Here is a 70,821-nt window from a genome sequence, read left to right as displayed (position 1 = left end):
AAAAACGTGGATCGGTGCATCCCTACCTAAAACAGGAGTAAAATAGTTTGAACTAAATCAAAATTTGCACAACTTTGAACCAGAATGTCTCACTAATGTACATTCCTTTATATGATGTAGTGAAGTTTCCATCTCCATTCTGCACTTTTGAAACCTCGTGACATTTTACAGCCTCAGTATAAAGTTTGCAAAATTACAGGACTGAATATACACACACACCATCTTTTTTGCAGTTCTGGGTCTCGGCTGTGTCACAAAGCAATTCCTAATTGAGTAGATGGTGCGTTCACATTGGAAACGTTTTTTTTAGGTATACCCGAAGCAGACAGCTTGCAAACTAAACACGATCTTTTTGGTGTGAAAACTGGACAGCTGTTCACAACATTGAGGCGGCAAAACCACATTCAAAAAGCAGGTGTATTCAGCTGGTTGAAAATCTGGAACCTCTCTTGATGCCACTAAAGCTTACACACTGGGCCTTTTAACAATGTTTATTACATATACAATTAAAAAAAAATATGCAATTAAAAAATATAGCTTGATTAAATTATGTCTCAGGGTCATTTGTATCTGAAAGGGCATTTCCTGTTGTAGTTTCATTTGACATTTTGGTCACATCCACAGTAAACTGAACAGTTGGGCTGACATCGCTGAGGTCTTCTGTGCCGTTTTTGTCCAGCGCTGCTCCCTTTGATTTCAAGTCGACGTCAGAGGATGTCTTTTCTAGAAGAGCAGAGTCTTCTACAGCATTTTCATCTGTAATTGAGTCGGTTTTAATTGCCATGCCACAGTGACATTTATGGGAGAAAAAAAAAAAAAAAAAAAAAAAAAAAAAAAAAAGTGTTAAATCTTTCCATATTTTACCTTCTAGATCCGTTTCACTTTTGACATCTTTGTTCTTAGAATCAAAAGTCTGAATCGTCGCCTTGTCTGCGGACTGCAAACCAAGAAGCAGTCCCTTCTTCTGATCTAGGATAGAAATACAATTTCTCATTAAGATCTTGGACATCATGAGGCCTAAAAGAAATTAAAAAAAAAAAAAAAAAAAAAAAAAACTTCATAGTAGGCAAAGGTAAATCCTTTGATTTGGAATTCAACTCTTACCAACTTTGTTGTTTATTCCACTTCTCCACTGGCTGCCATACAGTGAAGATCTGCTGATTTTATTAACAGCAGGAAGCTCCTCAGATATTGGCTCACTTCTCTGCTTGGCTGGCAAGACCATCATCGGACCCACTCTCGCCTCCTGTCCCCACACTAATCGGAACAATTACAAGTCCAAAACCATGTTTGAAGCCCAACGTTGCAAATATTTAGACTACTGAAATGCATCATAACAACTTCTGCAGCCAAGACCAGCCAATATTGCAAGATATCCATTATACAAGTTTCTGTACGGATCCCAACCTGTATCGGTCCTTGGTCTGCTCCTCTTGAACTGTTCAGGCCCTTTTTGATTTACAGACCCACGAGGAACAAACTTGCTAGGGCTGCTGGGCTTATTGTGACTTTGACAATACCCACATAAGTAGTCGTTACCATCAGCTGACCTCCATCTGAAAAGCAATTTAAATATTCACATACACACTTCCTCGGTTTGTGACACATTTCGGACTGAATCTCACTTGCCTTCCATTTACAAAAGTGCACGCCTTATTGGGTGCCTCTGCATCATTTTCTGGTACAGCATTCAGGCGACATGTGATGTAGAGCTTTCAGAGGGAAAAAGTAAGACTGGGAAAACAAATCTACATTTGTATTAATGACTTCAGCCAATTAAAGTAGAGCCTTACCTGTCCTTGGTCTTCATTATGAAACCTAAAGGCATCAATGGTCAACTGGAGCTTGTCATCCTGTGTCCTGGATAAGAAGTGGGACCTAGAACCTGGAAGCTCGGAGTCAACCAAACACCTATGAGAGGAGGGGGGGGGGTTTTAGAGTTGTGCTAGTAGTGGCTAATCTTCTCTTCAATGAAAGTGTGTGGTTGAGTCAAGACCAGAATCTGACTTTCTGAATCAATGCCATTTTTAGAAGTCTAGAAAATATTAAAAAAAATAAATAAATAAAATATATAAAAAAATTCACAGCAAACCAATATGTAATCTCATGTTTTCTAGGTTCCCCTTTGATTCACCATTAGGTTTAAGCCTTCCAAGTGCTTACCCATTTTCAACAAAGACGTATCTGGGAACGGAGTCCACATCGGGGGTAAGTGTAGCCACACAGCTGCTCACAAACACTCGGAGCTCCATGTGATGGCCAACTCTGACTGAGGCTTCCATGTCGATGGGCTCACCGATGTAAAACACATTAGAGCTTCTTTGATAACGCCAGTCATCTGCACAAAAATGAAAAAATATATAAATACTGATCGCAAATAAGTCAAAACACAACTTGAGAAATTAAGGAAACCTACTGGTCATAATTCTCAAGTCAAACTTCAAAGTTGTCTCTGCAGCTTGGTTAGACATGAAGGGGATCCATGTGGGCATGAGTGAAGAACTGGACAAACTGTACTTCCTAAGAAACAAAAACACATTTGTATAATAGTGAGACCGTGTCTAGAGACTTTTAAAAATATCATCTTTAAAAGACAGACCTTTTATAATGACACTCAAGTGGAATCACAGCCTCATCCATTCGAACCACCCCGTATGGAGAGGCCACAGGAGTGTATATGAGCAGGTTTGTGTAGACCAGAGCATCTTCAGTCATCTGTGGAGAGTACATGCATTTAAAACTAGTATAGCGTATAATAAATTAATTAAAATAAATCCATCAGTACCCAATGTTTGGTGCCACAGTCCACGAGTCCAACAAGGATTTTGTACTCATCTCCTGAAGACGTAGCTCGACAGTAATCATTGTGCTCCACTCCAAGGCGTATTTCATCGCTATTAACAGGAGTTCCAACTCCAAACAGGTCAGCTTTGATAATAATCTCCAACGAGTCTGGATGGCAGGTCACTCGGACAGTATTCACCGGCTCTGGTTCCTCGGCTGAAGTCTTTTGTTGCGGAGTGTGTTGGGAGCTCCCTGTGGTCTGAGGTCTTTGAAATAAACCATGTTGTGAGTCTTTGGAAAGAAAAGCAAAAGATGACCTTAAACAGATTCCAACCAGGAGGTTAACCCAAAAACACAAGGTCTTCATAGCACCAAAAGAAAACAGGCAAACTGGTTCAGAATGCAAACTGTCCTCCTATCTGACCCACTAGGCAGCACACCAGTCTGAGCAGTGAAGCGTTTTTAACTTCATATTCAGACAATCAGCCTCTTCAGAACAGCACTGCACACCTGAGTCTAATCATCCACTAATCAGCCTGTAATTGGTTTCACACCCTCTGAGACTCAAGACCAAAGTCTGATGAGGTTGAGGTGGATTCAACCATATTTAAATATGTTAAAACAGTTCCCACATATTCGCTTTTTTGAGTGTTTCTTTGGAAAATCAATTATGTGTCACAGTGCATCAAAACTGCAAAGAAATTCATTACAGAAATACAGTTCAAATATTAACAAAAAACATAGAAAATACCTACACATAATTTACATTAAAGAATATCTAGTCACTTTTTAAAAGATATAAATCAGTAAAAAATATCCAGCAATCATTTGCATTTTGTTTTTGACAAATTTCAGTTTTCTAACCAGTTACTCCTTGATACAATCAGAATATTGTGTTAAGAGGCTGTCAATAGAAATGATGGTGTGGTTTTATGGAGGGATAGTGCAATGATCATAAGTCATTCAGGGCACAATTTTTGAAAAACAGCTGCACAGACTTCATGTAAATAAACCACATACAAAAACATTGACATCTTTATTCTGCCTTCTTCAGTTTAGCTGGTCAGAGATGTATAATTAGTTTTTTGGGGGCTTACAAAATGTTAATTTCCGTGGTTGCCTGTGAAATCTAATGACTTTAATTTATATAGTCAATGCTGTTATAGGTACAGTGTGTAGCATTTCAGGGGATCTATTAGCATAAGTACAATATAGTAAAATATGTTTTTAATGACCTGAAACTAATAATAAGAGAGAGGACCGATCCGTGGTTCCTGATCATCTTTACTGGGATCCTAAAGGACCTGATTGAGTCCAGATAGACTTCTAAACATCCGGTGAGATACTGAAATTTTGAAAATTGACTCCGAAAGATTGTTTGTTTGTTCTTGGGTTTTCTGAAAGTCAAATTGGGATTTGACTTTCAGAATTTGTGGATATTTGTTAAATTAGCCTCATTTCATACAAATACTCTTGTTCGTGAAAACGTAGGTCAAAAAAGTTTCGTAATATAAAACATTACCTTGCAGGGGGTTTCATAAAAATGTATTACTGAGTAAGGGACGACTGGAAAGGAGGAGTGTTTGATAGTCACATTGAATACCTTAAAGGTTGAATATCTTACAGGTAAATGTTAAACTTTGAAATCCTTTGACCTAAAGAGACGAAGAGTCTGTCTGTAAGGATAAATGTGTCTACTACATTAAAGGGTTAGACGAAGAACGGCTTTGACTGTGTTTAAAGAATAAGTGTACACTGACTTCTGTTATGTGGCTCAAACAGGGTGCACATGGAAGTAACCAGGTTTCTCCACCTGAAGGGCTTAATGTAATTTTCATGAAGAACAAGTAGGATGAAATGAGTTGTCAACATCTGAATGAATGGGTTAAAGAATGTGGGTTTCCTTAAGGAGGATCATTTAATATAAATCAGATAAAAAAGTTTCAGACAGAACTAGAAAAGAAACGGTGAAGACAGAAAGAAAAAGAAAATAAAGGTCAAACAGTTGGAAATGATAGAAAGTCACAATAGAAGTTTGAAAATGTGGAAGGATGAATCTGAAAGTAGTGAAAGAAAGAAAGTGTGTAAAATGATGCCTGGATTGATAAACCAAGTGAAAAAGGAACAGATAAAGCTTCTCAGAAATCTTCTCTCTATCCCTCACTGCTCAGGGTGGATCCTGATCTCGACGCATGCCCTCCCCCACCTCCACCATATGCAGCCCCACCACCCGGTCCAGCAGCACAGCAAGTGGCAGACTACACCAGACTCCATGTTGTCTTCAATGAGCACAGCGGCCTTCAGAAGCCTGCAAACGGAGGAGATGCAGCAGGCAACTGGGAGCGTCACCTCAAACAGTGCTTCCTGGATGGACTGTTGCCACCCATCTCTGCAGCAGTGAAGGCTCTCTCCATCCCACAGACGGCGCACATGGCACTCTGTGATGATCGAGCCTTCTCCGGCCAGAGAATTAATATTACAAAGACAAACTTCTTTTCTCAATGTTTCTTGTTTCAGTATTCTAGGACTCACTCTGTACTATTACATTTTTTCCACCACAGGCCCAATCCCAATGTCCCCCCTAAAGCCTTGAACCCTGAACCCTCAGGGACTTACTGATTCAGCTGTTAAATGGTTGAGTGTGAGAGACCGTAGGGGGTTAAAATGGTGTAAATACAAATGGGACAGCATTTTGTTGCATCATATCACGTTACCATGGCAACGTCTTCCAGGCTCTTTCCTCGCAAGATGGTCATTTCAGATAATTTACTTGTTTTTGTCAAAACAGCTTCAATGACAAAATTAAATATTTGATGAATAAATTAAATATCCTCTGATTCTGTTTTGTTCCATCTTTAATACTTAATGTTTGTGTAAATTCACTATGACAGGCTTTTTTTTTCCATCTCCATGCTTCCACTAGCTACCCCATGTTAAACATCCCATTGCAATAAATTGTGGGAAATTCCTTTTGGCAAAGTCTGCATCTAATGCTGATTTACGGAATAAGGGCTCAAAATGTCTGCGAAGAGAACCCCCTCTGCTCTCTGGCAAACATTTTGAGCCCAAGAGGGGTATCTACTGATGCATTTGATATCGTAGAACAAAAAGTTAAATTGTCTTTAGCTTGTGTTAACCACAGACCTTATTTAAAAAAAAAAAAAATGTACTTTGTGATAAGGGACCCTGAAGTGCAAACATGTTAACTCACAGGTTATAGGATTCATTCTTGCACCACTATATCTGCTGCCACCAATACACACCCCACCACAAAAAAATAAAATACAGAAAAAACGATACCTGCTACTACAAATACGTTAATGTTATCAAAAAGAATACAGAACTTAAGATGGTTTCATTTTATTGTCACAATGCCAAGAAAATGAATCATTGACATATTGATTATCGTCTGGATTTTTGTTCTTGGCCTACTTTCTGTTGAAAACCATCATAGGGCCAAGTGTTAGAGTTCCACTGGCCATGATTCCTGAAACACAAAAAGTCAGAAGAGGACATTTTGTTGGGACTTTTGCACAGAAATACCACAGGTTTTAACTAGTTATGAAAATCTTAGGATCTACAGCATACCTTCAGGGATCTGAGGTCTCACATTTGAGTCATCTGGAGTACTTTTGGAACAGATACTGTCACAACAGCGACACATCACTGCCATCCTCATTTATCCATCTGATGAAAAAAGATGGATAAAGATGGAAAAAAGAACATTTTAAAGGTTTTATGAATAAATCTGTCTGCAGTAATATATTTGCAATAGACAATATATTTGCAGTTCGTAGAATGAGTGGAGACACCCTAAAGCCTAAATATTAACAACTTTTCACAAGGCAGCATAGAAAACAAATGGATTTAAACATAAGATTACAGACAACAGTTCAGTCTTGGTTAAACTAAATCAAATAAAAAAAAAGGCACTTCATTTTCTGGATTTCCCAATGCATCAAAAATAATTCTGGAGGCTGTAATCATACTTACCTCATATTTCAGATTTTGATACATCTGGTACATGCGTCTCCTGAAACAGGAGTAAAATGGTTTGGACCAAATCACAGCTCAAGACTAACTGAACCAGAATGGTCTCATCAATTCCTTTATACGATGTGAAGTTTCCACCTCCATTCTGCACTTTTGAAACGTCTGTTACTTTGTACATCCTCAGTATACATTTTGCAAAATTACAGGATTGAATCAATATACAGACTGATTATACACACACACACACACACACACACACACACACACACACACACACCCCTTTAAAGTTCTGCAGTAAACTATTTCTTGCTTAGCTTTGTTTTTGCAGTTTTGGGTCTCAGCTGTTCTCTACATTTGAACCCTTCTGTGGATGCTTTCGTAATGATGAAAGAAGTGTCAAACTAATTCTGAGTGTATTGTGCTTTTACATTGGAAGAGCTTTTAGGTATACTTTAAGCAGACAGCTTGCAAACTAAATATGGCCTTTCTTGTGTGGAAACTGGACAGCTGGGGAAAGTTGGTGACACCAGAAAGCAGTTTGGTCACACATTTTGCATTTGTACAGTAATGTTTTAAAGTTCATTTGACTACCACACTGGTTTGTCCCACATTTGTACATGTAGTATGTTTTAGTGGCTAGTATAAGACACTGAAATGTTCTACCAGATGGAAACTATAACACAAAACTACATATTTAAACTTTCAGAAAGCAGGTTTATTCAGCTGGTTGCAAATCTGGAACCTCTCGCATGATGCTACTGAAGCTTACACACTGGTGCTTTTAACAAGGTTTATTTCCTTTGTGCATTGCAGGGAAAGCATTTACAGCACAACAATTTAAAAAAAGAGTATGCAATTTAAAAAAAAAAGTATACCTTACATAGCTTATTATATTTCAGGGTCATTTGTATCTGAAAGGGCATTTCCTGTTTTAGTTTCATTTGACATTTTGGTCACATCCACAGTAAACTGAACAGTTGGGCTGACATCGCCGAGGTCTTCTGTGCCGTTTTTGTCCAGTGCTGCTCCCTTTGATTTCAAGTTGACATCAGGGGATGTCTTTTCTAGAAGAGCAGAGTCTTCTACAGCATTTTCATCTGTAATTGAGTCGGTTTTAATTGCCATGCCACAATGACATTTATAAAAAAATAAAATATTTTACCTTCTAGATTTGTTTCACTTTTGACATTGTTGTTCTTCGAATCAAAAGTCTGAAACACCGCCTCGTCTGCGGACTGCGAACCAAGAAGCAGTCCCTTCTTTTGATCTAGGATAGAAATATAATTTCTCATTAAGATCATAAGGGCTAAAAAAAAAAAAAAAAAAAAAAAAAAAAAAAAAAAAAAAAAAAAAACACCTTCATAGTTAGTAAAGGTAAATCATCTGATTTGGAATTCAACTCTTACCAACTTTGTTGTTTATTCCACTTCTCCACTGGCTGCCATACAGTGAAGATCTGCCAATTTTATTAACAGCAGGAAGCTCCTCAGATATTGGCTCACTTTTCTGCTTGGCTGGCAAGACCATCATCGGACCCACTCTCGCCTCCTGTCCCCACACTAATCGGAACAATTACAAGTCCAAAACCAAATATTTAGACTATTGAAATGCATCATGACAACATCTGCAGCCAATATTGCAAGATATCCATTATACAAGTTTCTGTACGGATCCCAACCTGTATCAGTCCTTGGTCTGCTCCTCTTGAACTGTTCAGGCCCTTTTTGATTTACAGACCCACGAGGAACAAACTTGCTAGGGCTGCTGGGCTTATTGTGACTTTGACAATACCCACATAAGTAGTCGTTACCATCAGCTGACCTCCATCTGAAAAGCAATTTAAATATTCACATACACACTTCCTCGGTTTGTGACACATTTCGGACTGAATCTCACTTGCCTTCCATTTACAAAAGTGCACGCCTTATTGGGTGCCTCTGCATCATTTTCTGGTACAGCATTCAGGCGACATGTGATGTAGAGCTTTCAGAGGGAAAAAAGTAAGACTGGGAAAACAAATCTACATTTGTAATAATGACTTGAGCCAATTAAAGTAGAGCCTTACCTGTCCTTGGTCTTCATTATGAAACATAAAGGCATCAATGGTCAACTGGAGCTTGTCATCCTGTGTCCTGGATAAGAAGTGGGACCTAGAACCTGGAAGCTCGGAGTCAACCAAACACCTATGAGAGGAGGGGGGGGGGGGATTTTAGAGTTGTGCTAGTAGTGACTAATCTTCCCTTCAATGAAAGTGTGGTTGAGCCAACACCAGAATCTGACTTTCTGAATCAATGCCATTTTTGGAAGTCTAGAAAAAAAAACAAAAAACAAAAAACAAACAAAAGAACACTTCGCAGCAAACCAATATGTAATCTCATGTTTTCTAGGTTCCCCTTTGATTCACCATTAGGTTTAAGCCTTCCAAGTGCTTACCCATTTTCAACAAAGACGTATCTGGGAACAGAGTCCACATCGGGTGTAAGTGTAGCCACACAGCTGCTCACAAACACTCGGAGCTCCATGTGATGGCCAACTCTGACTGAGGCTTCCATGTCGATGGGCTCACCGATGTAAAACACATTAGAGCTTCTTTGATAACGCCAGTCATCTGCACAAAAATGAATATATATATGAACACACACACACACACACACACACACACACACACACACACACACACACACACACACACACACACACACACACACACACACACACACACACACACACACACACACACACACACACACACACACACACACACACACACACACACACACACACACACACACACACACACACACACACACACACACACACCTTGAGAAATGAAGGAAACCTACTGGTCATAATTCTCAAGTCAAACTTCAAAGTTGTCTCTGCAGCTTGGTTAGACATGAAGGGGATCCATGTGGGCATGAGTGAAGAACTGGACAAACTGTACTTCCTAAAACACAAAACACATTTGTAAAATAGTGAGACCATGTCTAGAGACTTTTAAAAATATCATCTTTAAAAGACAGACCTTTTATAATGACACTCAAGTGGAATCACAGCCTCATCCATTCGAACCACCCCATATGGAGAGGCCACAGGAGTGTATATGAGCAGGTTTGTGTAGACCAGAGCATCTTCAGTCATCTGTGGAGAGTACATGCATTTAAAACTAGTATAGCGTATAATAAATTAATTAAAATAAATCTATCAGTACCCAATGTTTGGTGCCACAGTCCACGAGTCCAACAAGGATTTTGTACTCATCTCCTGAAGACGTAGCTCGACAGTAATCATTGTGCTCCACTCCAAGGCGTATTTCATCGCTATTAACAGGAGCTCCAACTCCAAACAGGTCAGCTTTGATAATAATCTCCAACGAGTCTGGATGGCAGGTCACTCGGACAGTATTCACCGGCTCTGGTTCCTCGGCTGGAGTCTTTTGTTGCGGAGTGTGTTGGGAGCTCCCTGTGGTCTGAGGTCTTTGAAATAAACCATGTTGTGAGTCTATGGAAGGAAAAGCAAAAGATGACCTTAAACAGATTCCAACCAGGAGGTTAACCCAAAAACACAAGGTCTTCATAGCACCAAAAGAAAACAGGCAAACTGGTTCAGAATGCAAACTGTCCTCCTATCTGACCCACAAGGCAGCACACCAGTCTGAGCAGTGAAGTGTTTTTAACTTCATATTCAGACAATCAGCCTCTTCAGAACAGCACTGCACACCTGAGTCTAATCATCCACTAATCAGCCTGTAATTGGTTTCACACCCTCTGAGACTCAAGACCAAAGTCTGATGAAGTTGAGGGGGATAAAATAAAATCTTCCCACATATTTGCTTTATTGCGTGTTTCTTTGGAAATTCTAAATGTGTTACAGTGCATCAAAACTGCAAAAAAAATCAATACAGAAATGCAATTCAAACATCAAGATGTACATAGCATGTCATAGTATAGTATGTCACAAAATATACTATATATTTTTATAGTATAGTAAGTCATAGTTTATATGAAAAAAATATAAAAAATATATATACATAAACATCAAAAGTCAAAGTGTTACAAATAAAATTCTTTAAAAATGAAACTATAGTATGTATAAAAAAAATCCTAGTATTGAATCACACAAAACATACTAAAAATGTCAAAAAATAGTATGTTATAGAATGTCCAAGATAATATATAGTCATAATGTAGTCTCAAAGAAGAAGATGTAATAGTACGCCATAAAATGTCATAAAATTGTATTGTTTACATTCATTTAGCAGATGCTTTTATCCAAAGCGACTTACAATTCAGATTCTATCACACCGTAGGCACAGCTACGGGAGACATTTTGGGGTTAAGTGTCTTGCTCAAGGACACATTGACATGCGACTAGTGGCGCCGGAGCTCGAACTGCCGATCCTCTGATTGAAGGAGGGCCCTGCTCTCCACATAGCCACAGTCGCCCTTGTAGTCTATTGTATGGTGTTATGAACAAATGTCATAAAAAATAGTATGACAGTCATAGTATAGTATGTCACATTGTCATATGCTTTCAAGAAAGGATCCGCCCTGCCCTTCGGTGATCCATGGTTTTAAAACACTGACATAAAATAGTATGTAAAAAAGACATAGTATATTATGGCAAAATATATATATATATATAGATATGTATATATATATATATATAAATATATCTATATATATATAGATATATCTATATATCTATATGTCTATATATATAATATTATATCATGTTGAAAAACATCATGAAAAAGTCATAGTATGTCAAGAAAGTAGTATAGTATAGTGTATAGTATAGTCTGAATCAGTTTCTGTTTGTATTCCCAGCTTTGTGATTGTTCTCGTTTCACACAGGCTTTGAACAGCTGCCTATAGGTCAAGGACTTTGTGATTGTCTGCCCCGTCCTCATTAGTTTTACCTGTTTCTTGTTAGCCCTGTGCTTCTGCTCAACTGTTCCCACTTCCACATTACTCAGTCCATATATATATATACCAGCCTAGTTACTTTGTTCTTTATTTTCATTTATGTTTGGAGTTCTGTACCAGTTTGTTTGTGTCCTTGACTGTTGTTTGCTGCCTTTTCTGTTGGATTGAAGCTTGTAAGCATTTTATAAATCATTGCATAGTTTTTGCTGCCTCCTCATTTTTTTGCGCTTTTGAGTCCATCCCCAGTACTTGCTCTCCAAACCAGACAAGGTGGTACAGTACAACATAGTACGTTGGAAAAAGTTGTATTAAAGTATTTGGAAAAAAAGTCATAGTATAGTATGTCGAAAAAATTCATTAAAAAATCATAGTATAGCATGTCAAAAAAAGTAAAACAAAAAGTCGCAGTCTAAGTTATCAAAAAAATGTCATAAAAAGTCAAAATATAGCATGTCGAAAAAAGTAAAAAAAAAGTCAAAGTATAGCATGTTGAAAAAAGTCATGGAACAGTGTCGACAGATAGTATAGCATGTCAAAAAAAGTCAACAAAAAAAGTCATAGTATAGCATGTCGAAAAAGTCAACAAAAAAAGTCATAGTATAGCATGTCGAAAAAGTCAACAAAAAAAGTCATAGTATAGCATGTCAAAAAAGTTAACAAAAAAAAGTCATAAGATAGCATGTCAAAAAAAGTCAACAAAAAAAAGTCATAATATAGCATGTCGAAAAAAGTAAAAAAAAGTCAGTCTAGTTTTAAAAAAAAAATCATTAAAAAGTCATAAAATAGTACCGTATTTTTCGGACTATAAGGCGCACTTAAAATTCTTACATTTTCTCAAAAAATGACAGTGCGCCTTATAATCCAGCGCGCCTTATGTATGGTTACTTGTTGTGCTTATTGATCGATTTTATGTGGTACAATGCACTCAAAAATCTGTCGAAATGTGTAAGTACAACTTTGGTAAGCAACAAAGCCGCTCCGCTCAATGGATATTCGGAGCATTACGGTACGCTGTGTCACTACCTGATCGGCCCCGTAACAGGAATGTAATGTCTAAACTAAAAGTCAAAATCGATCAATAAGCACAACAAGTAACCATCGGTCGCAACCGTCGTCCGAGCTTTCACGAAAGCTGGAATCATCACTGAACAGCCAAGTACCAATAACGGCAACAAGACTGACTCGGAAAATGACGAGAGGGATTCGGGCATTCTTGATGCCGAAATCGCACAGCTGTTTCACTCAGACACTGAAGATGAAGAATTCGATGGATTTGTGGAAGAGGAATGAATCGATAAGTGAGTGTATTTTTCTGTACTGGTATTTGTTGTTACAACTGAGTTGAATAAAGTTTGATTTACCGGACTGTGTTGTTTTGCTTAATGCGCCTTATAATCCGCTGCAGTTTATGTGTGAACATAGACACGTTAATTCACAGTGCGCCTTATAATCCGGTGCGCCTTATAGTCCGAAAAATACGGTATGTCGAAAAATGTCAACAAAAAAATGTCGAAAGAATTCCTAAATAAATCATAGTATAGCATGTCAAAAAAAGTAAAACAGAAAGTCGCAGTCTACGCTACTATACAATGGGTACACCCTATACAAGGGTGACCGTAGCTAAGTGGAGAGCAGGGCTGCCTTTCAATTAGAAGGTCGGTGGTTCGACCCCTGGCTCCTGCTCTACTAGTCTCATGTCAATTTATACTTGAGCAAGACACTTGAATTGTAAGTCACTTTGAAGCCTCACCCTAGTTCCAGAAATATCAAATTATAAAAAAAAATTCCCAAGGTCCTGGACACTCCGGACCACCACCAATCAAACCGCAATGACCGCTTTAGTTGGGGTAGAGCCCACTTCCAAGGCTCTAGGACCTTCCTCTCACCCTAACCCTAACCCTAGTTTCAGAAATCTCAATTTATATTTTTTTTCCCCAAGGTCCTGGACACTCCGGACTGAAACCAGTCAAACCGCAATGACCGCTTTAGTGGGGGTAGAGCCCCCTTCCAAGGCTCTAGGACATTCCTCTCACACTAACCCTATCCCTAACCCTAGTTTCAGAAAAAAAAATTAATTTATTCTTTTTACTTTTTTTCCAAATACTATACTATGACTTTTTTTTTACTTTTTTTGACATTCTACAATGACTTTTTTTTTTACTTTTTTTCAACACACTACACGATGACTTTTTTAAAACTTTTTTTCAAAATACTATATTAAGACTTTTTTTTTTTAATTTTCAACACACTATTCCATGGCATCATTTTAAACTTTTTTTCAAAATCCTATACCATGACTTCTTATTTACTTTTTTTGACATTCTACAATGACTTTTTTTAAACTTTTTTTCGACATACTTTACTATTACTTTTTTGCATGCATGAGCTAACTTCAAATCACAAATGGTGCATAGTTACGAAATCATTTCATCTCAGGTGTATAGCAGACCAACTCAAGGTGTCACCTTGAGAGAACAAGGACAATCTGATGTAACATTTATAAATTAAAGCCCTTCAAAATTGCATGCATGAGCTAACTTCAAATCAAATTCATGAGACAATTTGTCTAATTTCATACACTATGTATGTCTTTTTCAACATACTATACAATGGGTACACCCTATACAAGGGTGACCGTGGCTAAGTGGAGAGCAGGGCTGCCTATCAATCAGAATGTCGGTGGTTTGACCCCTGGCTCCTGCTCTACTAGTCTACTGTCAATTTATACTTGAGCAAGACACTTGAATTGGAAGTCGCTTCGAAGCCTCACCCTTGTTTCAGAAATCTCAAATTATAAAAAAAAATTCACACGGTCCTGGACACTCCGGACCAACACCAATCGAACCGCAATGACCGCTTTAGTGGGGGTAGAGCCCACTTCCAAGGCTCTAGGACCTTCCTCTCACCCTAACCCTAACCCTAGTTTCAGAAATCTCAATTTATATTTTTTTTCCCCAAGGTCCTGGACACTCCAGACCAAAACCAATCGAACCGCAATGACCGCTTTAGTGGGGGTAGAGCCCACTTCCAAGGCTCTAGGACCTTCCTCTCACCCTAACCCTAACCCTAGTTTCAGAAATCTCAATTTATAAGTTTTTTTCCCAAGGTCCTGGACACTCCGGACCGACACCAATCGAACCGCAATGACCGCTTTAGTGGGGGTAGAGCCCACTTCCAAGGCTCTAGGACCTTCCTCTCACACTAACCCTATCCCTAACCCTAGTTTCAGAAAAAAAAATGTATTTAGTTTTTTAACTTTTTTTCCAAATACTATACTATGACTTTTTTAACTTTTTTTGACATTCTACTATGATTTTTTTTTTTTACTTTTTTTTCAACACACTATACTATGACTTCTTTTTTAAAACTTTTTTTCAAAAAAAAAAAGTTTCAGAATTTTTTTTTTATTTATTTATTTTTTTTACTTTTTTTCCAAATACTATACTATGACTTTTTTTTAACTTTTTTTTTACATTCTATGATGACTTTTTTTTTTTTTTTTCAACACACTATACAATGACTTTTTTTTAAAACTTTTTTTCAAAATATTATATTAAGACTTTTTTTTTAAAATTTTCAACACACTATACGATGACTTTTTTTTAAACTTTTTTTCAAAATATTATACCATGACTTTTTATTTACTTTTTTTTGACATTCTACAATTACTTTTTTTAAACTTTTTTTCGATATACTTTACTATTACTTTTTTGCATGCATGAGCTAACTTCAAATCACAAATGGTGCATTGTTACGAAATCATTTCACCTCAGGTGTATAGCAGACCAACTCAAGGTGTCACCTTGAGAGAACAAGGACAATCTGATGTAACATTTCAAAATTAAAGCCCTTCAAAATTGCATGCATGAGCTAACTTCAAATCACATTCATGAGACAATTTGTCTAATTTCATACAATATGTATGTCTTTTTCAACATACTATACAATGGGTACACCCTATACAAGGGTGACCGTGGCTAAGTGGAGAGCAGGGCTGCCTATCAATCAGAATGTTGGTGGTTTGACCCCTGGCTCCTGCTCTACTAGTCTACTGTCAATTTATACTTGAGCAAGACACTTGAATTGGAAGTCGCTTCGAAGCCTCACCCTAGTTTCAGAAATCTCAAATTATAATTTTTTTTTCACAAGGTCCTGGACACTCCGGACCAACACCAATCGAACCACAATGACCGCTTTAGTGGGGGTAGAGCCCACTTCCAAGGCTCTAGGACCTTCCTCTCAACCTAACCCTAACCCTAGTTTCAGAAATCTCAATTTCTACGTTTTTTTTCCCCACGGTCCTGGACACTCCGGACCGACATCAATCGAACCGCAATGACCGCTTTAGTGGGGGTAGAGCCCACTTCCAAGGCTCTAGGACCTTCCTCTCACCCTAACCCTAACCCTAGTTTCAGAAATCTCAATTTATATTTTTTTCCTCCCAAGGTCCTGGACACTCCGGACCAAAACCAATCGAACCGCAATGACCGCTTTAGTGGGGGTAGAGCCCACTTCCAAGGCTCTAGGACCTTCCTCTCACACTAACCCTATCCCTAACCCTAGTTTCAGAAAAAATTTTTTATTTATTTTTTAAACTTTTTTTCCAAATACTATACTATGACTTTTTTTTACTTTTTTTTTGACATTCTACAATGACTTTTTTTTTTTTTTACTTTTTTTCAACACACTACACGATGACTTTTTTTAAACTTTTTTTCAAAATACTATATTAAGACTTTTTTTTTTTAATTTTCAACACACTATTCCATGGCTTCATTTTAAACTTTTTTTCAAAATACTATACCATGACTTTTTATTTACTTTTTTTTGACATTCTACAATGACTTTTTTTAAACTTTTTTTCGACATACTTTACTATTACTTTTTTGCATGCATGAGCTAACTTCAAATCACAAATGGTGCATAGTTACGAAATCATTTCACCTCAGGTGTATAGCAGACCAACTCAAGGTGTCACCTTGAGAGAACAAGGACAATTTGATGTAACATTTATAAATTAAAGCCCTTCAAAATTGCATTCATGAGCTAACTTCAAATCACATTCATGAGACAATTTGTCTAATTTCATACAATATGTATGTCTTTTTCAACATACTATACAATGGGTACACCCTATACAAGGGTGACCGTGGCTAAGTGGAGAGCAGGGCTGCCTTTCAATCAGAAGGTCGGTGGTTTGACCCCCGGCTCCTGCTCTACTAGTCTACTGTCAATTTATACTTGAGCAAGACTCTTAACCCCAAACTTGCTCCCGTAGCTGCATCTACAGTGTGTAGATAGATTCTGAATTGTATGTCGCTTTGAAGAAAAGCGTCTGCTAAATCACTTTTTGAACTTTTTTTCAAAATACTATATGATGACTTTTTTTCTTTTTAATTTTCAACACACTATACTATGACTTTTTTAAACTTTGTTTCAAAATACTATACCATGACTTTTTTAAAAACTTTTTTTTGACATTCTACTATGACTTTTTTTTAACTTTTTTTCGACATACTATACTATTACTTTTTCGCATGCATGAGCTAACTTCAAATCACAAATGGTGGATAGTTACAAAATCATTTCACCTCAGGTGTATAGCAGACCAACTCAAGGTGTCACTCAGAGAGAACCAGGACAATCTGATGTAACATTGCAAAATTAAAGCCTTTCAAAATCGCATGAATGAGCTAACTTCAAATCACATTCATGAGACAATTTGTCTAATTTCAGATGGGATTTTAGAGGAGATGGTGCATAGTTACAAAATCATTTCACATCAGGTTAAAATGAAGTAATTCATTTTAGAAAAATGTATTTCACTGAATTGCCCTGCAGCTTTAAATGTAGTTCATTCAGGTGTGAAGTGATGTCAATCAAAACAGCCACGATATTATATTTTTCTCATCTTCTAACAAGAGAAATGTGTGAGCATGAACTTTATCTGTTGTTATTAAATTACTTGTTTCAGCTCTATCATCTCTGTTAACATCATAGTTGGTCAGTGACTTCATGTGTTAGGATTTTGATCATATTGGGCTCTTAGGTTTATCTTCTGTGTCTTCATTTCAGATGTGAGTGGCTTCGTTTGCTCAAAAGAGTTGTGTTTTGTCTCGTAGTGGCGCTTATTACCGCTTTTAATAATTGTCACGGTCTCTGAACATATGAGACACACTGGTTTTAAACTGTCCGTGGGAAGAAATAACCTATAAGAGTCTGTTCATTGTTGGTTAAAGACTCTGGTCTCTCTGGTCTTTCTGACCACTTACCTCTCTTTGGAGAACGTCATGTGAAATAACTTCTCTGACTCACGTAATAATTATCCTACTCCTCGTTCTCTTTCCTCGTCTCCCCCGTGTATCTACATCTCACTCGAGTCAGGAAACTTGTCAGAATACTCATATTTGATTGGCTGAGCTGCATCACGTGATGTGATTTACGCCGCTGAACAAGTGCCGTAAAGGCTGGAAAAGCTGCACCGGTTAAAATAAAAGCGCTCCGTCAAAATGTAATAATTCTCAATTATCTATCGGTTTTAGGTCCTGGGTCCGGACACAACGGCGTCTGGGTCCGGGTCCGGGTCCGGATCCGGACCACGGTCCGCCTATTAGTGACCCCTGATATAGTATGTCGAAAAAGTCAACAAAAAAAAGTCATAGTATAGCATGTCAAAAAAGTCAACAAAAAAAAGTCATAATATAGCATGTCAAAAAAAGTCAACAAAAAAGTCATAGTACAGCATGTCGAAAAAGTCAACAAAAAAAGTCATAGTATAGCATGTCGAAAAAGTCAACAAAAAAAGTCATAGTATAGCATGTCGAAAAAGTCAACAAAAAAAATCCTAGTATAGCATGTCGAAAAAAGTAAAACAAAAAGTCGCAGTCTATGTTATCAAAAAATGTCATAAAAAAGTCATAATATAGCATGTCGAAAAAAATCACAGTATAGCATGTCAAAAAAAGTAAAAAAAAGTCAGTCTAGTTTAAAAAAAAAAAGTAATTAAAAAGTCATAGTATAGTATGTCGAAAAAAGTCAACAAAAAATGTTGAAAGAATTCATAAATAAATCATAGTATAGCATGTCAAAAAAAGTAAAACAAAAAGTCGCAGTCTACGTTATCAAAAAAATGTCATAAAAAGTCAAAATATAGCATGTCGAAAAAAGTTAAAAAAAGTCATAGTATAGCATGTTGAAAAAAGTCATGGAACAGTGTCGAAAGATAGTATAGCATGTAAAAAAAAGTCAACAAAAAAAAGTCATAGTATAGCATGTCGAAAAAGTCAACAAAAAAAAGTCATAGTATAGCATGTCAAAAAAAGTCAACAAAAAAGTCATAGTATAGCATGTCGAAATAAGTCATAAAAATGTCGCAGTCTAGTTTATCAAAAATATATATTTAATTTGAATTTATTAAAAAGTTATAACATAATATGCAACAAGAAATACATACAAAACTGACTATAGTACGTCATTAAAAGGTCATTTTCTAGTAGCTCTTTTCTAAAAAGCCATTCTATGGTATACCATTTAAAAAGATTTAAGAAATTCATAATATAATACGTCATAAAAGTCATAGTATAGTATGTCATAAAGTCATTAACATAGTATTGTATGTCATATCAACTTCATATGACATTATTGTGACATATACTATGATATTTTTGTCACATTTTAATGGCATACAATGAAATTTGTATTCCGTTTTTATAGCATACTATACTGTGACTTTTTATTACATTTTGGAAGCACCCCTTCATACATCAAGAGTGTACATCCAGTTGTTGATGGCTTTAAAGTCTGAAAAATATTTAAATTTCACTGAGACAATCTCACTGTCTCACAAGACCAACGGCAGTATTTCAACGGCAGTTGTTACACTGAAGTCCTCTTCCTGCTTTGAGGTGAAGAACAATAAATACAGTGAGGGTGTTCACAAAGTCTCACAATAGACTAGAAGGAAATAGGAGGAGTACAACATGGCTTAGCTTTGGCATATCTTATCGTGTGGTTATAACTGAAAAGGCCATGAAGATGAGCTTGGCATGCATTCTCATTTTCATTCAGCTCTTTGAAGGTAGGAACAATTTTCAAACTTCTTTATCCCGACGTTAACATTTTTCTCTCCCGTCTAGTACAGTGATTTCTTTTTCTTTACTGGGAGGAATATCCGACCACAGTTGTGGTGCTTTGGTTCCAGCCGTGCTCGCTGCTCTGTGAGGCTGTACAGCTAAATGCAAACAATGACAACATGCTGACGTTTATCAGGCATAATGCTGACCATGTTTGCAATCATATTAACAGCAGCTAATTATAACACTGAACATTCTTGTATTTAAATATTTAAATTCTTTACATGAGAATAATTCGTTTTTCTAGTATTTAACAAATAGAAATGTGGTTATGGTGGTGCAGCTAGAAGGTTCTGGGTTTGACTCCACCACCTTTCTGTATGGAGACTACATGCTCTCCCTGTGCGCCAGAGGAAAACGTCTGGGGATCAGGGGACCATAGATATCTATACAAGATGTCATAGCAATCCATCCAATAGTTAGTCCAATAGTCCAGACCAAAGTGGTGGACTGACCAACATAGCTATGCTGCTAGCATGACTAAAGACTGTCATTGTATTTTTGCTAGAACTTTTAACTAGAAACTATTCTTTTTGTTCTCCTCCAGCCTATGCAGAGTTGATCTTTAAGCAGCTGACAGAGAGCCAGTCACTAGAGCTCTCCTGTTCCCCTCAGCAGGAGCACAGCACCCTGATAGGCCTCCACCTGTACCACCGCAGCGCCCAGAGCCAGACGACCCTGCTGTCCATGGCCGAGGGTGGCGGGCTGAGGGTCGACACGGACCACGGGGGGCGTCTGCAGCTCCGTGGAGATCTGGACTCCCTGCAGGTCAATGTGACCATGACCCTCTTACAGCGCAGTGACACGGGACTCTACATGTGGGAGCTGAGCTACAGAGTGGACAACAGCTCTGATCAGATCAGCCTCAGTGCTCCAAAGGTTTTCTTGTTGGTTGAAGGGACAGGTATGTGGTTCAGACACCTCACAATACACTCTTCTGCAGTTAGAGCCAAGTATTTCTGTGCAGACTGAAATGTGTCTTGGTGTGTGTTTGTGGTGCAGGGAGGTCATGCCAGTGCTCTCCCAGTTACCCTCCTCTGCTCCTGACCATCTTTACAATAGCGGGGCTTCTTCTGCTCACACTCAGCTGGCTGGCCATAGAGAAATGTGTAAGTGTTCACACTTTTAACTGAATTGGTCATTTCTGATGTTTTTTGTTACGTGAAGCAACAATGCACCTGTGTTTGACAAACAGCATGCCTCCTCCTGTTCTATAATCTTGCAGCATTTCTGACCGATGCTCTAGCTTTTCAGACTTTTTAACTGTTCCGCAAGTGAGTCATATTGAGTTCAATACCAATTAATGTGTCAGCTTTAATAGAGGCCTGCCAGACATCTGTTTGAGGGAGCTAGTTTTCAAGGCAATTTATGTAAATGATAATTACTGCTGGGACTGTTGGTGCATGACTCACAAAATCTGACATTATGCCTATTGGCAAAGGGAGAAATTCTCCAAATCAATATGAAATGACTGAAAACAGTCATCAAATGTGGACTCTCATCAGTACTGACAGACATACAATATATCTGTCAAGCAACTGTACAACTGTACAAACTAAAGCCTCAAAAATGACCATCAATGTCAAAGCTGTAGTCTTCAACTTCAGCAATATTGGGTTGTAGAAGTGTTATATTATACTGTATTGTGTGTTATTTTGCTGACTGGGCCTAAACGAGCCTGAACTTTGCCGTTCTGTGTACTGTCTATATTACTATACATCTACTCTTACTCAGAACAGGGGGTTCAAATTGCCAGCTGTGGACCAGTCCTGGCCACAAAACATGTTTAGAATGAATTGTTACATCCACCCCACACATCACTGGAGGATAAAAACTCTCCGTTTCTAAACCAAAAGAAAGGTTGACCTGGAACACAGACAGTTACAAGAGGGTTGACAATGTATTATATTGACTATATATAAAGTACATGATCACTTAAATCTCGTTCTGTGTTGTTCTGTAGGTGAAGACGAGGCGTCATCTCAGACCACAACCTCTGGTTCCTATCTATGAGGAAATGACCACGAAGCGGCAGAGTACAGGAATTCCCCAAAATAACCCTGAGGCCCCCTCACACCTGGAGGAAGTCAACTTCCCTGTGTACGCCAACCCCAACATCCGACAACCACAGGACAACTACTACGCCTGTCCCAGACAGCTCGCCCTCAGGCACTGATGTGACCTCCGGTGCAGCAAACATCGACAGGAAGTGACACCAGCTCTACCGCAGAAACAGAATATGTGAGCACGAGGTGACTCTCCTCCAGGACATTAACAAAAGATATTGGTTTGGTGAAACGAACAAACAATAAATGGCACATTTTTAACAGCCAAGAAAAAAATGCTATTTTATTAATATTTGAAAGAAGCTCCATAGTTCATGAAAACATTTGTTTCGGTGCATGTCATTTAACAATCACATTCTATGAGGAAAAAGAGATATACAGAGAGAAAAAATAAAACATTACAAGCCACTGACTTTTCATTAAATCTCAGTACAGACATTTTTACTTAATACCCCCCCCCCCCCCCCAAAAAAAGGCAAAAAAAAAGAAGAGGAAAAAAGCAGCCCTAATCCCACATCACCCACCCCACCCTAAAAAAAACTGAACTGAGAAAAAAAACCCTTGAGGGTGACAGGCTAGAATCCCACAGTGCTAAAGAGTGAGACGCTCATTGGTTTTAGGAATACACAGCATGGCGATGTAGCGCTAGGTCAATCTAAATCGGGGGAAGGAAGCTGGAGGCAGAGGGCTATACATGAATCACCTCCCCCTCCACCCCCTTAAAAAATAAAGTAAAAACACATTGGATCCCAAAAACCCCGGCAATAGATCAGCCACTTAGAAGTAGGCCATAAAATCCCCATCTCCCCCCCCAAAACACTTGTGCATAGTTTCATGATCCTTTACAACCAGCTCATGTTTTACAAACATCCTCCAAAATGTGAAAAATGTTCCACAAAAGTCTGATTTCTCTATTAATAATACCCGCTGTGGGAGAATGAGAGAGAGAAAGAGAAAGAGGAAAGAAAGAGTAATGCACAATGTTCCTGATTCAGTCAGGACGGGACCTCATTAAGAAAACACAATAAAGATTCAAACATACAGCATTTTGCATGTTATTCACTGTCTTTCTTCTTCTTTTTTTTAACAATCAAAATCATTGACCTTTTTTGTTTTTAAATGTAAAGCAATTTTAATATATAGATTTATATATAAAGCACTCCATTTTCATTTAAAGTCCATTATTTGGTTATTATGTAACTGCTACGGATTTAGAAACAAAAGGTATTTTCTCTTCTTCTGAAATCCATAACTTTCAGTGCTTAGAATTGTTTCTTTTAAATCATCCATTTTTTTTTACTCATCATAAAAATGTACATTAAAATGGCGTGGAGTTGGTACTCTGGAACCCTGGCCTTCCTGAGACAAGATCCACTTTTTCGTGTGTGTGCAAGATAGTGAGCAATTATGTCTTTTTTTCTTTTCTTTTCTTTTTTTTTTTATATAAAGGAAAAATATATATAATCAACATAAAACATACAGGCTTCAGATAGTCAATGAAATCAACATTAACACAGAACAAAGAAGGTTAAACAGAACAAGACAACACTGTTCAATCCCAGAGTTCTGAAAGTAGCACAAGAAATATTCATTCTTTGAAGTGTTGTGTTGCACTTTTTTTTTTTTTTTTTTTTTCCTTTTTTAAATGGAAGCATTTGTCCTTATTTTTTCAACATTCCCATGGTTTAATTCCTTTGTGTTGCAGATTTTTTTTGAACTCCAGAAATAAACTAAGTGTTTGTAAACTGTCAGTGGCCTTGCAGGAAAACAAATGACAATATGAGTGAATTGAACATAAGTGAAAACAGAACAAAAGCTAACAAACCAAAAAGGTAGGCACCTCTGAAGTGAGCCCTAGAAGCCAAGGCTCAGTCTGATGTCTTGTCCTTCAATCTCTCCGTTGCTCAGATTTGGGAGAGCTGAAATCCTTCTACCCAAATCTATGGCCACAGGTCTGCAAAATACTTTTTTTTTTTTTTTTGCTGATTTTTTTTATTTCTTTTATACATATGTGATTTTATTTTTTTTATTTTTTTTTATTGTTTTTTTTTTCCCTCAGGTTTATAGTCCGAAAAATGGTGCAATACTCAATTATGATCCATACTTTCTTGGATTATTCCACAATGAAAGCCACTAAGGTAGATAAACATTACATTTTAAAAACACACTTATTTTAGTCCTTGAGTAAACATTTACACATGAACTGTCCCCATCTCCCCTCAGTACTTGTATCATGTTGTTCGTTTAGCTGGATGAGGGGTGAGGCCGACACTCAGTGCAACGCTAGAGGCTAGTAACAATTAACATCAGAATATATTTTTGACAAGCAAAAAGAAAACAAAAGAAAACAAATCGACAACAAAAGTATACTGAATTGAAAAGAACCACAAGGCGGAATTCCCTCCGCTGTAATCACGAGCTCTCATACATATCGTCACCTCATACACTAAACCTTCATTCACACAACATACAGTACAAGCAGCCTTGTGCAAACACTCAAATACAACAGATGTAAATTTGCCTTTATATCGATCTTTGTTTTCAACAACACTCGTTTTTCAAATTTAATTCACTCTGAACCGATGCTATCAAAAATCTCTGAAGTTTATGAATGAGACAAAAAACCACTACAAAAAAGTGTTCACATTACATTATTGGCGCTTCTTTTGATTCAAGTATTTGTTTTCATTATTTTGTATTACTCTGATATGTTTATGATCTTGTCTTCTGGGAAATATAATGTTGAGGAGGATACACAGGGTAAGGGCCAAAGCCAGGGCGGGGTTGTGGGGCTTAGGCTAAGTGGAAAACAAAGAGATCTAGCCATATACACACATACACCCATTATGTAATCTTGGTTGTATACATGTATGTTGTATATATGAACTAGCATGTGCATATTCAACCCAGGCCTTTGTTTTTATTTTTTATTTTTAAAAGAGTGATTTGCTAATTCAACTCTTTTTGGGGCCCCTGCCCCAGACCCTCGTCTGATCCATGATTGAGAAGCATATATTTGCTCGAGCTCCAGTTGCCTTTGAGTCTGTGTGACTTTCAAAAAGGGAGAGCATCTGATTTCCAACACTAGACAGGTAGATAAGAGTGCAGGCGCGGGATGTGGGAGGGGTCGGGGCTCTCAGTGCTGGTGCTGCGCCAAAAAAAAAGAAGAAAATCCAGGGCACATCTGAGACTTGACCTCCGTCCCAGTAACCCATCCTCCCACTCTAATTCGACTTCCGACGCCAGTTGCTTGATTCAAGTCCAGTGTGGAGTTAATGCAGGTTTTTTTTAGGAACGAACAAACACACAAACAGACAACACAGGCAATAGTGATTGTTTTGTTGAATGAGTCTTAAGCGACTCTGGAAGAGGGCAAATCCCGAAAGTTTTAAGACTTGGTACCTAACTTGAGGTTTGTCCCTATTTCTGCTGATACGTCGGGTCCCTGCTTGGACCTTGCCCCCCAAAAGCCAGATGAGCAGAAACGACCTGTCTTAAATATGCTGGCACGACCTTCAGGTTGGAGGTCCAAAATGAACCACCTGGATACAGCTTCCCCACATGTGGCCCGGAGAACCAGACCAGACGGGGTGAGAAGGCGGCAGCTTGCAGGGGAACAGAACACAGGCAACTCAGCCTCGGAGTGCACAGCTGAAACAGACTTCTTTTTTTTTTTTTTTTGTATTTTCTAGTTTTTGCGAAAAATTTCTTGATGATAAAGAAAAAGATGTTTTTGGTTTTTAAAGAGATGTACCCGATGTGACCCATAAACAGTGCACAGACACATACAGGGACCACCTCCCCCCCCCCTCCCCCCCCCTCCCCCCTCCTCCTCCTCCTCCCGCAGCCTGGTTCGCCACTAAATTTCCAGTCCACTGTTGGTGAAAGACCAGCACCATTCATCTGTCCTGCCCGTCTACTCCTCAAGCCTCCTACAGCTGGAGCTTGTGGTGTACGCCGCTGCAGCAATAAAGGAAACTTAAGTCTCATCCCGCTTAAGATAAATTAGGATATGGCAAGGTGGAAGTAGATATTTGCAGATCAGTTGGCACAAGACTGAAGAAGTGACTGTTTGCCGACCACTAGTGCCTCCAGCAGGTCATTTAGTGTCATCTAGTAGCTCTGTCCACACAGTGGGAGACTAAACCCTGGAAGAGACTCTTTCAGTGTCCCTTACATTTTTATCAAGGGAAGCTGCCTGGTAGTAAAAGTTGAGATACAAGTGAAGATTGGCAGATGTGGCGGGGAGGAGGGGGGAGGGGGGGGGGGGAGGGGGGGGGGGGGGGGGGGGGTGGCTGTGATTTTCTAGATGGCTGTGAACGAACACCTCCTCGTCTTTGCATAGAAATGGAAGGCTGTTATCAGTTGAGGTGGTTCTAAGTGTAACTGAGTGCTCCCAGAGTTAAACATAAAGCACCAGTGTGAGTGAGGCCCATCAACACTAAAGGATGTGTGTGTGATGAGACAACATAGAGTGGAGGTGCCCCAGGATGGACAGAAGAAGTTGGCTCACTATCCTGGAGGCCCTTTGACTACACAACCTTTCCCACCTGATTTGAATTGACTCTTTAATAAACCCCCCTGTCTGGCTCCAACTCCCCCACTAAACCTTTTTTTCGACTGAGATCTGCAGTGTTTCGTATGGCCTTGCTGCATGGCTGAGGCGTACCTCTTCAATACACACTGCTTGTGCCTCGGAGGCAGTGGGAGGGGCAGGAGAGAAGCTGAACACTGCATAAAGACCATTATTTAAAAAAAAAAAGCCATGAAAACAATCATTATCTATATCATCAATTGATAACAGCAACAATATCAGCAAACTTCATGACAACAATCAAATAAAAATGCACACTGGCAATTCCATAAGTGAAACCAAGAAAAAACAACAACACATCAAACGCCTCCATCTCTGGCTAAAGTGATCCTTGCAGGAGAGAGACAAAGAGAGAGTGGAGTTGGAGGTTGCTGAGGACAGACTCTGGCGCAGCAGTAGTAGTAAATTTATTACAGGTGGGCCAGTTCTGAAAGAGCTGCTCTTGGCCTGGAGGCCAGGGGAGGAAGAGGAGGGAAGCCAGTCTGTAGGGATCCGCAGGGAGGCAGTGAGCGAGGGGGGAGGGTGGGGTGAGGGCTGCTGCAGAGCACTGCACTCTGCAGCAGGCAGGCACTCAGTGGCCACACTATCACACAGGTTGGCAGGGCCTCCAATAGAAAGAAGACGAAGAAAAAAAAAAAAAAAAAAAAAAAAAGGACGAAGAAGATGGCGATCCTCCCTGCTGGATCCAGTAGAACATGAACATGTCGAGTGTTTCCAGACACCAAGGCTAAAGATTTCAAAGTATGCAATGTAACAGTGATATTTACTTTGATAAAGAGGGTGAGTGCTTTGGGGTCTTCCCCTGCTGCACCCATCATCAGTTGAGTTAGTTCTTTCTTTGTATTTCCCTTCACTTTGCTACCATGTTTGACATCCTTCCTGGTCCCACCGACTTGAGGGAAGGATTGAAAAAAAACAAAAAACAAAAAAAACATCTTCACATCCATGTCAAGTTAAAAAATAAGCATATAGAGAAGCCACTAAGCAGATTGCTTTTTTGTCTTTGTTTTTTTGTTTTTTTCAGTTTTTATTTGCCAGTGTTGCTTCTCCTTTCCTCTATCTGTTGGCATTAAGGGTATAACGAGCTGCGACGCTCTTGCTAAGTGCTATGATAGACCACCTATTCACAAATCTTTGCTTCAAACTTTTCTACCAACGCGAATTTGGGCAAAAAGAAAACAAAAAGGGGCATCTGGTCTTCTGGGGTAAAAAGGAAAACCGGCTCCTCTCATTTTGGTTTGATGCCTTCTCCCCAAGCGCACACGCGCACACGCACGCGCACGCACACGCACACGCGCACGCACACGCACACACACGCACACACACACACACACACACACACACACCTGTCCCTCCCTCTCCCCCAAAACCAGTAACTGGCATACACGTGGAGAGTAGGCTGGCTGAAGAAGTGCTTTGTGTGTACCTCCTTGTATCTTGGACAGAAGGTGGCTGAAGACCAGCTTGCTGCTCTCCTGAGCTCACACTCTTGGGGGGAGATGAAGGGTAGTAGTGGCAGTTTTTTTTTTTTGTGGGGGGGGGGGGGGGGGGGGGGGCTGAAGGACAGATAGCGTTTTTGCAGTTCAATCATTCCTTACAGTCTCCTCTCTTTCCGAGAGAGGTCATGGTAGGGTGCTTGGGACGGTAGAGTCTGTGGCTTATATTGCACGTCACTTGAAATGGTGGGGGGAAAAAAACACACCAGTGGGGGAACATTTACGACTTGAGGTTTTCCACAACATCAGTGAGAGGGTCCGAAACTGAGACCAAACTGCGAGTTGCCCGCAGATGAGTTGAGGTGCATTGAAGTGTTTGTCTTTACAGTTCCTTAGTAATAGCAGTGGTTCATTTTGTCGTCCATCACGTCCATAACTGTACATGTGACGACCCAAAATCTCTCCCCCCACCAGGTAAGATTGACAGACACATTTGAATAATATCATTTCTTAGCTTGCAATGATTTAAGAAGAAAAAAAAAAAAAAAAATACAAAAATAAATGGCTTGAACACGGCGAACAGAGTTGCATCATTCCCTTTGAGCATTGTGTTGGGGAACTCAATCTGCTTGCAAAAATGCACTGAAGTTGTGAGCTGCGGTTGCTTACGTCGGGCCGCAGCAGCATGTACTCTCCACTCAGGTTTCACTGGCTCAGAAATAAGGGTGTGCAAGTGTCCGTATGCTTCTTCACCAAGTACAGAGTGAGTGAGGATAGCAGGGCAGGAAAGAGGTTAAGGCTAATATTAGTGCTGAGAGAAACAAATGAGTCTGGACCAGCTGAAAGTTCGACAACCACTCTGATTGAAGGGTTTTACTTTGGGAATGATGCCTTTTCATGGATCTCTGAGGTGCAGTATGATTGCCTGAAAAGGCAGAGAGGGATTATGCAAGTTTAAAGATGGCAGCTCGTCATCTCGTGTCAGTTTGAACTAAAGTACATATTTCAAACGGCGAGTTCCCACAAGTTCATTTCTGTAAAAAGTTCTCTTTCTTTGTTGAATGAAAGACTCCTTCCTGTGTCTCCAAAAGTAAAAGCTGAACACTGTGACCAAAATCTCTCACCGAGATTCACAAAAGAACTGCAACTGAAATGTCATTAAAAACAAAAAGGAGTAGAGGAGGTTGGCGAGGGTGAGCAGCGAGGATGTAGCCTCGCCCTCCTCTTGTCTCTCCTTTTCACCGTTACAGCCACACTGATTATCTCCACAATGATTTGCAAGATTTTTACTCCTGTTGGGTGTTTGTTACGACTGGGCTCTTCCGTCCTACATGGACTCTCCACTCAGCAGGTCCCCAGGCAGCAGGGTATTGATTGGGGTGGGACTCCCCATGACCCGCCCCTCCTCTCCGCTCGGGGGTCCCCACAGGCTGGAATACTGCTGCACACCACCCCACAGCAACTCTCCCCCCGTCTTTGCTCCGCCTGATCCCAGCCCACCGCTACTGCTGCCGTTGTTGTTGTTCCAGTGGGGTGAGTGGCCGATGGGATGGGAGGCTCCGGACCCGGTCCCGCCCATCCTTGTCTGATTGGCGCCCGGAGAGGCCTGCCAGCTGGTTGTTCCGCCAAGCGACTGTCCCTGTGCAAAGAAGCGGTTCACTTCATCTTCCCCAGCAAACTCTGCCAGGATGGTGGTGTTCCCGAGCACGCACCTGGACGGAGGTGAGAGAAAAAAAACACAGGTGAGTAATGATTAAAACTTCTTAAAAATCAACTGAGCCAAATACTTTGAAGCATTTCATTAAGAGATGTACATGTGCAGGGACTTCTGAGCCTTGGCAGCTTCATCCTTGGAGCTGTAGCGCACCACAGCGTTGCCCTGCGTCAGGTTGAGGTGGAATGTGATGAGGGGGCCGTGTTGCATGCACAGTGTACGCAGAGTCGAACCGTCAATCTGGGTCACAAACAGAAAGAGCAAGGCCATGAGTGGAAGGATACAGTTCATTCTCTGTGAGGTCTAAAAGCTTTAAGGCCAAGAGGAAGCAGCTGCATTGTAAACTGTTACCTGTGGAGTGAGGTTCCTCAGAACTAGCCAGCTACTGGTTCTGGTGGAGCTGTCTGTGCTCCACGTGGTACCTGCTGTGTGTGTGAGAGAGAGAGACACCAAGATGTTTATTATCAACAAGCTTGTCTGAAACCAAATCAGTCACCAAAACTGCATGGGTGGAGTCGATTTCCACCCAGTGTCAGTTGACACACTACATCCTGCCTACTCTCTACCTTCAGAATTGGCCTGTGGTTGTACGCCACATCAAAGTGCAGCTTGGGCTACGAGTACACTAGAGTGCACTCCTACTGCAATCTTCACAACCACACACACTAACACATTATGGCTCCATATTCTGACCTATCTATCTCAGCTGTGCAGTCTGACAATTTTCACATAAAAGGATAAAAACATTAGCTTATATGTCATATATGCAAGAATGTTTAATCTATTCATTCACTACCAATAAAAGCAATAAACATGTTTAAATGTCTTGTGCAATCATGTAATTATTGTGAGTAATATAGGCACTCTCAATTCAGAGTACATGCTTTCTATTGACAAATGGATTCATCTGCTTGACTTCTTTTGTGAGCTTTAACTGATGATGACGTTGCCTAGTTAGATTGTTCTGTTAACCCTGAAATATTTGCCTCCATTTCTTGGAGTGATGATGTGCTAAATGTTGTAAGATCAGTCCAATCACTATTGCAGAAGGAAGCAATCAAGGAGAAAAGCATAAAAACGTTGATGCCTGGCTTGTATATGTATGTATGTATGTATGTATGTATGTATGTATGTATATATATATATATATATATATATATATATATATATATATATATATATATATATATATATATTCACTATCAGACTACCTGTGGTGTAGGAGCTGCTCCAGCCTTGGGCCAGACCCAGGGAGTTGCCCCCCCAGGTCGAAGGCTTGGTGTTGGTGAGGCCAGGTGGAGGTCGGGAAGGGGCCGTGTTGCTGCTCCGGGGGCCCTGTGGGACCTTCCACAGCTCGTGGGACAAAGAGGCCTGGCTGTGAGAAATGGGGCCCGGAGACCAAGTAGATTTCATCTCTGACAGTTTACCTGGATGGAAAAGAGGGAGTGAAAGGTTGACCTGTACAAGGGTGACCGTGGCTAAGTGGAGAGCAGGGCTGCCTTTCATTCAGAAGGTCGGTGGTTCGATCCCCGGCTCTTGCTCTACTAGTCTACTGTCAATTTGAGCAAGACACTTGAATTGTGAGTCGCTTTGAAGCCTAACCCTAGTTTCAGAAATATCAATTTATTGATTACCAATGTTGAATGCACTTATTGTAAGTCGCTTTGGATAAAAGCTTCTGCTAAATGACTGTAATGTAATGTAATGTAACAACCAAGTGACCAAAAGACAGCTGCTCCCACAGGAGGGAGTCCTGCATAGCGAAATGATTGTACTTAAAAGTTCTTTCATATGTATGCAAAGGAGAGCACTTCCCATGCCACACACAAGGAGGAAGGATAAACACTAGATACAACAACACCACAGGGGAGTAATGCACTGCATGAGAGGCAAAGTTGAGAGAGAGAGAGCTCAAAAGAGGATCACATTTAATCAGAAGAATGTATAGACAGGTGAGATGTGGTTCAGGCTCTGGTTGTTACGGTAGAAGGAGGGAGAGGATAATGTTGATGTGCAGTGATTCAGCCACTGCACTGTGGGGGGAGAAGGTTATGGATAAACCATGTACCTGCATCGTCCGACTCCGGGGACGACAGACTGAACGAGCTAGTGTAGGCACTGACTGGCCAATCACTGGACGGAGGCAGAGCCTCGTTCTGAGATGAAGTGGGAGAGGAGCCTAAGCCGATGCAATCAACACAAACAAAATAGACAAACACAAAGAAATAAGGAAAAAGTAGCAGAAAGAGAAAATGGAGTAAAGGAAAATTGCACGGCAAATGATGAGAGTAAGCGTATAAAGAAGAAAAGACAATGATTATAAAAGTAGGAAAATGAAGAACAAAAGAATAGGAAGGAGGCTCTCTGGTGGCAGCAGCTGCATGATACTGTTAGACAATTTTAAGTCGACTTTAAATACATGGGGGCTTGCTCTAAGAAAAAAATATTCAGGACCACTACACAAAAACATCCTACTTAGTATCTTACTAAGACTAGCTTGAACTCTTAAACCGGGCTCTCACCTCCACTCCTGTCCCGCAGCAGGTAGCGGTTGACATCTTGGATGTTGGTGTTGATGGTGGGCCCGCTGGGGACACTGCCGGGGGTCACGTTAGGGTCGGTCTCAGGGTCAATATTCTGGAGGCCCTTCCAGGGCACACCGGGGCAGAACTCTGAAAACCAAAATTAAGATGTTTACAAATGTTTTTGTTTTTTTTAACCACAGCATAATATTAAACATTACCTATTGATCATCTAATATCTGTATTAGCTGCTACCAACCAGGTGGTAACCAGGCATCAGTTTTGGGTTGGTGAAGTTCACCTGGATGGTTACTATATTTGTTTATTGATTACGTGATAACAGTCCTGTGTAATTGTACCCCATATTTCAGAGATGGAAAAGTGATGATAGTGATGGGAAAAATATTCCAGTCTGAAAGTAATGAAAGTGCTCTGGTAAGATCTGTCTTTTGCCTGCTACTCTCTTTTCAGTTCTCTTATTTTTTAAAAAGTAAATCAATAAAAGTGTCATTGACATCGCTGAAAAATTCTACAGCGAGCGCAAGGAATACAGCAAAACTATTCATCATGTAGATGGAACATGGCTGACTAGAGGAAACAAACTGGTTAACAGTGATCAACATCTGGCTCCCAACGACAAACCATCAATAAAGAGTTCAAGTGTTCTGACCTGGTGGCCAGTTGATATTGGTCCCATTGGCCATCTTATCACTGGTGCTCTTGCCCTGCCCCCAGCTGTCTTGGGGGACCAGGGGGCTGGTAGGAGACTCTGAGCTGGACATCAAGTTGTAGGGGCTGTAAGAGTCCTCCAGCTGAGAGGACTTACCAGGGGGGCCCAGGTTGGCACCTGAGAGAAGTGAAATTAAAACAAAAAAAATCCAAGTGTTGAGGTTAATAATACGGAAAAGTGGGAAAGGTTTTGGATTTTAGAGATGGAGACATAGAGAGGCGATGTCCCTCCCCTTCCGGTGCCTCCCATGGGACCTTATTTTGGGAAAAAATATGTACGGTAGTCAACAGCAACAGACATATTCAAAATGTTTTGATCAATTCAAACGGGATCAAAAAATTATTTGTCTCCCGCCGTTATCTACGGTACATTTTTTTCTCTCCAGAATAAGGTCTCATGGAAGGGAAGGGACTTTGCCTCTCTATAGTCATCTGGTCCTTGGTATAAAAAGGGGCAGGAAATGTTTAATTTAGAAAAAACAATTCTTTGATATTGTTGTCTGTTAAGGAAATGATCTGTCATCTTAAATATATACTTTGCATCAGGTGGGGACTTTTTTTAATACCCAGGATGCCATTTCTTTTCTCACCATGCTTGCCCAGGTTGGGCTCCAGAGGAGAGGAGCTTCCAGAGAGGCTTTCGATTGAGTTGGGATGCGTCCACTGCGACAGGCGCGATTGAGGCTGGGGGGGTTCCTTCATAGACAGACTTCCCACCTCCATGCAGTTTACATTCATGTTTGGATTCAGTCCAGCTGAGGAGACAGAGAGCTGTTACTACACAAGCCCACGACTGTTTAACACAGCATTATCTACTTGCCATTCAAAGAGAAACGCCACTCACAGAGAGAGTAGGGGCTGTAGGTATTGGAAGATGACTGCGGCTCTTTGGTCTGCAGGTCAGAGAGGCCTGGAGCCTGGGGGTGACCTGGAAATAAATCCAGGGAGGATTTGCCCCCACCAGGATGCAGGCCCGAGTGGGAGGGGGGCGGCTGCTGTTGCTGCTGCTTCATCAGCAGGGCCTGGGCCAGCTGACGCTGGTGCTGTTGGATCTGCTGCTGCATGTTATTGATTGTACGCGCAACCTGAGACAACATCGCAACGGAGACATAGTTAGGATCTATAATAATAGCTATTTTTAGATCACAATCAGCTTTAATTATGACAAAATAATTAGAACTCAGTAAATGTCAGTGATCAGAGTGAGGATTAAGAGAGCAGGAGGTTTAGAGGAAAACTCACTTGCTGCTCTTGTTGTCGAATGGGGCCAGAAACGTTGCGCTGCGCCTGCAACATCTGCTGCTGAATTTGTAAACGCTGGTAAGCCTGTGTATCAGGAAGAAGCATGAGTTCAATGCCAAAAGATGTCACTGCGTCTAGATATCCAGTTCTAACTCATTAGTAACAAAAAATAACACAATTAGCATGAAATAAGATGGCTCAAATCACAGCTACAGAAAACATGTACAAACTTACAGCCCAATAAAAGATGCTCATAATGCATTTAGTCTTTGCAGATATTTGCGCTCTAATGCAGACATTTTTTTGTCATGTATCTAATAAAACTGAAGACAGGGCTAAATGCGACTCACCAGTTGCAGCTGGTAAAGTTGATTCAGAAGGGTCATATGTTGAGGGTTTATTGGTGAGGTTAAAAGTGCAGGATTCAGACCAATGTTTTTTGCTGCAAACTGTAAGAGCTGTGCTTGAACCTGAAATAATCAACACATTAAAAACTAAATTGCTTATCTCAATTAAAATGCAAAACAGAGTTTGTGATTGGTGCATACGCTGCCTATGGGAAAATGAAGTCCCATGTGAATTAGTAGTATTACGGTTTTAGTTCAAGTTTGAAGAGGTCCAAACTGATAAATAATAAATGAGAAACTCATATTGGAGATTATTTTTAAGACTGTAATCTGAATATAAAATATTTATCAAGGCACACATTAAAATGCCTAGGATACATTTATATAATATGTGAGAAATGAGGCCGTGTATTTATAAATATATATATATGTGTGTGTGTGTGTGTGTGTGTGTGTGTGTGTGTGTGTCTTTACCTGAGGGGACAGAAACTGAGGCACTTGAGCACGTAGACTAGGCTGAGAGGAACTGAGAGGCGGCACTGGCGGCTGAGGAGGCGGCTGCGGCGGCTGCTGCTGCTGCTGCTGCTGCTGCTGCTGCTGCTGCTGCATGGCCCGGGCTTGTGCTGCTCCACCACTGCCAAACATTCCACTCTGCATCTGATGGACAGACAACGTCAACTTCAGTCAAACACCTTATCAGTTTCCTTTCATCTATCCCACCACAGTGAGTTTGAAATCAATTATCTACATTTATGAATGAAATGTCTATTTAAAATAATGTATCTACAGTTGAAAAACACAAATTTAGATGATGGCGATCACAAAATGACAATGCATGGAAAGTGATCTCAATATCATGTAATGCAGTTAAAGTAAAATATATGATGCCCAAAACAACTTTGTCTTTTCCAACATGCAGAGGTCGAGGGGGGGAGACAGAGGTTTAGACATTGTTGATTTGTTCTGATCCTGTGCACCAAGAATATGTCCCTCCTTACCAGACAACCAGACAACTAAATTGTAATTATACTTTAGGGAAGTAGGGTTAATCTAAGGTGTCTCATTTGTCTAGGAGTAGTATGCTAGTTTTTGTTAAATACCAATATCAATTGATAATGTTTTTGTATGGAGTGAAAAAGTCGTACAACTTATCATCTCACATTTAACGTGGAAAAGTTTTTATCAACTCATTTTACAGTTAAATATTTCCTACCAGCATCAAAATTCTAAACTATTTCAAGGCACAGTATGTTTTTATGTAAATGTGTGAATTACCTTATCCATGAAGGGCAAGCGGGGGTCTGCCGAGGGGTCTTTGGAATGAAGCGGAGGCCGAGGGCAGCTCATGGGCTTGTTGATGAGCCCGTTGTTGTAGTCGTGGCCGGTTATCCCCATCCCCCGCTTGTCCAGCTCTGTCTTCTTCTCCAGCAGGGCACTCATGGCCTGGTCCAGGCTCATGTTGTTGCTCTTCAGAGCCTCCTCTGCTGGATCTCTCTGGAAAATAAACCCAAAAGCATTAGAAATATAGAAACAAACGTTGAAAATACAAATGACATCGTCCAGTCTGATGAATAGATTTGAGTTACTGGTCTTGCACATTGCTCCAACTGAGCATGAAATGGCCAATCACAATTAGGGCTGCAACTAATGCTTATTGTTTTAAATTAAAGATTGATTTGTCAATTATCTTCTTGATTAATAATTTGGTCAATAAAAAAAAAAAAAATATGATACAGAGCAGAAACAGCCGTGCATTGCTGTCAGCCACAGTGTTTTTATTATGCTCGCTCTGAGGGATCACAAAGTTGGAAAATTTCAAATTCTACGAGAGGCTTTTCATGCTCACCTTTGAATGGGAAATGCTTAATAGTACTTTGTTAACTGATCGAAAGTAAAAAGAAATACATTAATAAAACAATCCCAGTGTTAGTCCTGAGAATGGACTGAGAGCAGTGTAGCAGTTAATTTTCACTTCAACTTACAGGGAAGCCCATGTCTGTCAGCTGTTTGATGAGACGATTCATGATCCAGGCATCCTCTTGCTTCCCCGGGACCTTTCCCTGTGAGAGCTGATGACAGAAAATCAGCATTACCACACTGTGTCAATAATATTTTACTATGAAAATGAAATATAATTTTTTTGTCTCAAGGACTATTCTGTATCCTGCTTCATACTTTCTGTGGGCCCTTTTTAGATGCATTGCCCCAAGAGTTACAGGAGGAATTGTTCTCCTGGGAGGCAACGCTGTTCCACATGTCTCCCTCCTCAGCCTCCCACTGACCACTCGACAAGTTCAGCTCTTCACCTCCACCTCCCCATCCATCTTGCATAGGTTTGGGAGCTGGAAAACACATGGAAAGAGAGGATGTAAACCAAGCAGCATTGAGGGTACATACACTTTGACACATGCCTAATGTGATAACGTTATGATGTTAATAACTAAGAACTGGTTCCATGCTTAATTATTACTAACAATTACATTGCATATTACTACATAAAAGTAATCTGAACTGGCCACTAGGGGGCAGTGTGGATTTTGTGGTATAAATTCCAGTGCTCTTGCTTCCACTGTTCCATATATTGATGTCCTTGATTGACTCATCAGAGGAGAGCTATTTAACTTTTACTCAGCAGTGGAGCGTGTGGGGTTGTTATTCCTTAAAAAAGGTACACAGATTTGGTAAAGACTCATTTGTAAAACCATACAGGGTGAAGCTATTTACCAGGCTTGCAAGATGCAGATGTCATCGTCGGGTTGCCCCTGCCATAGTTGTCCGGGTTGCTGTCTCCCCAGCCCCCACAGCTCCCGCCAGTTTTGCTCCAGGCAGACGTCCCATTGTCGACGCTGACCGGAGCGGGTGCAGCTTCCCCCCAAGAGCTCTCTGATTTTGTGTGGGAGCTCGATATCTCTCCCCAACCTGGAGGACACACAGGGACAAGGGCCTGTCAATAAAAATACTTCCCAGCACAAATACCAATAACTTCTTTAAAGAAAAACACACACAAAAAAAAGCTTTGGATACGATCATAAGTTAATATAACCTCAGGCATTTTGTCTCATTTAGATGTTCTCATAAGAAGGCAGAAAGAGACTTTATGCCGACCTAAAATAACTTTTTTTCAAATGGTCATTGTCTGCATTTTCTAGAGGTTTCACAAGTACTGAAAAAATAAAGTTTGTCAAAAATGTATCTGAGTTTTCACACGCCATTTAACGATCCAACCCTATGGTGCTTTGTTACTGGTTTGTTGAATTTACTGGCAATGGCATTTGTCGAAAGTAAATAAATAAAATGGCAAAGTATGAAGTGTTGGGTCAAGTACTCTGCGCTTGCTTCAGTTGGCATAGTTAAATCTAACTGAGCCGTAACACCATCAAACTGTTTATCCTTCTGTTTTGGAGTGTGAAGTGCAGCTCGTGCAGGAAGTCAGAAACCTGGGCTTTGGCTTAGCAGGACGGTTAACAGAGGGAGAAGATACCCATTTAAGATTTGGCGCAGCCTGTCTCCTCTTGGCATGAGAGACTCAGCACTGTCTCTGGGCCTGTGGCAGTGCCAGGCTCAGCTTAGCGCTCTCGCTCGCTCTCTCTCTCTCTCTCTCTCTCTCTCTCTCTCTCTCTCTCTCTCTCTCTCTCTCTCCTCTCTCTCTTCCCCCCCCCCCCCCCCCCAGGGAGAGGTCAAGCCCGAAAGGCTGCTCCAAAATTATAATTAACATCCAACCTTTTAGTATGACTGGCCGAAGTGCTATACTACTCTAAACAAGGCATAAAAAATGTCCCCACAGTCTGCCATTAGTTATAAATAGTATTGTGGAGTTATCCTTCTTTATCTTTAACCTACTATAGGCTCAACTGCCCTTATTCCTTCAAAAAGGTGCAGCTATCAGGTTTTATTGGGAAGCAAATGAATCCAATGTGGAGTCCTCATGCAGGGTCAAGTGAGGGACAGCAGGGGGCGTCAGCTCCTTCTCAGCTCCTATAGGGGATCGCTCCACCTCCTCCCTGAATCAACTGACAGATGGTGGCTCCCATATAATCACACACTTCCGATCCTTCTCAAACTGTTTGTGGTGAATCTCTATTTTCACGAGACACTTTGTAAACAGCATTCTTGTGCTTCCTTTGGGTACCCATGAGAGGTTTCCAGAGTTACCCGCACAGACAGTGTCTGTTGTGAAATGTGAGGAGCCTCATGGAGGGACAGGGCTGGCCCTGCTTAACTCATTTGGATAGTTGATTAGATGTAAATCCAAAGAGGGCAAACTAGGTCAAGATTTTACCTTTAAGTGGATCAAGAGATTGGAGCTTAACAGTGGTACGTGCTAACTACACAACTAGCTTTCATGTTTGACACCTTTACTTTGAACAGGGAAAAGGAAAAGAGAAATGCTAAATTATGTGAATTTGAAAGTTGACAATCTAATGTTTTCTATGAGTGAATTAATCTGACAAACTTGGCTTAATATTATAGGTGTGGGCTATGTGGCAGTATTACACATAGTAACAGTGCCACATAGCAAAATAGTACCATGATGTCTTACCTTGAGTCATTAAGGGACTCCTGTTGTGAGATGGCCCAGACTGGTGTTGGACAACAGGATCCATGGGCCCACTGGTGGACCCTGGGTTTTGGGAGTTTTGCGTGTGGTTCTGTAAAGGTGCAGGTGGCCCTTGATAGGGGTGATTATGAGAGTGGGAATGGTTGTTGTTGTTGTTGTTAGGGCCTGGGGGGTTATTGCCTCCAGTGGTAACTTTAGCCTGGGACTTTCCTGGATTGTTCCTGTCCCACAGGTTGACTGACTTGCTGTAGGTAACAGGGTCGCCCCAAGCTGAGGTCCCGTCATCTATCTCCATCTTGCGTCGGATTGAAGGTGGGGAGGGCTCTTCCCAGCCTGTGGGTTCAGCTGAGGACTCCTTCTTCCTGCTTTCCCGAACTCCACCCTGCTTCACTGAGCCTGATCCAGCCCAAGAGCCCATGCTCCCTCCCCCACTACTTCCACTGGGTCCATCCTGAGGCTTGGCACCCCAGTTTTGGGGAGGGCCACTGGGACCATCCTGAGGCTTGGCCCCCCAGCTTTGGGGAGGGCCACTGGGACCATCCTGAGGCTTGGCGCCCCAGTTTTGGGGAGGGCCACTGGGACCATCCTGAGGCTTGGCCCCCCAGCTTTGGGGAGGGCCACTGGGACCATCCTGAGGCTTGGCCCCCCAGCTTTGAGGAGGGCCACTCTGTCGCTGGCAAACTGGCTCTCCCCAGCCCCCATTTCCTCCAGCTGCAGGTATCCCAGGTCCTGAAGAAGACACTCCCCAACCTCGTGGATTTTCCTTCCAGCCCCCTGCTTCTCCCTCCCAACCTGGGTTGGTGGGACTCTTTTTGCTCTCCTCTGGTTCTCTCCAGTCCCCTGGATTATTGCTTCCTCCACTATTGCCCCAGTTGTGGGATGCTTTGGGTTGCTCTCCCCAGCCCTGGGATGTTGCCTTGTTGCGAGAATCATCCCACCCAGTTGACTTCTCCTCTGCCCAGGATTGACCCCCATTCTTGGGTATACTGGACGTGGGGGCTCCTGTCGGTGGATTGCCCCAGCCACCAGGGCCACCTGGGGGCTTAATGTTGTTGGGTGGCTCTCCCCAACCAGAGCTAGGTTGGTTGTTAGCAGCGATGCTTCCACCCCAACCTGAAGCTCCTTGAGAACCAGGCACATCATTTTTGCTCCCAGGGTCAACCCTCTGAGAGGGGCCCATGTTAGTGTTGGAGGGCCCCTGAGCATCGTTTGGAGTGGTTGGGCCAGAGCCCCATGAATCAGCGGCTGCATCATTCTTGCGTTTAGAATGGTCCATGTCCCAAGTGGTGTGCTGGCGAACAGGGGTCTGTCCCCAGCCAGTGTTACACAACACCCTGGGGTCTAAATCCTGGGCAGGCAGCGGAGGAGCTGGGTTGTCTCTGGGTGAGGAGTCTCTGTGCTGGGAATGTCCTTCCATGCTGTCACTGCTCCCTTCACTTGCAGCAGCTGTGCTCACTGGTCTGCTCCAAGGACTAGCCTGTGGATCCTGGGGAGGAGAGCTAGGGGCAGCCCAGCCTCCCTGGACCTCCTCAGTGTGCTGCTTCCCCCAGTTTCCACCAGACTGGTCACTCCAGCCTCCAGAGTTTCCTGTTCCACCTCCTCCACGGCCCCAGCCAGAGTCCCATCCAGGTGCCTCCTTAGATGAAGGTGCCTTTGAGTCGCCACTGTTACCCCATACTGAGCTATTATCTTCTCCATTGAGCTGTTGGCCCCCTGTGGGTGTCTGGCCCATGGAACCCAAGCCTACAGGTGCACTACCCCAGCCAGGCAAGTTGCGGATGGGGCTGGGGGGTTCCTGCTTATTAGTGTGATTTGGTCCATCAGTTTTAAGGTTCTGAGGTTCTGAACTGAAAGACACATTCGTGGACGGGGAGGGGTGTGGCTCTGAAGTGTCAGAGGCTATCATGCTACCCCAGGCGCTGCCAATCCCCGTGGAGTTGCTGTTAGTGTTGACTCCGGTACAGCTGCTGGTCTGGGCTGGTGGGGGGCCAGGCGGATTACAGAGGTTAGGTGTAGGTTGAGGAGGTGAAATGGTGTTGGCTCCTCCTGAGCTGCCTCCCCCTGTGCCACCCCCATCATGTCCCAACATGGGCCAGGCAGACGGGTTGGCATTTGGGTTTAGGTTCAAGTTAAAGTTGGTGGTGGAGGATGATGAAGAAGACCCCCAGCCCCTGCTGCCTCCTCCCCCCGCTGGGCTATCATTCTTCCCTTCACTCCCCACTGAGGACTGAGGGGGGCAATGGGAGGGTCCAGGCCCGGAGCCCCAGCTGCGATTGGCTGCAACCTGGCTAGAGAGCATGCTGGTTCCAGTATGATTGGCAGGGCTGGGCCCACTGTTGACCTTGCTGCTAAGGTGGTTGGCAGGGAAGTGGCCTGTCTGGCTATTGGCCCCCGTGGCCATACTCACTGTACTACAACTACTACTTGTACTACTACTGCTGCTGCTGGCCAAGCGACCAGGGTCAGTGTCCAAAGGGCATCCTCCTGGAGGGGCCTGGCTCTGGCTGAGGGTAATAGAAGGCCAAGCCTCTGTGTCCTTCTGGTCAATAACTAGTTGATCCCAGCCACTAAGATTGGTGGAAGATGCAGCACTTGTGGCACTCCTGTTGGCTGGCAGGTGTCCCCAGAGGGGATTATCATACTGTGCTCCCTGGCCACTCTGTGGGGGCAGTTCTGTAGAGAAGGAAAGAAAAAGGACAGGACATGAGCATGAGCAATAGGATGAGAAGAAGAAGAAAAAAAAAAAAGAGGTATACGTTATGGACGTCATCACACCCACATATGCTCAGTAAGGTTGAAATACCATGGCAACATATACGGTGTCTCTACTTATGGATACACAGACTTCACAAGATGCTTCATTAATGAAAATAAATACCACCCGCACTGAAAATGGAAACACACAGAATGACTAATATGGTAGCAGAGGTAGCTTTAATTAGCAAATAAATACAACATTTATGCACTCCCTGATATTACTAAGATAAGATGAGAAAATACTATACCATACTAGTACAATTACATTACAGTGTTGTACTTTTTAAAACTAAATATTACTGAAAGAAAAAAGGTTTTACATAATTGCAGATATTGTTCAACATGTGAATGGGCTTGTTGTAAAATGGCTTCTTAGGGTGTTCGGGGTTTTTCAAAATACTTCTCAACACCAAAAAGAGGACCTTTAGATTTCACTGTGGGTACATGCACCACTAATGAAAACAATAAAAGGGTTAAATATGAATCAAATAGAGATTCTAGCACAACATAATTTAATCTTTAATCAAAGTCATTAGACAATGCATGCGTTTGTCATATCTTCCTAACAGGTCACCCCAAGAATAACTCTTATATTTGGGAACCACATTAGTGGATGTAATCAATGACAGGAGTCATGCAGCCGAGTCATCCTTAACTCCTGACCCCCTATTGTAGTTATGACCTCTACTTGACATGAAGCACATGAAGCACAAACAGTCTGCACCAGCCCCGGGCAGCCTGTCTCCTCACCAACACGTCAGCCTCCATCTGCCTGCACAACTGCTCTGACAAAACAAAATAATGCTTTGGCTGATTTCTCTGAGATCTCCCTGGAGCTCCATGGTGCATACATACAGACTAAGCCCAGTTGCAGATCATAATTGCTGCACTGATCAACCTGCTGCCTCCCGATTGCCTCATTTCTGCTGTCCGTTGTGCTGCAGCGGCTTGTTGTTTACATTTGCCTTCACATGCATCCTAAGTTTGTATGCAAAGACTCTGACTGTACTACTGTACGTGAGGGAAGTGACAGCATCTGTGTACCACCCTCTGTTTTCAAGCTTACTTCAATGCTTGCAACTAAAGGAGAGAGGAGGCAATGAGAGAGAAGGGGGAAAAAAAGAGGGCACTGTGTTTCTGACACACACAGCGCTGTCGTTCTGTAGCGTCTCTCTACTGAGAAGTGCAGGACCGCCATTTTCTCAGTCCTGAACCACAGCCAAAAAAGCTCTGAGCTACCGCCTGTATCTGCACCATTGCTGCTTCAAAAGCATGCATGTCTCACTCACAATGATAAAAACAAAGCAAAAAAAACTCAACACTGCATGCCCGCAATGCACTGTTGCTGCAGCTTTAACATTCGAAAGTGCTCGTCCACTCAGAGTGTAAATACAAGCCAGCAAAACCAAAACACAACAGATGCAAGAAGAGCAGAAGAGAGAGAAAAACAGGGAGGCTGACGAGGAATGAAGATAATGAAAGAGCAGTAATGAAATACCTGTGGAGAGATGCCTCCCAACCATCCTGTAAAGAGCTAGGTTTTGTGCGACGTAGCGACCATCCTTGTTTCAATATGTCTGCTCGACTCGCCAAGCCTCTGAGGCTCATTTTTGAAATGCTGCCAAGAAGTTGCACAGCTCTTGCGCGGCATGAGACAACCCCCCCCCCCCCCCCCCCCCCCCCCCCCTTCCTTCCTCACCCCTCATGCTCTGTCCCTCCCACCAACACTGCTTCGGCTGGGTCTCTCCTCTTCTATCTATTGCCTCCCTCTGGCTTTATTTATATCATGCTCTATTCCTATCCTGACGGAGAATATTCTCCCTCTCTGGAAAAGCACTGAAAGAACGCTGGTTGGGGGAAGGGATAGGAGCGTTCGAGAGATTGGGGGGGGGGGGGGCAGTATTAGTGTGTGTGTGTGTGTGTGTGTGTGTGTGTGTGTGTGTGTGTGTGTGTGTGTGTGTGTGTGTGTGTGTGGGCTTGGTTAACAGCTGAAAGCTAAAGCCTGGAGACTTTCATTATGCACTCACAAGGCATGAGGTAAAACAAAACAAAAGGCGGACTCTTCCAACCTCCCCTCACATCTTTCAACCTTTCAAAACTGTCACTAAATATTTAGCCAGGACCACTCCATCTGCAATTAGCACTGCCGCCCACAATGGAAAAGCCTCTTGAATAGCAGTGGCAGGCAAGAGTGAGCAAGAGCAACCCCACAAAAGCCTGCCGCACCCCCTCTGGTGCTGGAATGACAATTTCCTCACACATGCACGTGTTTATGTACGAACAGGCATATCATCAGATCACACACGATGACAAATGTCTGTTTTGTGAACTGCTAGCCGGGAACGCTGCGATTACAAGCAGCAGCACCAAGCTTTAGACAGAACACTGCTGCTTCATGGGGGAGCTCTCTGGGCACAGGGCGAGGGCATGAAATGAGCAAGCTCATATGGATCTGGAAGACATGCATTAGACTTAAAAGAAGGCACGGAGGGAGGAGGATAACTGCTACAGGGAGCCCCCTGCATCAAGGCTGGTATTGTTTACAAATGATCCCAGCGCCCACGCACCAACACAATAAGTCAATGTTTGGTAGAGAACAGAGTCCCTTTATGGCGGAGGTTCAGTCCTCTGTGCCTCTCCACTGTGAGGACCTAACATGCGGTGAGGTCATGCCATGCTACTGCATGGCCGCTTGCTCCTTTGTGTGTTAACATACACACAGTGTATACACTGCATCTACTGTGTGGATGCATGCACACTAGCAAAGAGAAAAACACACTCTACTTCCTGAATGCTCAGACCAACAGGGAATCCTTCCTTTCACGCTTTCCTTCAGCCTTCTAACCTTTCTCATTTTACAAGTGGACACGCATGTAGTAAGGTGTGTGTGTGTGTGTGTGTGTGTGTGTGTGTGTGTGTGTGTGTGTGTGTGTGTGTGTGTGTGTGTGCGCGTGAGGGAAATACAAGGGTCAGGCAAAAAGGCATCATGAGGAATAACAATACACAGACAAAGATGGATGTTGAGAGGTGGAAGGAGGAAGTAATCTAGGAGGGCTGTGTGGGCCTCAGCTGGACTGATCCTGGCTTAATGAAGTCCCCGAGGGGCAGAGAGAGTGGATGGTACAGAGCTGACAATGCATGCTGCCAGCCAGATGAACGAGTTCTCTGACAGTCTCTCGCACACAAACACACAAGTGCATGTATACACACACACACACACACACACACACACACACACACACACACACACACACACACACACACACACACACACACACACACCTCCCAGGAATGTACCATCTCTGTGTTTAATGCTCACAATATGCTCACAATAGCCTCATCCCAATTGTTTTCGTGGCGGTGCTCTGTGTAGGAGCAGCACGAATGATTGATTATTCAACTGATGGACAATTAATTGGCAGCTATAAGGTATTGATAATCAATTCATAATTTAGAAAAAAAAAAATCTAAAAGTTTTTTTTTTCAGATAAAACAATACATTTTTGTACATCATCTAAATGTGTTTGCATTTCAGCATTAAACTACAATAAATGACAATGTGTTTTTACATAACGCGTACGTTACAGCAACTGAGATTATGTAAGAAATGAACGACTCTTCTACTGAAGATTGTCAATCTCAGGCACGGAATGAGAGTATTGAATAGTTCTACTTCTTTGAAGAACAGCATTTGTCTTACAAAGTTATATTCCAGAGGGCCATAAGCGGGCAAATAATCCACTACTAGGATTGAGATATTGTATGTGGACAGATCTCAGATACTCTACTGAACTGATATTTGTGTTGCGAGTCTGGTGTGATGCCAAAGCAAAATAGCTGCTATCAACTGTAGACCAAACCAGTACAGTTCTGGTTTGCTGGAACAGCTGCTTAATGAAAGGGACTGTACATAAATATATGCAAGAAATGTAGTTTTGTACGGGTGCTTTCTTTGTGGCTGCTTTCCTGTTAATGCAGCGCTATTATCTCAAGGGAAAACACTAACAGAGGGGCAAACCATGTATTTTAAAAAGTACACATCTAAGACATCTGGTGGTCATGTTTGCCTGCGAGTATCCTCTTTCTCCTCCTCCTCTAAAGGATAAACCAGGTCAAGGGCTTTCTCCAGCATGCCAGTCTTAAAATAGCTTGCTCTCTCACGCCTCCTACATGAAAGGGCCCTGGGACATGGATTGTTAGCCAAGCAAAAAGGCAACACCGCAAGAAGGCTATAATAATGGGTAGATTGACAGACTATCGTATAGAACGAGCAGCCTGACTAATCCTGGCCGCCCCGGGGCCAACGAGGGTATGTATGAGCGGAGGCGTTGGTGTAGCGGAGGTGGAGGAGGTGATGAACATGTGCATCAGAGAACAACGAGCGGAGAGGAGCAGAGAGGAGCAGGGGCACAGAGTGATTGAGCGAGGCAGAAAAAAAAAAGAACGAGCGAGCGCTGAACATTTGTGGTTAACAGAGAGCTGATGTTTAATCTCATCACAAGACGACCCAGTCCTCTTTGAGGGGATTCCCAAGGCTCTTTTACAGCATCATCAGCAGACTTAGAGAGCGCATCAAGCCGAGTATGCACACACTCTCTCTGTTCACTAGACAAGCTATTAGCACATTAGCTGCACTGTTAGTTCACTAGACAAGGCCTGTTTATATTAAGATGCCATTTGTGAGACGTCGGCCTCTGGTGTGCTTAGCAAGTACAATGCCTTACTGGTACATAAAACCTTGATCTTTGCTTTATGGGCTTTAACTAAGGGGTTTTAGACAAATGCAAAAGGGAGTAGGGAGTTAATGCTATAGCCAATACATTATAGGACTACAAGCTCATTTGATTAGTTAACAGTCAAATAAACAAGTCAGAGAAGGCCGGGAGTTCATTATTGCCACAAAAAACGACTAATAAATGCACATGATCTAAGTGCATACAAAAAGGATCTTCATTGAGGGTTTTTATTTATATTGATATGAAATCTGAACTCTTGTCTTGAACCGTGGCCATTAAAAGCACAGCAGTGGTTGCTGCTGCTTGCCTTTACAGCAGAGTAATCCTGTAATGTCAAGCAGCGCAGGGATAACAAAGACTGCAGAGGAAGAGAATGTTTGTGTTTACATGCACATGTATACATGTGGACAAAACGGACCACGTTGATCGGCCCGACTTTTCAAGAGAACCGACATGTGACCGGGTAATGAAAGACGGGGTGAGGCGAGGTGGAGTCGGCGGATGTAGAAGAGGGAGCGAGGGGAGTGAATGAATGCAGCTAGTGTGCTTTTACTGTTAGCTATCGGCAAGAAATGAAACTGTGGGAGGGAGACAATAGTTTTATCAGTCGACAAAAGGCTGTGGGGACGGTAGTGGAGGTGGGTTTACCTGCAGTGCTCTGTGTGTGTGTCTTAAATAATATTGCTACGCCAAGAAACTAAGCTGTGAGGTTTTTCAACTGGCCGTTAAGGGCGATAGAGTGCCATGCTCATGTGCAAAACTTCTCTGTGCTCCAGTCTAGAGGTATATAAACACAAAAACCTCCCACTGGACTCCTATCTGTCTTTCAGTCTGGACGGTTCTCCCGTCTGTCTCTCTGTCCGAATGTAATCAGTCAGTTCAAAGACACACACAGAGAGCAAAAAGCAGAGCATAGCAGGCCTGCCAGAGAGGGGCGGAGGGAAGCAGCAGCTTTTACCGTAAGCCATGAGTCACTGCAGCCCACAGTACTGGACCTCTGCCATGCTCGCTCTCTCCTTCTCTTTCTTTCTTTCCCTCTCACTCCGTCTTTCTATCAGTGCCAGGTCAGGCCCATTGAGGCGCCCAGCCAACTAGCTCGCTATGTACGGCTCCTCCTCCAAAACACAGGAAATACTGTAGGGCTGGTCAGCGACGCTCAACGAGGAGTGGGAGGAGGATGATGATGATGATGAGAGGGAGGAGGAGGAGGAGGAGGAGAAAGTAGGAGGGACAGGGTAAACATCTCATTGCCATGGAGATAGAGCTGCATTCAAACAGTATCAGAGAGGTTTTGACAATGCTCAGACACACTGATGGTAAAAAATTAGTTTTCCTTTCCAGACAATGAAAAGTGCCAAGTGCTCTAAAAATAACTTTCAACATCTTCATCTTCAAAGAGCACATGGCACTTTAATAAAAAAAAAGAAAAAAGAGTAGACCTTTACCACTTGGAAATACATAAGAACCTGATTTACTGTGAAATGCAGAGCTTTGGGAGGTAACACACACACACACACACACACACACACACACACACACACACACACACACACACACAGAGAGAGAGAGATAGCCAGCTGTGTTTACTTTCCATCCTCTACCCCTGTACTCCTCTATCCTCATTTCTAATTCCCAGCTAGGCAGCTGAAAATCAACAGCAGCACCTGTGATGCCTTCACAATGCTCCTCAGGTAAACTGCCCTGTTACAATCACAGTGCCATACAACAAGTAGACGTATAGCCACTGTCGTTCAAGAATGCCAGTTTAAGCAAAACACAACCACTCGTGGGCACAGCAGCTACAAGTCAAACAGCTGTCCGGAAGGGTTGCACATATAAACGGCAACACCATGTGAACAAATATACCCTGTGGGAGACTTTTGTTGATCATTAAAGCTATAGAGTGAGTTAACACAACAAACAGGACCAATACAAACGCACAGTTGCCCTATTTGCTACTGAATTCCATCCAACCACCAGTCGAAGTAAAGGTAGCGTCACCTAATATAATGAAAGTACTTCACAACAACCTTCAGCTCTCCCACACCTAATGCCGCACGTAAAGAAATACTAAAAGATGTTTCAATACACATGAATAGCATTTCCCTTTACAGATGCTAAATAAAAAGGATGAAGAGATAGTGTCTCGCCAACAGAGTGTCTCGGCTGACCTGTAGGCAGGCTGGCTGTGGAGGAAGAGGAGCAGGAGAGAGAGGAGTGTATGGCTACTGCTGCTGCAGGTTCAGTAGTGGCGGGACGTCCCGTCGTGGTGAGAGGCAGAGTCCCGGAGGGCAGAGGCTGGCCCCTCTTCAACAGCTGCTTGTGCTCCTGCTGGCGGAAGCGTGGGGGCACCTCTCTTGGCGGGTAGCGCTGCTGGAGCAGATTCTGGGGCTGCTGTGCTGTCTGCGGCTGACCTCCAGAGGGGGCGCGCTTGCCATTGCCACTGCTTGGGGGTACAGACGGGACGGCACTGGGGCTGATGGGGGGAGGAGGAGGGGTGGGGTCTTGCTTGGCAGAGTCTGGCACTGTGGAGGTGGGAGAGTGGTGGGGGACAGGTAACAAGGGGGCAGAAACGCAGGGATGAGGGGAGGTACAGGAGCATTAGGAAAAGGCAGAGTGGCTGAGCGCACACTGGTGCCACAACAATTATTGACTGACGAGGCAATAAAACTTTACTGATTGTTTTAATTTGATTCGTCATTATATTTGTCATTTTTAAAAGAATAGCAACAACGAAGCAAGAGATTATTGTTAGTTACTGCCCCAGCATATATGTAAAAAAAAAAGAAAGAAAAAAAAGCCATGGTCACTTTTGGATGAGGACCATAATGTTAAATTCAGAAAGGCAAAAAAAGAAAAGAAAAAGATATGCCGTCTCTCCTTCTGGATGCTACGCAGTGGTCAGTCCACACACACACACACACACACACACACACACACACACACACACACACACACACACACACACACACACACACACACACGCTGCTCTTTGGAGAACCAAAGCACTGGAATAATCTCAGGGTGGTAACTGTAATAAACCTTCAGCCTTTAGGGATGCCAAGACACACAACCCTCTCAGTCTGCCATGGCGCCTTGTCACAGAGTAGAAGTGATGAAGAGGTCAAGTACCAGATAATGGACTTAGATCTGCCTGCTGCATCATCATGGGCTATTGTCTCCATCAGGACAGCACTGTATTGAGCCCAATCAACATAAGCTATTCGTGGTTTGTGGCAGGTTATGGCCCCTGAAATGATCACCAAAGCTGTTAGTTATTAACTGCTCATGCGGCTGCTGAAGCCAAGTGCTCTTGTCCCACCAGCTTTAGTTACCCTTAGCAACAGAGTGTGATTTTTTTTTTTCTTCCTCTCACGTACACACGGAAATTGACATTCAAACGTATTAGCAAACAGCTGCATATTTCCACATCCAGCACCTACGAGGCAACTTTATCTTTCATTTGGAGTCGTGTTTCTGGCCACCAAGCGGAAGTTCAATATTCACTCTCTTTCAGCTCTGTTTTTGGTGTCTACAAACTCCTGAGGGAAACACCTGGTCCTTGTAGCTGCTCCACTATGTTCACCACCTTTTTTTTGCTGTAACCAGCTGCCTGCTGCTGCCAAAAAACGAATATGTATGAGAGCGATCAGAGTGAACCAAAACAGTGATTTTGCGAGCCGGACGGCTAACAATGAGCTGAAACTCGCTGTAAGCGATGCCTCTCACATTACACATCATTTGATAAACTAATAAAAATATTGATTAAAGCCGCTTTAAAGGCATGCTCCACATTCAAGTCTGCATGCTATGAATAAAGAATGTCACTTTGTAAACAATATCAAAAAGTAAACCAAAGCTATTAAGTGTAAAGTCATCAGCAGGCTAATATCCTGTGGCTGAATGTGGAAGAGGACTAAGTCAAACAGGATGATCAGCTCGGGGTCACAGAGCCGCTGCTGGGTGAGATGCATCATGGGACACAAAGCACACTGGGTAATCGGCTCAGTACTCCTCATTACATAATAGAATAAGCTGGTAAACTAGAATGTAAACAGGATGCAAAAACTACACATACTGCTCAAGAACAAACCAAAACATCAGCTGATCCAACATGGTGTGCACTCAGCCAAAATGGTATTTGAGTTTTTGCTGGTAATAAAACACAGAAGGGAGGGGGGGGGGGGGGGATCTCGTCAAGACAGCAACCAAAAGAAGAAGAAATTCTTTGTGTGGCTGAAATGAGTTTTAAAGAGCGGTGCTTCGACTTTGGCTGCCGTCCCGAGTGTGTGCAGTGAAGCAATGAATAACTCGCACACATGCAGCCAGCCCGACACACACGAAAACAAAGAGTTATGTAATGCGGAGGCCCACGCTGAGGGGAGAGGACAGGATGGTGTCGTGGAATAGACTTTTCACACAGCCTTGTAAATACTGACGGACATGTTTGCTCATACGTAACAACCAAGTACGTCTCGTTTTTCTGTGTACGTTTGTGTATATGTGTGTGTGTGTGTGTGTGTGTGTGTGTGTGTGTGTGTGTGTGTGTGTGTGTGTGTGTGTGTGTGTGTGTGTGTGTGTGTGTGTGTGGGGGGTTCCCGATGTAATTTTTTTGCCCCCGGTACCGCAGGCCGTCTATAAGCCACGACCGACGTCTGCATGGTTTGATCCAGTTTCACACGCATCCGTCTGTGTGTCTCCCTCTCCCTGCAGGAGTCAGGGGGGACGCTCTCGAGCCGGAGCTCGCCCCTCATTGGATTTCTCTACATCTGCTCCACTTCCTCTCCGTTCTTGTGCTCCATCCCGGCCCACCTTACCCTGCTGCCCTCTTGCTTTCTCCTCCATTAACTGTGATCTACTATTATCCTCTCGTCACTATTACTCTGGTACTTCTTCCTGCTTGTTTTAAGAGCCAATTTCCTCTTAAAAACAAAGAGGACTTTGTGGTTGTGCCACAGTATATAGTAACAGCTATGAAGGCGATCGCTGTACAGTTGGGACTCTCTGGTGTTTGACGTAGACTCTTCTGGAAGCTGGGGGGAAGGGGGAAGCTGGCTGGCTGCTCTATTAGCCAATAAGAGCGAGGAGACGAGGAGGGAGAGCGAAAGAGAGAGCTGACGTACCGGAGGAAGGGAAGGAGGTAGAGCAGGGAGGGTAAGTGATGAAGAGAATGGTGTGTGTGTGTAACAGGCTCCACCCCCATGCGCGCTCCACTGTGAGCTCGAGTCTCACTGCCTGAAACCAGCTTGGGTCTAAATCCGCTTACAATTAAAACACTATTTGACTATAGTGTGCCATGCTGCGCAGGGTTATTTTTCTCAAGACAACGACAGGAGACCTGTGCATTAAGTAACGTGAAAGTGACTGATGCACTAAATGTTCTAATAACTGCAAATACGTTCATTAGGAAAATTAGGAAAAGGATCAGAAGACAAACAAATAGGTAAATAAAAACATTTTGGATATCAGCGAGGCGTGGCTTATGCACGAGTGTCACAAGGCAGTGCTTTTATAGGAAAAAAAGTGAAACAGAGTAAAAAGAGATCTGAGTCACTTGCTCTGACAGCCTATTTGCAAAAACACAGTCCTCAGCTGTGCAAGTGCACAAGAGAATTCCCAGTTCATCAAAGATGCACATCAAACCGGGGCCTTGGGGCTGTGTGCGCTTCATGCAGGGAAAGACATCTCATTTTCCACTTTAAAAGGGGGTCTTAATTTTCTGAGCGAAAAAATGATAGCTAGCTCGCCTGACTGTTTAAGACCTAGATGTTGGGGGGGAGGTGGTCCGGCGGTGGAAAAAAGAGAGAGTGTGGAGAGCATTGATGACCCCCTTCTTTCTCCCTCTTGGGGGAAAGAAGAAAAACAAGCCACATGACCTTAAAGATAAAAGATCCTTCTGTGTGTGAGCTGTATAAGTGGAGGTCCATGGAACTGTTCAGGAGGCCCCGCAGGAAAAACTTTAACTTTTTAAAAGGTAGACTGGCCCATGCAAGTACCATTTAAAGCACCTGTGACATTCAGATGCCTTGTATGGACCCGTTGTAAAACAACTGCAGGAACAATTTCACAAGTTGTGAATTCATGCATGAATTCCATCAAATAACACACTCCTGATTACACATCAGTCTTCAAATATCAGCTGATATTATCACTGATAATAAACTGAAACATTTCTTAGCAACATGACCTGAAAAAAAGAGCCTGCAGAGCCAGGGATTTTTCATATAAAAAAAAAAAAAAATGCTGCTCTGATGAGCACGCGTTTCAATATTTTCAAGTCAGGAGGCATTTTCCTCTTGCTGGGAAAATGTAATTCCGTGAAGAGAGCAAGACATTTAACAGCTATAGCGGCGTAGTTTAAAATGTGGACCTGAGCAAAAGTGCTTGGGAGATGGATCTCTGCCGATTCCAATAATATCGGTGCTCGTCTACCTAGAGGTTTAATAATAGCACCATGCTGACTTTCCATTCATCAAAGTGGATCGCCTTTGAGTAAACACAGATATGCAGGAAAACGCTCAGTTTGTTAGTGATTAGAAGCTTTCCGTAGCTGAGCTTTTAATCAGCCAAGTTATGGCCTGAATGAAGCTTTTAAAAATGACCCAGAGAACATATTGTTCCTCTAATAAAATCTAAATTCTAATCTGTGTTGCTGGTGCTCAACGTCCAGTAGGATGCATGCCTCTGTTTTAACAGGCAGGTTCATTGGCTTCTATCAATCAGGCTCTATCGTTCTTTTGTTTAATACACAATTACAAATTCTGTATCAACAGCGGGACAAAAAAACAAAATCTTGAGGAATCTTGAGAATGCAGATTTAGTTCCTACACTAATTAAATACCCACGTATAAATGCAAAAATGTATAATTTTTCTTGAGTAAAAAGGTGAATATACCTCGTTCATTCATGTGTATACATGTATATGATATATGATATAAAACTGTATTTCATCGTAAATCTGGTGTTGCTGCCAAAGTGTCACACTCCACTACTCTAATTGAAGCAGAAAAGGAAACAAGGAAATTACTAGATCCTTATCAGATGTCTATTGAAGAGGAGGCGGTAGAAAGCGTATCAACGAATCATGAGCGAGCAGGGGAGGCGCGTCTTCAGGGTTCTCCATCTCTTTTGTCCTGTGGGCTTTAAAATGTGAGCGCTGAGCCTCACATGAGAGGAGATTAAAGGGCTTAATTAGAAGTGAATAAATATGACACTGTAGTTAAGAGAGAAATCCTTCCCTCGCTGCATCACATTCAGCACAGACAAAACTGCTATTTAAAAGCACTCCATGTCTGACAGCACGGTGCAAAAAAAATAAAAACAAGGCTATATAGGTCAGAGCATTTATTAAATGGTAACTAGATATCTGAACATAACTGCACACCTGAGTGGTATAACACATTGGAAGTCATCACTGATTCTCACCAGCGACTCTCGTCTTTTAATAAGAGTTCCTGAACTGTTCTCAACATGCAGAAGGGGCACCATAAGAGTCACATGACAGATTAGAGGAAGGGTTATGCCTGCTGCTCTCAGGAGACAAGTGGCAGACAGACAGACAGACAGACAGCCCCCGTGGACTCATCACTCCCATGTCCCTTGCCTTCTGTGCCAAAAGCTGCAGCCAGACCAGATTCCACTGTCTGTTATGATGTAGAGGAGGTGATGTGTGAAAGAGAGGAGCGTCCCGTTCTCCCGCTGGGCCAACACCGTTCACCGAAAAATTATAGAGACTGCAATATTGGCTGAAGATTTTCATAACCACAGTCTCTCTCTCTCTCTCTCTCTCTCTCTCTCTCTCTCTCTCTCTCTCTCTCTCTCTCTCTCTCTCTCTCTCTCTCTCTCTCTCTCTCTCTCTCTCTCTCTCTCTCTCTCTCTCTCTCTCTCTCTCTCTCTCTCTCTCTCTCTCTCTCAATATGCGGACGTCCATCATTCAGAGGCTCCAGACTAACTTCACTCTTTATCGTCCGTGTTGCCCTTCAGATAACGCTCTGCTCTGAAAAGACATTGAAGAAGATAGGCTCACATAAACAATTTATAGCGCAACACCCCACAACAGCAGAAATCCAGCCGTTACCCGCGTTGCTCTTTAAAATGTGGTTTATCATCACCATTAACGCAGCGCTCCTTGGGATGCGACATGCAGAAGAGGCGGCGACGATGACAAGCGGCACGCTAGTATAAATTAGCCCCGGATCACACCGCAATTTATGACTCTCCAACACAAAGCACTGGGCGTAATTAAGTGAATGTGAAACGGCAAATTAATCTGTTATGAAATTACTGCCGCGACACTACTTTATAATAATGTTATCTTTTATTGCGCTATGTAAATGTGCGACTTGATGTGTATATATATGTTGTGCCCTATCTTTTAAAAAGACGTTGCATGAATAGAAACACAATTAACCCTTAGAAATTAACCCTAGTTCAGCTCGTTGGTGGCAGAAGGCCTGTTGGTGTTGCTATGGTACACAATAGCTATGACTTTCTTGAGGAGGGCTGGTCAGTGGCACCACACAGGAACTGCCTGACACACACACACACACACACACACACACACACACACACACACACACACACACACAATTTTAGGGTACTTTGTAGTTTTGGTCCAGGCCAAAGGGGGAAGAATATACATTTTACAATACATGTGTGGGAGTGATTGGGATCATTCGGGCTAGACTTCAACATTGCTTTCCTAACTTTTTAAAACAAAATGTAACAAACAAACGAATAAAATAATAAATCCTTCAGCAACTCGGTAAAAAAAATCTATCATCGATACCTGATCCAGCTATTTGAGTCAGCGTCTGCTCGACATCGGTATTGGTGGATCCCTACTGCTAAGGAAGAAAAGAGGATCTCATACGTTACTATTACAGGAGGATGGTTGCTGACTAGTGGTCACGATATGTTTCACTCATTTCTAATGAAGAACTGTCAAAATAGGTAGGACACGAGCTCAACACACCTCTGTTTCAACTTCTTTTCACACTCATCCTGTTACAATTAGCCAAAAAACATCTACAGATCTCTAAGAAATGGATTAAATAATAGTTCAGCCTTTGTTTGTGCTAAAATCACATATCTACGATCATAACATCCCGTGGTTGGACCGTTTGGCTTTCAACCCAAATGCACCAGATTCGTCTATGACGCGAACAGACATCCTCCTGTTCAGGCGGCCTCACTCTTGTTATTTAGTCTTCTACAAAGTTCAACAGCTTTCACACCGTCGTACCAGGTTAAGTGTTAAGTGTGCACCCTTATAGGTATTTCGGTATCTGGAGGAGAACGTGCTTCGTCTGCTAATGAAATTCATAACATTCTCAGTGAGGGTTAGTGAGGCAGAGAGCGGTCTGTGTCGTGTTTGGGAGTAGCGATGCTCGACTGTATGAGTAAAACCATATGTGTGTGTTATGTGCTGCTGGTGTTTGTCCTATAAGGGGACTGGTAGAGTGAGAGTGTGTCTGAGAGGTGAGCCAGTAGAAGTATCCTACAAAGGGCCCCCTCAGCTGTGCCGGCAAACAGGAAACTAGCGAGCATTCTCACAGTTTCGCATGGCTCCGTCTGTTCCTTTTGCTCTCTCGCCTGCCCTTTTCTAGTTCTCTCAAGTCGACCGAAGGCACCGTGTTTTAGCTGCAGCCTCCCTACACTTTGCACAAATGTAACGACTACAATTTAAACCCATTTCTTTTCCTTCCAACCCACCTTCTTCTGCTCCCTTTTCCCTCCTGCTGGTCCCAAAGTGGGCCTCTCTGCTAGACTAGACAGGAGGTGGTGTAGTGTTACTATGGCGCTCAGGGTCTTGCTGGAGATCTCCTGTGTACGGATGCCTGTTTATTCAGCCTACGCGCTTGCAATGCTCTCCTAATTAGTTCCCAGTGTACCCTTCATTAGTAGCGGATACAATCTGCCTCTTGATTAGTCACTCATTAGTCCAAAATAGGAATTTTTGACAATATATTGTTTTTATGGCGAGTGAGCCATTAGTCTACAATCACTAAGAATAAAGTAACAGTCACATCTCTGGCATCGCAAAACAATATTTAATAAATATTCTTTGATTCGAGATTTTAATTAAGAGCCTCTCTGACGGAAATGTATTTGTGGTGAAACAATAATAATCACCTTCTTTTTAATCTATTAGTTGTAAAAATCCTATAAATAATCACCAAGTAGGAATTCTGTAGGAAGGCCTACAGGAAACAAACCAAAGCGTCACATGGACACGAGCATATCCAAGTACGAAAATATGTACAATATGCTAAAAAAAGTCAAACTTGACATTTAACGGGGTGAAGTAAAATGAGGTCATGGCACATCGCCCTTTTGAGCAGCAGCCAAGAATATAACTGTGCATATCACATCCTAGTTTGAAGAGGGGGAGAAAAGAGTAGTATATAGGTCAATTTGTGGATGCTGTGAAACAACACAAAGTAGATAAGAGACAAAGAGAATGCTAACGCAGCCAAACCCAGATCACATTCATTAGTGCAGCATACTGTGAGGGGCTGAAAGTGACTCGGACGAGAGGAATACAAGGTGGGGGGCACCTCTGTGACACTGCAGCCTCATTAACTCATCTTTCAGGGAGACGGTGGGAGGTCGAGGCACTGACCCCCGACGGTAGAGTTCACAGGAGTGTGTACTAAGAGGAGAACTTACTCCTTTTTACTGTTCTAAACAAAACTGGCCACCACAACTCACACAAACACATTAGTGTGAACACGAAGGCAGCGTAATTAGGTGTCCCCTCCGCTTGCTGCCATTAAGGCCATGCTGCCAAAGTCTGCCACAAGCTCTAATCAGATTTCACCCCGCCTATCGCTTACTAGACATTAAGTCCCATCTGCCGGCTTGTCTCGACCAGGAGATCTGCTGCTGGGCGAACTGACTGTCCAACACCCTCTACCCGCCTCTCTCTGGTCATTAGGAGCACTGGCTTGGGGAAACAAAGTGAAGAGTGGGTTCTGCAGCTGCCACAGAGCAAAACCTGCAAGCTAAACACAATCTTCACTTCAGAAGTCCCCCTTTCGGTCCACTTTTATTCGCCTCTTTTTTTAAAGGTTTGTTTCGTGGTTCTCTCGCTCTGTTTGCTTCTCTCCTGGGGTTCCTCCTCACCTCTACCCTCCTAGGTATGCTGGAGGAGCCCACGAGGAGGCCTGAGGAGCAGCTGTACCATCCCCCTGCTCCTTATTAGTCTTGTATGGGCACCTGGCCTCCATTTTGGCTCAGGTAGTACGAGCCACCTGGCTGCTGCTAATATTTCCAGTTAAAAGATGTTTTACTATAATAAAAAGTAATGCTTCACAGAGGGAAAATTGAGGCTCTGAGGCACAAAAATAAAAAGCAATCCTGCAGAAGAGTTATTCATCTAATTAGGAGGATACAAACTTTAACACACCCACTCAATGAGTCTCCCTACTGTTTGAAAACATCGTGTCACAGACTCATTGCAAGGTTCAAGGCAGACGTATATTTTTTGCCTGCATTGTGAAACGTTGTGCTATTGCACCTGCAGCACGTTGTAACACAAAGTCATATTTACATTAAAAGAAACATTTAATTAAACTAAATTAAATGCATTTTAGTTCAGCCCAAGAAGCCACAACTCACCTTTGGTTCTCTGTTCTGTGGCCTGAGAAAAAGAGAAAGAAATACATTAGCCACAGAAAGTCAACTCATAACTTATAATGACGCAATAAGCACCTTTTATAAGTGAACATTGTGGCTATATGTTAATGAGCCGCCAACAGTTGCATTGGCTGGCTCTCCAGCTGCACGACAGCACTGGAGCGACTAGCCGGGGCAATCGGAACAAAATGTTCAGGGACTGTTTTTTTTTTTTTGCTCATCTATTGAAATGCTAAAAGGTTCACGTTCATTCCTGCTGCTCGACAGGGTGAGCGGGTTCACTGGGCTCGTGGCTGTGGGAGTGGGAGTAAAAGAGATAGCACAAGCGGTCCCCTCATACATTACGAACATACATCGACATACTTTCACCGGCACTGACGAGAGGGTGTCGAGGATACATGAAACGTGTTACTAAGAACAGCTAGCAGGCAAACACTGAAAACAGATGACCCACTGAAGGAAAAAGTGAGGAGGAGGAAGGGTAGAGGTGGGGGGTGGGGGGTAAACACAAAGACGACAACTACATAAAGGTCTGGTTAACGCTTCTTGTGGAAAACACACACGACAATATGCACGTGCTCAGTATGCATGTGATCGACGTGATGTAACTCCTGAGCTCAACGAAGACTTCACCACCTAACAGTTAAAATAGTAAAGATGGCGGCATCTGAGATTAACGGAGGAAAGGGGAAGTGGAAGTACTGTCTCCGGTAGCTTTTCTTGTCATTGGTGGTGGGATGCTGGCCATGCATGAACGGTGGGTTAACAGTATTTTACCACGTTGATTAAACGACGGGCAGAGGCAATTCAAACTCCCACAAGCTCACCTTTTTCTGAGCAGCTTCTTTCTTTTTCTTCTCTTCTTGTTTTTTCTTTTTCTTATCTTCCATCAAATGGTTCTCTTCTCGTGTTTTTTTGCTTCTTCTCACAGCTTAAATACAAAGAGAGCGAGAGAGAGAGAGAGAGAGAGAGAGAGAGAGAGAGAGAGAGAGAGAGAGAGAGAGAGAGAGAGAGATAAATGAACATGGTTTTATCCCAATTACCAACTGAGAACATGAACATGAAGTGGTTTGCAATTTCTTAGCTGCATTGTTCAGTTGTATTGTTGCTCTCCAAGGTAAAACCAGTGTCGTCAATAGCTGCTGTTGTTCACAAGATCACATGCGTAGAAGAATGTGGGTTTGTTTTGCACTTTGCATTTTAAGATGGTTTCAACTGTGCACATTGTGCTTTGGTTTGGTGGTCTTTGGGGTTGGCTCTGGAAACCATTAAGGAGGCCTTGCAGGTCTAGTATAGTGGGGTTCAATGAGCAACAGCAAGGGCAACGGGATCCCAACACTCCTCCCAAGTCTCCAACCCGACCGGGTTATAGTCCATCCTACGTCATTCATACCCGCTTCTGAGAGGAGAAGTGTTCACAACAGAGACACACTGTCTGAAAACCACCTGACGATGCCTCGTAGTTTAATGTGCAAGTGCACCCAGCTGAGAGCTTTATCTATCCTAATCCTCCACACAGGGAAACAAATAAATAAAAGCTGGAAGCTGGGTTTTTTTAAATGACTGAGGGAAGTGGAACAAGCTTTACATGTGAAATTAAAACCATCAGCCTTTTCTGCTACCATGCCTATGCTGCTGCAGGCGACAGCGGTGTGTGCCACTGCCTGGAAACAAGCGCTCCCCGAGGCCCCGGTGAACCGCCAGGTGCAGACAGACAGACAGACAGACAGACAGACAGACAGACAGACAGACAGACAGACAGACAGACAGACAGACAGACAGACAGACAGGCAGGCAGACAGGCAGGCAGACAGACAGACAGACAGACAGACAGACAGACAGACAGACAGACAGACAGACAGCGCCTTTACCACCGCGCTAAAATCAGTTTGATTGTGGAGGTTCAATAATAGAATTGGAAATACCAGAAGAAAGATGAACTTATACCAATATTTTAGGATGGCAAAAACATTTTCTTCACTTTAATGAAGAAAATAGGAAACTCAGAAAGCAGAAACACCCTTAGTGTTTAAAGAAGTCAAGTAGGATGCAACCTAAATGCCTCTAAATGGATCATCAGTAACATGCAGTGTAGTCTTTGGTACCATTTCTAAGACAGTGGTTTAAATTTGAAAGCTCAGAGATCAGACCCCACAATGTTTCTTTATCTTTTTAATTTCATCTTTAACACTACGGTCACACGTGGAGAAGCTGTTACCCAGTCAGGTAAGTCAGGAATCTACCAGGAGAACTGCTATTATTACATTTGTTCAAGGGAAACCAGTGCATTCTGTTTTCTGAGGATGTTAAGTAACACCGTTAGTATAAAGTATGAAGCATCATTTCAAACGGCCAATCAGTGACGTGTAATCACATGCTGAAAGAAATACATAAATAAAGAGGAAACTGGAATCTCTAAATGACCCAGCTATGGCAACAAAGGTTTCAATATATTTTTGATAGACATACTTTATATTTAATTTCGTTGGTGTGAAACAGCACCAACCATGGCTGTTCTGAATGAACTGTAGACCGATGGAGTTCAGTTCAAGAACAAAGTCATCCATCAGTGCCAACAGATCCAAATACGCAACAATCAATCCAACAAACAACAACCTGTGACTAGTCGTTTCAGTTTGAACTGCATATTTTGCCCAGCTTTTAATATTTTCACTTTAACGTATTTTAAAAATAGAAAACGTAATCAGCAAGTATCAACTGAAACACACCAGCGATATTCTCAGACTATCCCTCCCTCGCACGCCAGGCCTCCGGGCCGGCTCGGCACACATGCCTTCAATGTTTACAGGAGCTGAAAAATGAATTCAGCCAACAAACATGCAGCAGTCCAGGCCTGATGGTTCAAAAGATCCTCATGATCATGATAAATAGAGCCTCTTTATCACTGGACTGGAGTTCAGATTGCGAGCATTAGATCAAGTTGTTGGGAGAATGCTTCGGCACACAAACAAACCGCCTCCGTCCCATTCACCTTATCTGCATCATCATAAACACTTATTTTTACCCTCAAGAGGCTGGATATGGAACCTGCCGGTGCAGCTGCCGTGCTAAATATAGCGGGTGCTGCTCCTTTCAAAGGCATCAGTGGGGCTTGTGTCATGTAGGATCAGAGGATAAGAGAGATGCTCCGGTTAATGTGAGCTGCTGTCGGCCTCCGACCCGGATGAAGAGCGAGAGGGCCGAGCAAAGCGTCAAAATGATTACAGTTTAAGAAACATTGGGTCCCAGAGCAGGACAGAGAGAGTCTCTCTCTCAATGAGAGCTGCCATGTCATTTCCAAACATCTGCCTGGATTAGACAGATGTGCTGGCTGATGGTGAGATGCAGTAATGGTACCCTCCTGCCCTTTTGGGTGCCGCAGCATCTCTAGAAATATAAGGGCACTTCTATCTGAATAGGCATGAGACGTCATTTTAATTAAACCATTATTTAAAAAAAGATAAAGACTCCCCCTCTACATTAATTATGATGACTTTGAAAATAAAAACCAATTCCAAGGAACCCTTTAATTAAATGTAGATAAAAACATAATAGTGATAACATAAAGTATAAGTCAATAAAATGACGGTTATCATTTCAGGTTTACTTGTAGCAGTGTGCCGAGCTACATCAGGAGCAGCCATTTGTGGCGGGGAAGCTCAGCTCGTGTGGATATGAAGGAGGTAGGTCAATGAGCTCAGCTCTGTTGTGGAATTACACCCTCCTGTCAGAACAACAGGATTAGAGCTCGGTGTCCCTCTGAAAACCAGACAGACACTCACTCTGCTGACAAAGGAAAACACACAGTCTGACTGGGGAGATACCAAGGACAGCCTAATATGAGCGAGTGTTAAATTTGTAGAAAATGAAGCAGGAGAGGACGGAGAGTCGATGCGCGCAAGGTGGTCTTGTGGACATGTAAATGCCGAGCTGCCCCACATCGGAGCGATGACGATGAGAGGGATGCGATTGCTGGGGCTGCTCTGTGTGAGAGATGGGGGAAGGGGTGCTAGACGGCAGTCGCTGGGCACAGAGCCAGGAATGCCTTCGCTGCTGCGAGCCAAACAAGAGCCCTCGGGAGGACGCTCGCTAGCAACCGCAGCAGCAGCAGCCGCCACAGCTATGGCACAATGTGCAGCTCGCTCTGCTCTCGCACTTCAGGGCAAGACAAGCTTTTTTTTTTCGATTTCAAAAGCAAAACCACAAATGCACCGCGAAAAACAAAACGAAAAGCAAAAAGGCCAAATTAGTCAGCTATACCTTTGAAAATCATGTGAAGGTTTTTAAAAAAAACTGCTTGGTACGCACTAACAAAGTCCTCTGCAAAGAGGATTGCGCTCTCTAAAGTACTTGAAGCTATTCTCAGTGGGGTCATGTTAATGCTTTCTGACCTGAGCTAACGACAAGGAAAAGAGAAACTTATGCTGCTATCCTGGAACTCTGAACAGGCCCCTAAAATAACTTGTATGGACACAGTCCAAAAAGGGCCGCCTCCAGTCCCAATGTCAGTTGTCTGCTCCAAAAGTAATGGGAACTCTTCCACATGCCCGGGTTGACAATTTATTGGTCCAGGAGATCAAAGGACGTCCCTAACAAATGTCTTTTTGAACTCCAATCACTCAGCTTTCTCACAGTTTCCGCATTTGACTTCATGAATTGAAAACAAATCAAGAACCTGTGTGTAGTAATAGCCTGAATGAATGGAGATCTCACATAAGGCTGAGCTGCAGTGTTGCAGATATATATTTCTACAAAATATATAGCAACTATCTGTCTAGCATTTAAAAACCAACACGGGATGTATAAAACTAGCATCCAAACTAACTTTTTCTATAAAGTCAAACATTTCTTTGACAGCAATAAACTGCTTTACGCGGAATGCAAGCTCATCATTTCCACTGAGGCCTCCAGCTGAGCATCCGATCACTGACACCAAACAACTCGCCAAAACCAAATGACACAACCTGGCAAAGCGCCCCTCGGCCCGCTAAAAAAAAAAAAAAAAGCCATCGAGTTTTGAGCCGAAAGTGAGGCTGTGACCTAAAGCCTTATAGTAATCACCGTATTTAGTGGCCTGTTTTTGTTATCAAGCCCCCTTTGGCGCCTCTCTGTGAATACACACTGCCTCTTTCAGAAGCTTGGGTGCTGACTGGGGGGGCCCCGGACCCAGCAGGGAAAGAAAAAAAAGACCCCCCACCCCCCACACACCCCCTTTTTCCCCTTTAACCACCACCATCTCTTCATCCCTTTGCCAGGCCCAGACCCAAATTAAGGACTCTAAACACATTAGTAAAACCAGCGGGCCTCAAAGCTTACGTCAGCCTGCCCTCTACATGCATCAGGGTGCTGCTGGCATTCCCAGTCTCTGTACACACTGGCTTTCTCCTTTAGGAGTGTGTGCCACTGCAGGAGCTGCAGCAGGAGGCGGGCAGTGATGTGTTCGTCTCTATGGTGAAGGGAATACAGGAAGCGATCTTTAGATGCAACATATCTCAAAAAGGTGTGACATGAGTCTTCAATGCTTAAAACTGTGGACTGGCATGTTTGATTTCCAATACGCACAGTCTTTAAAATATATGAAGCAGTCCTGCAACAGCTCTCAAGGTTATGTCAAGGCAATGAAAAGGCACAGCTAAAAAAACAGCTCTCTAATCTCAGCATTTCTATTTTCTGCATTTAAAAAAGCAGCCTCTCCAACCTTTCTTGTTGTTCAATAAGTGAAAAAAAAGGATGCATGGGAAACACATATTCTTTGGTAAATACGACTGGAAAGGCGAACCGTACGTGGACGTGTGTACAGTAAGTAAACCCAGCTTGCTGATGCGTTCACTGTCTGTCAGCTGATGCATGTCGGATCCAGCTCGCTCTGCAGAGCATGTTGTGTGAGAATGAGCTGCAACGATTTCCATGTCAACTCCACTCCTACACACCAGTGCAACGGCAAAACCAATGTCTGCCCGAGCGACTACAAATACGGCAACTCGACCGAGCAACAACACAGGGTGCCCTTGAATCGCAGTAAGTAACTGAGGCCAGTGTTGCAGGTTAAGGTACAACTAGTCCGGGTTAAACCTACGAAATCCGTGCTAAGGTCAGAAACCAATGCATAAGGACCCGACAACTGCGATAAAGAGCCCTCGCAGCTAAAGAAAACATTGATGTCAAAGTGGGCTGAGCTGAACATATTTCCATTCCCTCTCCAGCTGCCTTATTTAAACTTCAAAATCACGCACATTTCCGAAAGCGGAGAAAAGCGACCAAAGTGCAAATCTGTCGTGCAAAAAAAAGGCGAGGGGTGAATAAATCCTACCATGAAGCGTTCAGGAGGTTTTCGTTGGCGGCGGAGCCTCTGCAGCCATTTTGTAGTAACTGACCGGAGCAGCAGCAGCTTCGAGACGGTTGAATCGGTGGTAACGACGGGAGGGGGGAGGAGCTTCACCGCGCCACGTGACCTTCAATAACAAAACAAACTGGTCCCCACTTCCCCAACGCTCCACCCACTCTCGGCGTTTCCACGACAACTGCAGCCCCTCCATCACGCCTGTGTCTCTCTCCAGCTCGCGGTTGTGTGGCCTCGTGCATCCCAAACCTCCTGCCTTCCTTACAATATATATATATATATATATATATATATATATATATATATATATATATATATATATACATACAGATAAAGAAGAAAGTTAGAAAGTGTATAAGTCGATCGTCTGCGTGTGAAACGTCTGTTCCTACGGGGATAAATACAACAGCGTTTCATTGTTTTTACACCAATAGAGGGCACAGTTTGGTGGTTTCACTTTTATTTCTATATGACATATATGTGCCAGGGTGATACCAAAGCAGTGGTGGAAAGTAATGAAGTACATTTACTCAAGTACAATTCTGAGGTACATAGCATTTCTTCTACTTCTACTTCATTACATTTCAGAAGGAAATGTTGACCTTTTGACTCCACAACAATTATGTGACAGAGCTCTATAATTACTAGTTACATTAATCACAGTATTTGTTAACGGTTACGAACGTTTTTGTCTCGTGACTCCTCACAAAAACAATGTCTACTTGAAGCCCACTTGACATGTTTCACCTTCGTGTCATTTTGTGAAGGGGCTGACTACTTCTTCCACGTCTGGGTTTCATTTTTATTTTGTGATCTTTATGTTCTGCCATTGTTGATGCCAAATGTTTGCACCATAAGCCATATCACCGTCAGGTTATGAAGGCCTCTGTAACAATGTTCAGACTATTTTCCTAACTCACTTAATCCTTTTAGGGCCGCGGTTGGCTGGTGGTTATCCTAGCCAGCAGGCCCGTAGTCACCTTGGCCATGTCAACAGTACCACTCATGGCTTAGAGACAGTTTAGAGTAGGCACCTAACCTGTATTTATATCTTTGTAATGTGGGGCGGAATGGAGGAAATCCCTGTGACATATGAAGAAGACATGGTGGTGGAGAGGAGTCCAGGTCCTACCAGTGTTTGATGGCACCTGGAAGTGTTTTTGGATCCATCCTCTTTATATATATTTTGCATTTCTTCATAGTTGTAATAATAGTGTAAAACTAATATAATAAATAATAATAAAAAGATACAACCAACAGCTTAAGCATTGACTGATGCATCAACATATTTACAGTATTTTCAATACACAGGTGGTGAAACCAGTCACTTCCTTTAATCAATATTTTGGTCACTTCAGAGTGAGAAATTCCTTCCACGCATGGCTCAGTGGAAACTTTATCTCCAGCATCGAACTGAGGAGAATCAAATAGGATTGGAGTGTGTCACCACTCAATGAGCCAGATCTGGAACTGAGTAAATATCCTCATCAGCAGACACGTAAGTCCACTCTAAATGAGACGCCAGTGGCATCTGATCAGGAAATGATTCTGAAAAACATCAAATGGTGAACACCCACAAGAAATTACTTTGAATCTGATTACAAAGCAGGGTGATCTCCACCGTGTGCTCGCAATTACACAACCATCTGTACTTGTGTCGAGGGCATATGGATTATGGTGCCACCCACATCTGGATAATCGGAGGGATATGCATTACTCCGACGGTGGCAAAACACAATTATTCAGTCTACAAGATGATGGAGTGCAAGAGGAGACGTGTGTGGAGAGGAGGGGAGGGGAGGCACTAATCATACACCGTGGTGATGAATCTTCAGTGTGTCATGGCAGTAGATAGATTACCTGAATCAATTTCGAACTTTGAGTGTTTTGTGTGTGTGTGTGTGTGTGTGTGTGTGTGTGTGTGTGTGTGTGTGTGTGTGTGTGTGTGTGTGTGTGTGTGTGTGTGTCTGTGATGTTTCCACAGTGACCACGTCCTGGGTGATACCGTCTTCTATTCGGTTCTATTCATAGTAATTGAAACATCTATTCAACGACATTGTGACTGCATTTATTTTTTATTTTTTTTTAGCTAAAATGCATCAGATTGTTATTTTGTGACTTGGTCAATGTTATTTCAGGAACTAATGCTGCTGTACATTGATGTCATCTCTACAGTATGTTGTTGCTGTGCTACATTGAAAACAGATTCTACTTACGCTGGTTGTGTGGTTGTTAAAGTGAAGTGGACTGTGACCACTGTGGGCATGGCATATCATTTCATGGCTCACTGGTAGCTATGCTCTTCCTCACTGTATTTCCATGATAAATGGAGCCATGTTTTGAGCCCCTGGATCAATATCCCACAAACACCTGTTATACATCTGTAGCACTCCAGTCAATGACCCTCTTAACACCACAATATCCACCACTGCCATTATAGATTTTATTTTTGAATGCACAATTTGTTTTTTAATACCCACATATAATATGTCACTATCACTATGAATCCTACTCACTGTATTTAGACATCTTTGCACGAACATACTGTACATACTCATCCAGTCCATGCATATTAAATCATTCAATATTTCTTTGCACTATTTGTTTTGTTTACAACTGACTTGGATATAGACGTTTTATTTCCTATTCCATTGTTGGTCGTTGGTGCTTTTTATACAGGCGAGGTGAGGCTGTGCTTTTGATGGATGTAGCACCAGTCCCTTGTGTGCGTTTGTGTGTAAGTGACAGTGGCAAGTTGTTAAAGAGAATAAAATCTGACCTGGCTGTCTCCACTCCGGCTGTTAGCAGCATTGATCTGTGAACGCAGGTCGATGTGAATCTGAGAAATGAAATTATGACCCTTGACAGCTGACCTGTCTGGTAGAGGGTAAAGTTCAACTGTCGGTCTGTTGCCATATCAGCCCGACACGCTTGGAAAGGGGAGGAGAGAGGGGGGTCAATCAAAGTGCCATTTAATACAGAGGAGGAGTCGGGTCTGGGAGATCTCCCAGGAGCATAGAGGCATTAGTACCAATGGAGTTAAAGGTGTTGGAAACAACTTATGACACATGTGCTGTCTCAGTAGGTTCATGTGTAACAGTAACTTACTAGATGAATACATATTTTAATCATTATTTCATGCCTAAGTATAAAATATCAATGCTAATTTTAACAGCGAGGTATTTGTACTGTACTTAAATATTTGAATTTCATCCTACTGTACACTTCTACTCAACTCCCATTTAAATGTTACAGTGTGTCTTTAACTCCACCACATTTATTTGAAAGTTAGAATTACTAGTTACTTTGCAGATTACAATTTGACATAAAAAAAACAGCTGCAACTCGACCAACCACAACAGTAAAATTATCTAACAGTAATAATAAATCAATATAACATTCACAGGGACCATTTTTCTAAATTATGAATACTGTTCCCTCTGATACTTTAAGTGAATTTAGCAAATATTCTTCTTCATTTACTGTAGTTGAAATGTTTGATGCTTTTACCTGTAATGGATGAAGAGAACATTACAACATAGCATAGGCCTATATGTCCTCCTCCTCTTTCTCCTCTTTGCCTGTATTATTCCTTCAGTGGAGCAGTCATCTGAAAACCACCCGAGCCTTCACAACTCCAAGCTAAAGCTTGTGTTTCAAGTGTAGCGAGACAGCAGGTGACAGTATGGTTGCCGAGAGCCTGTCCATTAGAGTGACTCAATTATCACATTGCTTCCATCAGTGTCACTCTCCTGCAAACTGGAGGGAGTCCATGAAGTCTGATACAATGCTGGACCACTTTCTCAGACTTTGCAGCATCTTTGCAGTGTTTCAGTGCTAAAGGCCAGTATTTGTACTTAACTTTACATCCTATTCTGTTCATCTCAAATGTGTTGCGAAACAGGTTTGCCTTATTCATACTAATAATTTAATTAATTACTTCTACCCATACATTGGCACAGCATTTGCTCCCCATAGTGTGTACGTGCTAGAGTGATCTAATGTAGGCTTATTTTTCAGAATAAGTGGAGAAATGGTATGTTGAATGGCCAGACATTACAAGTATTCAAAATATATAAATTTCACAGAAAAAAGCCATACAACTATTAATGTATTCCATTCATAATAAATCATCAACAAAAACAAACATAGTAAGCAATAGTTCCACCAAACCTTGTTCAGACAAACACCACAAATGTCTCTCTTTCAGCGTCATTTTAACGCTGATGTTTGAGTGCAAAATAAGAAACAACTGTGCAATTAAGTTTGAGTAATAAATCATACTTCACTTCATAGATTGTACGGTAATAGAAAGGGAAATAAGTGATTGTGCTCTCTAATCAGACGTGGGCTGTGTGGGTGGGCATTAGCCCTCCATACAGACCTTGTTGCATTTGTGGAGCGTGGCTCAGTGCTAATCAGATTTATGGTATGCATAATACAATTGTGTGCCTTTGATTCAAATGATTCAATAGAACAATTAAGCTTCAGCAAATATTAATTTGCCTTCTCAATGCTTTATTTTTATGATCAGTCTCTTTCTAATTCTCTGTTTCTCTGTGTCACAGCTTCAGCATCTTTTTTCCCTCCCTTTCCTCTTAAGACCAACATTACATCTTCAAAGCACAAACACAGACAGATGCACACAAATACGAAGCACATCCCTCCCACAGAGAGGAGACATTGGGAGGAAGAGATGACACAGTAGGCTATGAAAACTTGTCAGTTTGTCATCCTTCTAAGTCAGCAAAGGCCGCACCTGCCAAGGTCACTCTGCTGTTTGGGGTGGGGTGGGTGGGGTGTGGGGTGTGGGGTGTGTGTGGGGGGGGGGGGGGGGGGGGGGGGGGGAGTGGCGGGCGTGCTACAGCGCAAAAATTGTCACCTGACCAGCAGCTATGATTGTTTCTATTTTCATTTGAAATTAGATTAAAGTCCTTGGGGCAAAGATATCAATCTGTTGTAACATAATGAGTCTTTTCTTGTGAGCAAATAGACACTTGGGCCAACAATGGCCCTGGTCGATATTTGTCTGCCACCCGCGATTATATACACAGAGAGCAGGAGAGAGATCGCACACAGAGAGGGAAGGCCGGACTTTCACCAGACACAAAGAAAGTGCAGGTGTTTGTAAAACCATCGTATCTTAAGATAATTTCAGTCAACAACAGCATCACACAGAATACAGCATCTATGTAAGCTGAGTAGATCAATACAGTAAGGGAATAATGACACTGCATAGCTACAGATAGTGCTTTGATACTATTGGTAGCACAGAAGTGTTGGGTGGATTAATACTGTAATAGTCTCTACACATATATATACACACACACACACACACACACACACACACACACACACACACACACACACACACACACACACACACACACACACACACACACACACACACACACACACCATCCTCTTCTCCCCACAGCATCCAAGTGTCAGAGTGATGAATGTCTCCTTCCTGTGAGTGACCTCCACGGTCAGCAGTAGTGGGGCAAATGCAGCCGAGCTGCTTCATTTCCCCGACAGCTACAGCAAGGTAACTGCTCGGGCATAATTCACCATCGCTTAGCCACAGCTCTAATCGCAAATGTAATCAAACTGGCTGGGGTGCTGCAGGCTCTGCAGTGCTGGGCTGGACTAGATCAGGGTGCGGTGGGCTGTTTCATTGATGTTGAAGCTTTAGCACGCAGTCTGTATACACGTGCACAAGTGTCTGATGCAACGCCTCCCACACACACGTCTGCACACACTCCTACACAATGTTTAAAGCCTTTATTACACCTGCATCATGACACATACAGTACATAGCACCCTGCTTACATTGCGGTCGAGTCCACCATCTGCCTATGCGACAGACCACGCTTAAGTGCTGGCATACATGTGCCTATGAAAACATACTGCACGTACTGCATGTTGGAAACGTATTATATATCGGGATGAACTCTCTGAGATGTATCATCTCGTTTTTAAGGAGGTCCCACACAAACACTTACGACTGAAAAATAGAACAATACAAGACACAATATTATATGACTCAACAGTGACAAAACATACAGCAAAAAAACAAACAAATATGAAATTCTATATGAAAAGGGGGGAGGGGGGTGAAAGAAAAAAAGAAGAAAAGAAAAATAATAACAAGAGCACAATCTTATACAACACAAAGTAAATGAACAACGATCACTCTCCAAATAGAAAAAGAACAAGTGATGGCATTACTGAAAACATTGGCAGTCTATTTAAAACATTTTGAAATAAGCAAAATGATGACAGAGAACTGATATTTAAAGG

General features: G+C 42.5%; 4 protein-coding genes across 6 annotated transcripts; 1 reads left to right on the top strand and 3 right to left on the bottom strand.

The window, feature by feature from the left end:
• Nucleotides 1–476: 476 nt before the first annotated feature.
• On the bottom strand, nt 477–3,211 carry LOC137878387 (zona pellucida sperm-binding protein 3-like). Its single transcript, XM_068718678.1, has 10 exons — nt 2,786–3,211; nt 2,600–2,715; nt 2,417–2,520; nt 2,164–2,338; nt 1,794–1,911; nt 1,630–1,712; nt 1,408–1,556; nt 1,105–1,257; nt 865–969; nt 477–756 (listed from the first exon to the last, which is right to left on the bottom strand). Exons 1-10 carry the CDS (start codon nt 3,149–3,151, stop codon nt 548–550), a joined length of 1,578 nt encoding a protein of 525 aa, XP_068574779.1. The 5' UTR covers nt 3,152–3,211; the 3' UTR covers nt 477–547.
• A 4,313-nt stretch (nt 3,212–7,524) lies between these two features.
• On the bottom strand, nt 7,525–10,417 carry LOC137878388 (zona pellucida sperm-binding protein 3-like). The gene is made up of 10 exons (XM_068718679.1): nt 9,989–10,417; nt 9,803–9,918; nt 9,621–9,724; nt 9,211–9,385; nt 8,843–8,960; nt 8,678–8,760; nt 8,456–8,604; nt 8,184–8,336; nt 7,940–8,044; nt 7,525–7,874 (listed from the first exon to the last, which is right to left on the bottom strand). The coding sequence occupies exons 1-10, from the start codon at nt 10,352–10,354 to the stop codon at nt 7,666–7,668; spliced, it is 1,578 nt and encodes a 525-aa protein (XP_068574780.1). The 5' UTR covers nt 10,355–10,417; the 3' UTR covers nt 7,525–7,665.
• Nucleotides 10,418–19,675: 9,258 nt separating this feature from the next.
• On the top strand, nt 19,676–22,356 carry LOC137878519 (uncharacterized). Its single transcript, XM_068718852.1, has 4 exons — nt 19,676–19,782; nt 20,385–20,741; nt 20,840–20,946; nt 21,801–22,356. Exons 1-4 carry the CDS (start codon nt 19,734–19,736, stop codon nt 22,011–22,013), a joined length of 726 nt encoding a protein of 241 aa, XP_068574953.1. The 5' UTR covers nt 19,676–19,733; the 3' UTR covers nt 22,014–22,356.
• Nucleotides 22,357–28,042: 5,686 nt separating this feature from the next.
• tnrc6c1 (trinucleotide repeat containing adaptor 6C1) lies at nt 28,043–64,591 on the bottom strand. 3 transcript variants are annotated; one of them, XM_068718848.1, is made up of 21 exons: nt 64,489–64,591; nt 59,006–59,109; nt 58,161–58,182; nt 48,710–49,063; nt 39,028–41,718; nt 37,212–37,406; nt 36,663–36,829; nt 36,470–36,556; nt 35,763–35,981; nt 34,962–35,144; nt 34,491–34,610; nt 34,141–34,224; nt 33,743–33,983; nt 33,489–33,653; nt 32,840–33,016; nt 32,170–32,319; nt 31,716–31,826; nt 30,859–31,074; nt 29,999–30,072; nt 29,748–29,887; nt 28,043–29,645 (listed from the first exon to the last, which is right to left on the bottom strand). In XM_068718848.1, the coding sequence occupies exons 2-21, from the start codon at nt 59,066–59,068 to the stop codon at nt 29,261–29,263; spliced, it is 5,844 nt and encodes a 1,947-aa protein (XP_068574949.1). In that variant the 5' UTR covers nt 59,069–59,109; nt 64,489–64,591; the 3' UTR covers nt 28,043–29,260. The 3 variants fall into 3 exon arrangements, with proteins under 3 accessions (XP_068574949.1, XP_068574950.1, XP_068574952.1); XM_068718849.1 differs by lacking the exon at nt 31,716–31,826; XM_068718851.1 differs by lacking the exons at nt 48,710–49,063; nt 58,161–58,182; nt 59,006–59,109; nt 64,489–64,591 and adding an exon at nt 43,301–43,388.
• Nucleotides 64,592–70,821: the final 6,230 nt, after the last annotated feature.

This window comes from Cebidichthys violaceus, unplaced genomic scaffold (genome assembly GCF_023349555.1).
Source record: "Cebidichthys violaceus isolate CVI_PGR_0920_01 unplaced genomic scaffold, fCebVio1.0.p SCAF_23, whole genome shotgun sequence".
Taxonomy (NCBI): Eukaryota; Metazoa; Chordata; class Actinopteri; order Perciformes; family Stichaeidae; genus Cebidichthys; species Cebidichthys violaceus.
Note: the sequence above shows the minus strand (reverse complement) of the source record. Positions and strands in the feature narration are given on the sequence as shown.

What these genes read in the sequence shown, in the direction of transcription:
- LOC137878387 (XM_068718678.1), bottom strand. Translation starts at nt 3,151, where the DNA reads ATGAAGACCTTGTGTTTTTGGGTTAACCTCCTGGTTGGAATCTGTTTA. An exon ending in ACTGTGGCACCAAACATTGG is followed by an intron (nt 2,716 to 2,785) that starts GTACTGATGGAT and finishes TACTCTCCACAG; the next exon opens with ATGACTGAAGATGCTCTGGT. An exon ending in TGCACTTTTGTAAATGGAAG is followed by an intron (nt 1,557 to 1,629) that starts GCAAGTGAGATT and finishes ATTGCTTTTCAG; the next exon opens with ATGGAGGTCAGCTGATGGTA.
- LOC137878388 (XM_068718679.1), bottom strand. Translation starts at nt 10,354, where the DNA reads ATGAAGACCTTGTGTTTTTGGGTTAACCTCCTGGTTGGAATCTGTTTA. An exon ending in TGACTTGAGAATTATGACCA is followed by an intron (nt 9,386 to 9,620) that starts GTAGGTTTCCTT and finishes ATTTTTGTGCAG; the next exon opens with ATGACTGGCGTTATCAAAGA. An exon ending in TGCACTTTTGTAAATGGAAG is followed by an intron (nt 8,605 to 8,677) that starts GCAAGTGAGATT and finishes ATTGCTTTTCAG; the next exon opens with ATGGAGGTCAGCTGATGGTA.
- LOC137878519 (XM_068718852.1), top strand. Translation starts at nt 19,734, where the DNA reads ATGAAGATGAGCTTGGCATGCATTCTCATTTTCATTCAGCTCTTTGAA. An exon ending in CTTGTTGGTTGAAGGGACAG is followed by an intron (nt 20,742 to 20,839) that starts GTATGTGGTTCA and finishes TTTGTGGTGCAG; the next exon opens with GGAGGTCATGCCAGTGCTCT. An exon ending in GGCTGGCCATAGAGAAATGT is followed by an intron (nt 20,947 to 21,800) that starts GTAAGTGTTCAC and finishes GTTGTTCTGTAG; the next exon opens with GTGAAGACGAGGCGTCATCT.
- tnrc6c1 (XM_068718848.1), bottom strand. Translation starts at nt 59,068, where the DNA reads ATGGAAGATAAGAAAAAGAAAAAACAAGAAGAGAAGAAAAAGAAAGAA. An exon ending in TGACAGACATGGGCTTCCCT is followed by an intron (nt 35,982 to 36,469) that starts GTAAGTTGAAGT and finishes TTTATTTTCCAG; the next exon opens with AGAGATCCAGCAGAGGAGGC. An exon ending in TTCGACAACAAGAGCAGCAA is followed by an intron (nt 33,984 to 34,140) that starts GTGAGTTTTCCT and finishes ATGTTGTCTCAG; the next exon opens with GTTGCGCGTACAATCAATAA.